Below are 71,832 nucleotides of genomic sequence, written 5' to 3'. Positions count from 1 at the left end.
AAATCGAGATATATTTATATTAAAGGATAAAAATAAATTACTCAAATTTTGTAAAAATTTAACCAAACCAAAAAAAAGCAGTGGACCCTCGATTAATGAACGCTTAATGAACAAAATTAAAAAAAAATCGCTTTATGAACGAAGCTTCGTATAGCAACCAGCGGAAAAGGGGAAGTATCGAATTGCGTGTAAAACTTCTCTTACTGAGGCAGAAAATAATGAAATAGCAAAAATAAATATAGCATAAAATCTTTGAAAAACACAAGCAAAGTGTTGAAGTGGTTGATCAAGGACACTCCCTACTATCAAAATCAGTCTCACTTTAAAAAAGTTTTGCAAAGATCACATCGTTGTTTGCCTCTAAATATTTGAAAAGATAGGAGAAACTCTGTAGCCTAGAGAACTTTTGAATCTTTATGAAAGAAACTTTAGCACGAACGCTTGACCAATTGCGTGACTGAAGACTCCCCGCAATTTCCACGGCGTCATTAACCAAAATAAATCATATACAGTAGATTTTGTTTTTATGCGGCTTTTTTTATGCGGTTTTTTTTTTTTTAATTAAAAAATGCATGTCGACCTATCGGGAATTGTACATATAAACAAGATTCTAAACCAGCTAAGCAAAAACTCATCACAGATTATATCAAAAATGCTAACCCTATAAGTATGGAACCGCCTGCATCACCATCCAGATCAGACGTGTACATTTCCTCAAGTGATGGAAGTGATTTTACGCCAAATCCTAAACGAATGCGCAACATGCGGGTATTGTCTGATTCCATGATGATGTAAATCTATTTTTCGATTCTAACGTTTCTTAAATAAAGATATAATTTTCAAAAATACAATTTTTTGTTTATGCGATTTTACTTAATTATTTCAGATTCATGCGGTCTATAGAACGTATCTATAGTTATAATATGGGACTAGTACCCTTTTTTTATGCGATTTTATTACATTATCTCAGACTTATGCGGTTCTTAGCACTTTTGAAACGTATCTATAGTTTTACTATAGCACTGGTAGCTTTTTTTAAAACAGAATCTACTGTAATTGGCTAACCAAACTTGGGCTAGAGGCGGATAACAATGATATCGATGAACTTGTGGCGAGCATAGTTGAGAGGTTAACACAGACGTGCTTATGGATTTGTAATATGCTTTACATCAAGCAGATGTGAGATTTTATCATGGAGGTAGACGTACATCTACTGCCTAAATAGTGCAATTAAAAAAAAGCTCACATTAAAAAACATCACCCAAATTAGATAGTTACTAAACGCGCAGCAGATGTGCTCAATGATAATGAGGTGCCTCATTTTTCTGCAGTTTTTTTTAAGCTATCATGAAAAATATTTATTTACATTTTTTCGTTTTTCCCCAGATTGTCCTATTTCGTATCATATTCAATTCCCTAAAAATGTTTCTTTACAATTTATTCAGTATCCAACGTAACTGGTATATATTTATGACTTTCAATAAAAGTTGATATTGAAATATTTTGAGTGTGCACTTTGTTAGGGCTCTAATGCAATATTTTATTTTAGACTGATTTATAAGGTTGATTTATATATGATTCCAAGAAGCCAACAGCCAGCACAAATTAAGTTTTACTGAAATATGCACGAGTATATATAGTTCGGACCGAATCGAGTTTGGCACATGCTTACTTGTTACGAGGGGTGCCTTTTATATGTCGGGATTAGAGAACAAAAACAAATTTTAATCATCGAAAATCACTTTATTGTTTTTTAAAATATTCTCCATAAAGATCTATACACTTTTGCATGCGTTTGAACCAATTGTCGAAGCACTTTTGCCACTCTGAATGAGGTACCTCCAAAACATGCATTCTGAATGCCGCAACCGCTTCTTCAGGTGTCGAAAAACGTTGACCTCTCAGTTTGTTTTTTACGTACGGGAATAAAAACAAGTCATTCGGTGCCAAGTCAGGACTACACGGCGGATGACCCATTAATTCGATGTTTTGGGTGCTCAAAAATGCAGCTGTTTGAGCCGATGTGTAAAAGCTCGCATTGTCCTGGTGAAGAGTGATCCGTCTTTGGCGATTGGTTTTCCTAATTTCTTGGAAGACAACTGGCAAACAAATGGTTGTGTACCACTCAGAATTTACTGTTCTGCGTTGTTCCAGTGGTACGGTTGCGACATGTCCAGTTTTTCCGAAAAAACAGGTGACCATTTGCTTGGAAGTGCTTCGTGCGCGAACAACTTTTGTTGGATTTGGCTAATCTTGAAACACCCATACAGTCGACTGCTGTTTACTTTCGGGCTCATACGCGTAAATCCATGATTCATCACCTGTCACGATGTCATAGACGTGTTTCGAAGTCCCGCGATCGTATTTTTTGAGCATTTCCTTCGACCAATCGACACGAGCGTTTTTTTGAGCAATTGACAAATAGCGGCTGCCGTAGCCAAATAAGTTCATGCCTGACTACCATTCGGAAGACCATAGGTCTGAAGCGTCCGGCACGACACCAATTAATAGAAAAAGGTTTTTTCTAATAGCGGTCGCTTCTCGGAATACAATGGCGAGTGTCTTTCAGTTGTAAAAACTTCTCGGGTCTTGTGGCAGGGACCTTTTGCTCAGCCAAACACTCAAAAAAAATGTAAGCGCCAATTATATATATATACAATATATACATAAGTACATATTATATATAAGAATATACTTGTTAGTAAGTAGAATTTCACCAGTCGCATCAGAATTCAAATTCGGAATAGAATGCGTGCATTTGTGTGCATAAATTTCTATTTACAGAATTAAAAATAAGAAATATGATTAATAGGAGGTGATAGAATAGCCGTCGAGAATCAAAACTGTTACCCTGTGAATTGACGATATGTACTTGCAAGGATTGTACTGCGAAAGTTTTTCAAATGATCCTGATCCAATTATTGTACATCATCTATAGAATCACTCCTTTCTGCATTGACTTTAACAAGTACAGAAGCAGGATTGGTACCATGATCAAATTGATAGGTACTTTGTTTATAAATCCTCCTATTAATCCTGATAGGTTCTTTGCATAGTCCTTATCCATTTTAAGCCCTTCAAAGTAATCCCTAAAATAAGAGGATCTGTCCTAAAAGCATCCGACCTTACTTCAAATTTCGTCGTTGGCATTATTATACATTCATCGAAGTGGCCCCCAATTGATTGAGTAATGTGCTTCCCGCGCCTATTTCACTTTTGGAAGCAGTTTTGTAATTCATTTTTTGACATGGCCTTTAGAGCTTTCATCGTATACGGTGGCAAAATGTGATAAAAGGAAAAAACGCTTAGTAAACAAAAGCACGTTGGACCTGAACAAAAGTATCCCGACGAAAACTGACTCATCAAGGAAGTTCAGGAAGCTTTGAGTATTGTCTACTGTCTTGCCTGCCGGACAAGGTTTGGAAATAGTCTAACCGAAATGATATTTTTAATTTATTGGATAGCCAGAAGGTGAATATGTTGGTTGTGGTAATATACTTATGCATATTTATAGGTCGAACTTTCAGCCGAAAGTTAACAAACAATGAATGCGGTACGCGGCAGGGCAATTATCGATTTTTTGGGTATTTGAATCGTTATTCACTCGTTGCTTCCAAGTTGTAAACAGAGATCCTATTACACTAACTATTTGTGAAACTAGCACTGAGATACATGACGCCTTCAGATTCTTCGGGGAGCGTTTCAGTAAGCATTATAAATATTTCGATATATCTAACTTACTTTTCGTCATTAAGAAAACATTATATAAAACTTTTTGTAAATATTTTTCTATATGGTATTTATAATTTCGCAGGTACAATCCTTCATCAACAAACGCCTTCGCATTAGGCAAATCAAACGCAGAAACACACTGAGAAAACCACCAGATATCATCAGGATAGCACTGGACTGGAACCCGCAAGAGAACAGAGGTTGCGGTCGACAAAAAAAAACTTGGAGAAGGTCGATGCTGGGCGAACTGGCAGTTGCGAGATCTCATGGGACGGTGCAAAAACAACAGCACAGAACCATGTACGATGGCAAAGTCTTGTCAAGGCCCTTTGCTCCCGAGAGCAGTGAACAAGGAAAAAAATGTATAATTTCATTTCTGGTTAGTTGAGCAGAAAGTGGATAGCACTGGATGTCGTTGGAAAATTGCTCAATTCCCCAATTTTTGAGCATTAAACTGTTGATTTTCTTGCGATTTAGTTCATCGGGTGATAATTTCGATTTTTTTTCTTATTACAAATAACACCTTTTCAACCTTTCTCTGCATTCTTGAAACAATTTGAACTACTTTAAAAAGCTTTGAAATTGAATTTTGCCATTCAATGTAATTGCATTTGCGAAATAGAATCAGACAATATATCTATGGTGCTGATGATGGAAAATGTTACGCAGATAACAACAACCGTGCTTTCAACATAAACCAAATACCCGCGAAATTTAATGGAAAAGTACCATTTTAATATGATTGGATCAATAAACAGTTTTTTATTTTTATTTCTTTTTTTGCAAGTGGATTTTTAAAATCCACGTTATCACTATCTTTTAATGAATTGTTAACAAAGTTTGGCATTTTAACGACACTTTTTCCTTCCAGACACATGAATTATGACCAAAACTATGTATTATAGAAAAATCGCCAAGAAAGGGGTTTTTCAAACTTTAGAAAATATTATAGAATTTTCATTTGATTTAATAAGTTAAATTTTCTCGGTCGTTAATTTTAATAATTTCAAGAAAATGTAGAATATTAATATACTTTTATAAATTGCATAGGCATTAACTGCTTTTCTTCAAATAAATTAAGAATTTTCTTGCACTCATTACAAAAAGCATCACTTCAACAAAAACTACCTTCCACTGCATTCTCAGCACCTTTTGCTGCATCTGAGGCAACATGTGTCGCTGCTTTCAACATATCACTGCCCGCCGTCGCAATCATAGGTGTACTGCTGGCGCAACCCATTTTATTATAATACAATAACTTTTAGAATTAGCTCTTAAAATATATTAAATCACAGTTTAGAATTATTTCTTTTAAGTCGATTCACGGAATATTTGAAAAATATTTATGACTAATAAAATTCAAATTCTTATAATGTTTAATATCGCCGCGTTTCGAACGACAATACAACGTTTCACGTTGATTCCTTCAGGTGGTCACGAAATCGACTAAATTGCGCATTCTGAGCATGCGAACAATTAGGTGGTCACTGCTGCTGACCAACCAACAACGAGCACAGGCCTCATTCGAAAAAAAGGAGTTGGATAAGGAATGAGTGTGGAAATTGGTGCGGCGAAAGGGATTAGGAGCACACTTTGTATAAGAGTTGACTGGTCGATTGTTCGGTTGGCTGGTAAGTTTTGTTAGTTAGCTGGTAGTTAGTTATTTTGCTTGGAATAGCTTGATTGGCAATTAGTTTGCTACGGTTTGAGCGCCACTAAGCCCCTCATAAGCTAAGCACACAAACAAAATATGTACTCGTATGCAATGTAATAAATTTGCAAGCGCCGAGTGGCACGCGCAAAGTGGGAAAATTTACCTCTTGATGAGGTCATAAGCGCGTTATATGGAAAACTATTTGTTTATTTTAATTAGCTACTTGTATGTATTGTAAGTTAATTTCGCTAGAAATAAGATTTGCCCGAAACCTTGTAAGGATTACATACCTCCTATGAGGTGTAGTCAAGGGATGTCAAAATTAGCGTTAATTGTTGATCACGAAATTTCGGGATATTTTTAATGTAATTCCGTGATCCTGATTTATAACTTTATAACAATAATTCTAGTGCTTTTAATTAAAAATAGATACATAGAGGCACAGATTTCTTGAAGTAGGAACTAGTTTATAATTCAATATAAGTACTTCTATTGAATTATATTTAACTAGGTTTAGCTATAAGAACGGTCACATGAAAATTACTATATATTTATGATAAATAATAAAAAACCATTTAAATTAATTACAATACAAATAACAATTTTAAAAGCATATGACAAAACATCATCCACTGTATGTAATTTATGTAATCAAAATACATTTTCTTATTGTTGTTGTTCGTTTGAAATCTAATTGTCGGGCTCTGGTCACTTCACAAAATAATTGCAATTGTCGAACAAGATTTGCCACTAGTGAGTTTCATAAAACTGGTATAACTCACTACTTTCAATGCGTCCAAATTTCTCTTCAGATATTAGGCAAGTTTCGTTAGACCGCGTCCATACAGAGGCAGTTCCGTTGCTTCAACTTGGCGAATTCTCTTAGCAGTTGCTTGGAATTGTTTAGTTTTTGGTCTAATGTCAACAACAACATCAAGAAGAACGAGAGCACAAAGGATGTTGACAGAGCACAAGCATCACAAGTAAAGTGTTGAATGGAAAAGAAATTAACAAAAAATTAATTCGCCTTATTTTATTCTGTCCTGACAGCCACTTGAACAGAGCGAAAGAAAAAAACAAATCAGCTGATTTACCAACACCACCTTTAATAGATCCGCCTTGAGTCGTATGTTCTAACGACTTCAGTCTCGCCTTGTTTTGTCTTGTCATCTGTTGTCCAGCCGAATGCATGTTTTTGTTTTAGTATCTCATTCGCTGGGAATTGCTGTAATTTTTAGTCGGTTCACAAAGTTTCTGTTGATTAAAGAGAAAATTTCGTAATTTCTTTTCAATAAGATTGTACTTTTTTTCTTTGTATCATAAAAATTGTATTCTAGACTCTTTTCGTTACACTTTAATTTGAAATAAATAATAAATTATTTCGGAACTCTCGTCAACTAATATCGATATTGCGTTATCCCGAGAGATGCCATCGCACTATAATAGATGTAAAGACAAAATATTGCTAAGAAAGAAATCTGGGACCCCGGGATTGGCATCGCTAATGTTGACGGTAGTATAGAATAGTAGAAAGTCTTTCGAGTTCGAGTTTCTTTTTAGTAATATTTTGCTTTAACAGCTGTCATAGTTCGATAAGCATGAAATATAAAATCTGCAATTTCCTAAAATGAGTTCGATTTAGTTCTTGAACAAAAACTTATTCAAAAAATCGTAGTCGAGAGCAATGCATAAAAATACTAGCTCAGTTTCGTTCTGGCAGTTGTACTCCAATCGTGTCATTGGGCCATTTTCCTTTACAAATGCGGCTTAAAAGGAAAACGCAGTTTCCGGGAAGAACAATTTCCTGACTTAGCACCTTTCAACTATTTGTTGAGCGCTCATCTAAACGATGAAATTTATGTACAATAAAAAAAAATACCAGTCTAACGGTTAGACTTGATAGAAGTGAAACCTTCCGTAAAACAAACTGAGAGAGAATAAGACGAAAGCAGCATTAGGAGCGGGATAATTATAGGTTCATTATAATATTGCTATAAAGTTCATATTTTATTTTCTTCATTTTATCATACATTCATCCTCAATGTTTTCAATTTCAACAAATGATACGAGTGGCTTATGATAGATAAAATATGATACAAATGCTTTGGTTTCGATGTTGTCAAAAAAAATACCCAAACGGACCGAAGAAACAGACTTACAAATTTCTTCCATTTTCGTCTACTTGTATTCATATAAAAATTTATGTCTCTTCCCACCAAAGCTAAATGTATTAGTATATTTTTTCTTGTATTTATTCAAGGCTGAAATCCAAAAAACTGTTTTCAATAAATAATCGGAATTGTCCTACAATGCAAATTTCAAAAAAAAAAATTTTATTTCTTGTGATTCGAACCAAGAATTTTGAATCGGAAGCTCACATTGCTAGCCGCTCGGCAATCGCGACATACTTTCGGTGTTGGCCTAAAAGTTATTTAGTTCGTCGCTACGTTTATATGTAATTCGTTTCACTTTTTCCCAAATCACTCCCAACGATTCTAAAGAAGTTTTCACTTCAAAAATTAATGTACGAAATATTTATACCGATTCACTTAAACTGACTTTCAGTATCTAAACCAAAAATAGAAAAGCCAAAAAACTGTTTTCAATAAATAATCAGAAATGTCCTACAATGCAAATTTCAAAAAAAAAAATTCCATTTTCGTCTACATGTATTCATATAAAAATTTATGGCTCTTCCCACCAAAGCTAAATGTATTAGTATATTTTTTCTTGTATTTATTCAAGGCTGAAATCCCGGCGGTACTGCAATACCGGGTCAACCCGTGGCAGAGGCGGAGCAAGCCCATAAAACACTCCGCGCATTTCCAAAAATTAGTTTAACATTTGTTGTCCTCCGATGGAGGATCTATCAGATGTTAAGCTGATAACCACACTACCTAGTCAATACATTTTAAATAATAAACCTAATAAAACTTTTGAGAATTACACGCTCACAAAAATTATTTATATCAACATATAATATAACGCTTCGTAACTAAATAACTTTTAGGCCAGCGACGACAGCATGGCGCGGTAGCCGAGCGACTAGCAATGTGAGCTTCCGATCCAAAATCCTTGGTTCAAATCACAAGAAAAAATAAAAGTTATTTTTATTTAGTTCGTCGCTACTTTTATATCAACATATAATATAACGCTTCGTAGCCAAGTTGGTCGCTTTTTTTGTTTCACTTTTCCTCAAATCACTCCCAACGATTCTAAAGAAGTATTCACTTCAAAAACAGAAACAATTGAAACTTCGAAAGCTAACATTCGCTACGAAATTGTCGAGATTGAACGCTATTAATGCTTGAATGCCTTGGAAATTTCTCCAAAGTACAGACATCTGTAAGTTTGCACTCAGTTGATATTTAGAAAATATTATTATCATTCATAAATGGTAGGCATTCTACAATAAATCGCAATATACAGATTTTAACTGTCACTTGAAAGACCTTATACTCAACCAGGGCCATAGGTCTATGTATTTTTTGCATGAAGTGTGATTTTTATCGGGTAGCATGACTATAAAAACCATGACGTGAGTAGTTGAGGATTTGATAACCATTTTTTCTTTATGCCTGCTTCTATATATATCCAAAGAGAGAGAGACAACCTCTAACCCCCCTTACAGCATAGTATTGTAAATCACTCATTTAGTTTTCGCAAAATTATTTTGTGCTTAATTATAATCTCTCGATGAATAAAACGACTCCACATTAATTGCTAAATTGGAAGGTTACAGAAGGTCAAATCCATGTCGCAATAGTAAAATGGTAATGTAAGTAATTTAACCTCATTTTCCAGTCGGTATATTCATGCATTCATGTTTGTCATGCATTCGAATGTATTAAATGGGAAATTTAAGACCTTTTGTAAATATCACTTTTGAGTTCTGTTTCCGATATATGTACATACATATATACTTATGAGAGTTATATCAAATAAAAATATATAAACTTCAGAATATGTTGTTTTTATTTTAAAAAGCTTATATGATAATAAACATTAAGTAAACTGAGACAAACGCCGCGATAGCAGCAGAGGCTTTCGGCTGTGTTCATATTTTACTTGCGTACGATGTAGCTCGCAAATTATATTGGAGCAGATTAAAGGAATCGCATGATAAATAGTCACCCTGTCTATAACCTCATTTGTATTGAAATACTTCGGTTTCTCTCAATTCTAAAAGAGCTGCTGGTTTCTCTCAATGGCGTGTGAGAAAAAAATACGAAAACCCTTTCAATTAAAAAATGGAAGGATTTAAAAATCAAAATTGCAATATTATAAACTTACGAGTATTTTAACGTGCAGAAAGTGAATTTTTAGTGCTCCGGATTTCTTTCAGTTGGCTGAATGTGAGTTGCAGGTATTTTTTTTCAGCGCCTCAAGATTGGTGAATCTATTAGTTCGGACCTTGCTCTCCAAATGACCCACAAGAGAATAATCCATCGGATTCGCGTCTGGTGAATTTGAAAGGCATTGTGGGGACGTTATGAAGTTCGGAACGTTGTTTTTTAGCCATATTTGGTTCACTCGGGCTTTGTGAGACGGTGCTGAGTCCTGTTGAAAGGTTCATAATCTGCCACCGAAATGTTTGTCTGCCCACGGCTTCAAAGCAATCACCAGAATACTTTCCCGATAATATTTCGCATTTACCTTGACACCAGGCTCGATGAAAACGATTGGAGAGCGCTCATCTGCAGTTACAGCGGCTCAAACCATTACCTGTGGCGGGTGCTGCCTCCTGGTGGCTAATCGATGACTCAAATGTACCCTATCATTTTGGGAGTTTACGAATTGCTCAATTTGAAAAATGTTCCCGTCAGAAAACACATTGTTCCGAAATTGACCGATTTCGGCCAAGCAACTTCGAAGCAACTTCGAAGCAACTTCTTCGCTCTCTCAAGTCTGACTTGTTGTTGCTTTGGTATGAGATCATGCGCCTTTTGGATCTTGCAAGGCTTGACTTTGAGATCATTTTCCAGAATGCGGCGAATGCTACGGTCAAATATTTTCAGTTCTTTCGCCATTTGGTTGCACGTTCGTCGAGAATTTCGCTCAAGTCACTTCTTCACTTTTAGAACCATTTCACGGGACGATGCTTGCACGTGTGTTTGCTGATGCTCCTTGTTTTGCCTCTTTTTATTTTTGTCACTTTCTTTACCTTCGTGTGCGATACACATCTATTATGGACAGCAAGTTTAGCAACAGTTATTTTTCTAGCTCCCTGTGGCGCCTAACAACGTGTTGAATGTTGCGCTGTTGGTTTATTAAAGGTGAGGAAAAATTTATTGCTGAGGAATATTGGCTCAAAACGAAAGCGTAGGTAAAAGTGGATTTTGAAATTTCCACCTTTTTTTTGCATTTGAGACTATCCTATTAAAATCCGAAAATTAAGTAGTCTGAAAATTTATAATTGAATACATATTTTCAAAATAAGGTAATTGTGTATTTAACCTCGAATAAATTATTATTTTCTAAAAAAATATTTAAAAAAAATTTTAATCAGAAGTAGATACCGCCAAAACGAACTGCTTAAAGGTTTCAACACCTTCTTCGGCGATGGAAATGGTTAACCTCGCATTTTATTTTTGATGTTCGGGACCAAAAATAAATCATAAGGGGTTAGGCGGATGACCCATTAATTCGTTCTTTTGAGTGCTCAAAAACTCTCTTGCGTGAGCCGATACGTGAGATCTCGCATTGTATTGGTGAAGTATGATTCGTCTTCGGCGGTTGATTTTCCTTAATTCTCTGGCAAACAAATGGCTGGCCTGGCTCATATGGATAGATCCAAGATTCGTCACCTTCGAAACGATGTCATTGACGTGCTTTGAACCACCGCGGCTGAATTTCTTCAGCATTTCTTTACATCAATTGATTCGAGTATGTTTTTGGGCAATTTTCAAATCATGCGGTACCCAACACCCACTAATGGACAAGAATGTCTAAATCTCGCGATATGTCACATGACGGTTTTGTGTTATCAATTTATGCACGGACACTCCTGCCACGAAATTTTTCATAATTTAATATCAACTTTTCGATAAAAATACCAAATTAGCGTAGTGTTGCAAAAGCGCAAAATATAAAAGACTTGACGAGGTTTTACTAGGCCTAATAGGAAGTTTTCGCGGAAAATGAACATTTAATTAATATATAATCTATTTCAAACTAACAATGTTTTAACTTATAGAATTACTGAAAATGAAAGTGTTAGAGTATAAAGTAAAAAAAATAATATCCGACTACTCAGAGAGATCACTTCTTATACGGTAGATTCCTAATTAAGTGACCATAGGAACTTTACATACTTTAGCATATCTATGTATCCACAAGACGTGGATGTAGGGCAAAACCGTTGGTCTTTCTTATTCATTCATTAGGTATAGGAATCTAAAGAGACTTTTGAGGTATTGGTCTTATAGCCTCCTGTGTCGGAGGGACGCGTAACGATTTCTGCAAAAGCTGTAGAGGTAAGGAAGAGGTCGAATTCACTCTGAACTCCCTGTATGAATGCCCAGATATCTAGAGAATTGTTTCGCAGAGTCTCGCTCACGGTGAGGTTCCCTAATCTAACCTAACTGGAGATTACACATGAAGAAGTCCACGGAAGTGGGAAAAGTTACTGATCGCCATTCACTTGGGTTTGGCCAGGGCGATTCTTCTATATATGGTTCAAGCAGCTCACAACTTCCGGGAGTAGACCAAGTATCCTCTGGATAGTTTCCGAACATCCGTGAGAAGGCGAAGCACCCCAGGAAAACTGGTTGGGCGCTGGATTTGGGACCGGTCTCTTAAAAAACGCCCACAATGAGGAAACGAATGATATGCATCTGGAATGTCCGGTCCCTTAATAAGCAAGGTGCCTCTGCCGGCTAGTTGATGTCCTTCTGAAAGTAATGGCTGACATCACTGCCATTCAACAGGTGCGATAGACGGAGCAAGGCAAGAAAAACTTAGGACCTTGCGACGCCTACTACAGCTGCCTTATAAAGGAGCGCAAATTTGGTGTTGGATTTGTTGTAGGAGAGAAACTTCCTCGCCAAGTACTGTCGTTCACTCCATTGAACGAGCGTCTCGCAATAATCCGCATAAAAGCACGATTTTTTAACATCTCGCTCATTTGCGCCCATTTGGAAGAGAAGGACGATGCAACCAAATATTCCTTCTATGAGAAAAATACTCTAGATTTTATGCTAAAATCGGGTGATAACTTGAAACGAATCTGTGCGCAGACAAAATATATCCACAATGATTTAAGACGCGGAGGTTCGTAAACGAAAAACTAGCAGCCTATGATCTAACCAGCCCCGTGAGGTAATTCCTTTTTGGAGAGTACCGTGGGGAGAGTGGTAGATAGTGGTGAGGTGTTTAGTACGTAGGTGTAGCTGGGAGGCTACAAGTCGTGCATACTGCTATGCCGAGTTAGCAGTACTCATAAGAGTTTTCTCTTCACGGGCACCATCCCGGAAAGAACCCCTGCTCACAAATGTGCGAAATTAACTACTCGCCTGCTCATTTCTATAAAAATGTCAATGTCATTAGGTGCTATAGCAAAATTTTGAAAGAGGTAAAAAGAAAAATATCACTGAGTGGGAAATAACTGCTTGAAAAGTCCCATTGCAAGTTGTTTGCTTAAGCACATACATACACATAAATAACCTTAGAAAGGCGCACATTTATGAAGTCACTAAAATAAAAAAACTTTTTGCTTATCTGTGGAAATTCCTGCAACTCCACACTCCACCCCGCTTCCCAACTTGCCACATAAAGGCTCAAGTGAAATAAATGGCACTCGCCGCGCTGGGGAAGCAGTTTTTGTTTTTTTCACGAGTTTATTTTTTTTTTTTTGTGGTTTTGACGTTGGCCAGCCTATGTTGCAGCGAAAGTATAGAGTAAAAAACAAACAGTCCTAAATGGCCACACTTCATAGCTTTTACGCCAATCTCTCGCTCCAACCAGCCCATATACTTTTTGGGGCGGTTTTACTCAGCTTATTCTAATGACCCGAAAAAACGGTGGAATAATAACTATGGTAAACTATTTCAGTTGCAAGTTGAATGGCCCTTTTCAAGGTAAACAATAACAACACAAACAAATATAAACAACTACATGTACTTTATTAGTGGCAATGACGTTGGAAATGGTAACTTTCAGTAGTTTTACGTTTGAGCAAGAACAATAACAACAACTGCAATTGTACTTATATATGAAACAATACTATTTATGATATCCCACAAGTGCGGTTCGCCAAGAGCAAAGTGGAAGTTCACCTCACACCTTTTCCCACTTGTTCTACTGCGTGCTCTTGTATGGATTTGCGGGTTAAATGGCCGGTGTCTATTTCTGTATCTTTGACCAAACAGCTATTATGGGCCACAATTTAATGGTTACGCTGTTGGTTCATTAAATGCTTTTGTAGCTAATAATCCAGCTGCTCCTATACGTTGAGTTTCTTGGTTGTTGCGGAAATGAAGTTTAATTTAAGCGCTTGTTCTTTGATTGTGCGTCATTTCGTTAGCACTAAATTGTCGGAAGTAAAAAACAAAATATAAAGGGAAGTTATTTGGCGGTTTCTCTTGTTTTAAATTAGTTAAATAATGCTAAAACTTTACCTGATAATAAGGATAGAGAACACCATCCACTAAGGTGTAACCAATCATGACAAAGCGAAATTCTTACACAAAAAAATTCGCTAGCCGCATTTCTTCTTGAAATCTCTATATGTATTTATATATACATCTTATAAAATAAAATCCCTAAATTATACTTATGTGCGCTAATGCTCCAATTTGCACAGGATTTTTTGTATTAGGTTTACAGAAGACTTTTATTTAAACAAAAACAGTAATTATATCAATAAGTTAATCAATTATATAATTGCCGTTGCTGCTTACAATCTCTTCCCAACTCTCGACCAATTTGTTGATGCCGGTGTTCAGCCAGTTTTAAGGGAGCTCTTTGTTATCGAAGGTAACGCCTGTTTGACAGGGAGAATACAACGGATGCTGATAGATTTCCCATTCGAGCTCTTGGAGTGCAACTTTGAGGACTTATGCAACATGGGCTCTGGCGTTGCGTTTGACCATGTCGATTAGGTCTCGTGAGGCACCCAGGTTCCGATTTTTCGGTAAATCCCATTGAATAAAGGCGATTTGGAATCGTTTTATAGTCGCAGTTCATTTTTTCCGCCAATTTATGACTGGTTTGGCGACCGTTTTCTTTCAAAAGTGATTTGAGACGTTCTTCGTGTCATCGACGTCAAAGTCGCCATTTTTGAACTTTGCAAAGAATTTCTGTGCTATAAACTTATCTATGACACCTTCTCCATGCTCGTTGTAAATATGCCGAGCTTCGTCAGCTTTTTGAACTCGATGAAAAGCAAAGAAGAGCAAGTGTCGAAAATGTTGATTTTGCCCTCCTAGAATTCCATTCCTAAGCCTCAAAACTAATAAAAAATTAAATAACTCAAAAATACAATTAACATAGTTTTGTAGAGCAGAAAGAGTTGTAACGAAAGAATACTTACCCTTTGCCAAACAGCATACAAATCGTTGCAAAATAAAAGAAAATATAAAAAAGCTATGAACTTATTCCCCAACCCAATATATTGAAGCTTATCCCTCCTGAAAGTTGCTTTTCGACATAAAGTGTATAAACTTACAAAATAGGTGTGTCTATAAGCCAAAATGTTTTAAAAAATAATAAGATAAAAAGATTTAAAGATGAAAAATAATAATATATTTTTTTAACTGGCAAAAAATCAAAACCGGCTCAACCGATTGGAGTACTTTTTTTCTATAAAACTTTGCATTGTTCAACTTTATCAATTACTGGTTATTATTTAAAAAAAAATTAAAACAGAAGAACGATTTTTTAATGCTGTTTGTGTGTATGACCGCACTGAGTCAAACTTCGGTAAGCGGAAATAAGCAGGCACGGCAAAGATGAACAAATAAGAAAATGCCAAATTCGGTCTGGACCGAACTTTATATACCCGCGCATATTTTAGTAAAATTTCATTTGGGTTGACTCTTATACTATGAAATCAAACAATCTTATACATAGGCCTATATAAAAAGGCGTCGTGGTTCTTGTTTGATCTCGATAATATTTATGTAGGATCTAAATGAGGTGGGGAGCAATACGTGTACTTAGTTTGGACTTCAGAGTTTTATTAAGTTATTCGCAGGATAAACGCATTTAACCAAAACTGGATAAAACCCATTTTTCAAAATCTACTCGCGTCGTATTTATTTTCTTGTCTTAATAATTTGTATCAAATTTGAATAAGATATCAGGTTTTTTTTTTTTTTGTTTTTGAAAATTATTGCTACATAGGAGGCGGGCGTATTTATTGTCCGATTTTCCCTATTTTCAATGCCAACCTAACTTGAATAGAGGGTAATACTCTCATTAAAATATATTCATTTTTGGTCGAGTTATCCTGCCCACGGACGAACGAACAAACATTGCAAATTTGACACCTCTCATCATTCTGATCTTTGTGTATGCCTATATCGATATATGCTCTCTATTATAGAGCTTTGGATATAGAACTACTGATTTACTATGGCATTTCTCACTACTTTTTCAAATATATCACTTTGCCTGACGGCATAGCAACGCATGTGAGGTATTTGATAGTAATATAAGTGCATTACCGCATATGGGACAATCTTCTGCTAATTTTTCCTTACCGAGCCTTTTCTCCGCCGTAGCCACTGGGAAGCCCAGACACAATTTATCCAATTTTGTCCCTGCACTTCCTACGTTGGATAGGTATGCTGCCATCTTGCTCGGGGCATATGTATAAAGGCTCACTTAGGTATGTAGACTGTTTAGCCCGTTGTGTTGCCAATACTCGCTAAATCTAGGTCCGCTAAGAACGTGAAAACATATATACTTATAAAGGTATCGGTAAAGCGTCTTCGCAGAGGTGATATACAGTAGTGACAGAAATCTTTAGACAGGAAACCTGTACGTCTTTCTAGAGATAGTGCTGTATATCCATCAGACAGTGTCGCAAAATTATGCCGGCAGCTAAAAAGCAGATGAATATTCAAAATTTTGACCACCAGTAATAAGAGCGTGTGGCTTTAGACCTGGGAAATTGGTATCCCCGAAAAACTAATACGGCTATGCAAGATGACGTTGCTCAATACCAGCAGCGCCATCAGAATTGGGAAGGACCTCCCCGAGCCGTTTGATACCAAACGAGATTTCAGACGGGGTGACTCGCTGTCGTGTGACTTCTTTAACCAGATGTTGGAAAAGATCTTGACCTCGTCGGCCTTCACAACCGCGCTGTTAGTTCTGCCTTTTTCAGGCTGTATAAAGAACCAAAGCTAATAAGTCTGGTAGTTGACGAGTACAAAACAAAGAACCTCCTGTTATCAAACAAGCAGTCGGCGCAATCGCGTATCCCACGTCATTGTTGACAGTTATGATTTCGAAGTTGAGTGACCTCGTTTATCTACTCCGGCGTTAGCACCAATAACAATGTCGGCCTTGAAATCCAAGGGTGAATCTCTGTACTATTTTGGACTAAGTAGGCAATTGAGTAGTAAAGTTCACTCTCCTCGAACAAAACTAACACTCTATAAAGCTCTGGACGATGACAATATCCGATTAGGCGTCCCTTGGAGTGTTTGAAAGAAAGATTCTGCGGAAGATTTTTGGACCTTTGCACGTTGGATACGTATGCCGATTGGATAGAAACGCTCCGACTCTGAAGTATTCGATGCCACTAATTGGAGCAGAAGAAGAGGAAGGCCCCCTCTGCCTTGGAAAGATCAGATGGAGAAGGACTTTGATTCACTTGGTGTGTCCAACTGGCGCTGGTTAACACGAGAAAGAAACGACTGACGCGCTTTTTTAAACTCAGCCAAAATCACGTCGGTGGTTATCGCCCAATCGAGAAGAAGTAATAAGACCGGTACCATTTCTAGACTTTGACCTACGTGATGCTATAAGTATTTACCAGTTTTTCGAGTCGAAGCTTAAATTATTGAGGTTGCAAACCGGCACCAACTTTTGCATAGAAATTAAATTTTTTTTAGGACAGAAATCGACAATATAGAATTCTAATGCAACTTATTCCGAAAGTAAAATTTCTACATGCAGCGCATACATAAAAGCATCATAAATAAATACATTTATATATACCAACGTACACAGGGACTCATCTGAATAGGAGCACTATTTTAGCAATCAATTAATGCTCTCTGCTTTCAAGAGAATTTAAGCGTAGGATTGTGTTGTAAATTTGTTTAGAGATTTATCATTTAGCAACCATAATATGAAAAGATAAGCAAAAGAAAAATTCCATTTGGTTTAGTACGTGCTTTTTTCCAAATACCTTGGAAAAAATTTGGGTCATTTTTGGGTCACTTGGATAGGGGCATATGGAAATTAAAGCAAAAATAATTAAATAACAAGTTGAAAACGGTTCTTTTATTAATTTATTTTTATTGTTTATGTTTATTGTTTTATTTAAGCAACAGCTTAATTCATTTTCGTCATGAGCTGAAATTGCCACGGAAATTTTATTCGGAAGAAAATTATACAGACTCGAACTATCCCCATACGTTTTTAATTATATTCAAATCCAGTGAGTCTGGTAGATGTGGCAATAGTTTAGCTTTTGATTCGCTGATCCAAGTTATAACCATCCTAGCATTATCATGCTAAAAAGTCTATTGAAGACCATATAGCTTACTAAATTTAAAAAAAAATTTCTGCAGTATAGTTTTATAGGAATTGGCTGTCATTTTATACCTTTGAAATTCCAGCTACAAATATGTAGCTACAAAATGTGGTATGGTAACCCAAACCATAACACCAACTTCACGTCTGTGATGATAGGCCAACAGATATTCTTGGTTTTCGAATTATAGAATAATAATTTCAACTGTCAGGTCCGTCGAGGTTTGACTTTTTTCCTTTGCAAAAATCCTGCGGTAATGGTTTGGGTTGCATATAGACCACGTCACTGTTGACGGTTATGATTTCGAAGTTGTAAAAGACTTCGTTTATTTAGGAACCAGCAATAACACCGATAAAAATGTCAGCTGGGAAATCCAACATAGAATCTCTCTTGCCAACAAGTGCTACTTTCGACTCTCTCGACGAACAAAACTAACACTCTACAAGATTCTCATCATGCCCGTCCTAACGTATGGCGCAGAAGCGTGGACGACGACAACATCCGATGAAGCGACGCTTGGAGTATTTGAGGGAAAGATTCTGCGTAAGATTTTTGGACCTTTGCACGTTCGCAACGGCGAATGTCACAGACGATGGAACGATGAGCTGTATAAGCTTTACGACGACATAGACATAGCGTGGCGAATAAAGATCTAGCGGCCGGAGATCTAGCGGCCGGTTAGCACGAGAAAGAAACGACTGCCGCGCTTTGTTAAACTCGGCCAAAATCGCGTAAGCGGTTATCGCGCCAATTAAGAGGAAGAATTGAGAGTTTACGGAAGGCTTTTTCTTTTATTTTTCCCATTTTCAATTTTCTGCTTTATTTATTTCTCATCTGACGATAGCTAAACTCGTACTAGTAGCACTTTTTGCCTTGAGTTTCGCATACTCTTAATTCAGTTTAGTCCCTCTGTAGCTATTGTGGCCAATTTTTTGCCTCCTTTCATATTTTTTCGATGCCCTTCATTGTTTTTCAAGTAGTCCCGAATAAGGCTACCACTTATATGAATTTGTTTAGCAATAATCATTATAGGGATCAATATTAGCCTTCCCTTCAACCGTTAACGCTTTACTACGAACTAACTACGATTCCTGCGGAACTGATTCCGATGATTGGCTCTGACCCTTGTGGGGGAACCGCTGATCGGCAATTTCGTTTCCTGGAACCCTTGTAAGTACAAGCCTGCTTTGTCTTCTTACATTCTTGAACAATCTTTGAGGTTTGCTTCGCGAAATTACTCTCACAATTAAATTTTAGGAAAGCCACATATGTATGTACACACTACTTATGTATATGTATGTACGAGTAGGTACATAATATTCTATTGCATTCAACAAAGGATCTTAAAATAGGTTACAAGTATTCTCGACAAGTTGTATGCCTCTAAGTATGTACTCGTATGCCTGCCAGTCTGCCAGCTCATTTTGAACATAACAATTAACTCTATAATAGCTAAACGTAAAAGTCAGTAGTGCAGCCAGTAAGAAAAGCATGCATTATAATCAACCAAACAATCGCATGTGGCAGCTAACGAGTCTATCCGAATAACGTTTTCTGTGCAAATTTTTGCTTAGAAAGCCCGTTATCTGGTGAGTGCTCGAAGCAAATATAAGTAACGCAAGTGAGAGTTAAGTTAGTGCTATTCACTAATAACTTGAGATATATCTACTTACTTTTCTTGCATTATTATTGACTATGAAAATTTGTATTTGTTCTGTCAATTTTTTTCCATGAGTTGTGACACTGATTGTGTCGGTTGCTTGTTAAACAAAACAGAATAGTTAAAGTATTATAATAAAACTTATAATTTAACATGCAATTAAATGGAAAGCAAGAAAATATATATTAAGTGAACCCTTAGAAGGCAACCCATACATTTCCATTCCTTTCTTAAAAAGCAATTTGTTTTACCTATACTCAATGTTAGTAAAATAGAATATTTATGATCTTTTACACTAATAGATTACCTTGATTTGAAGAGCATACACTTTTCTTCAATTATTGCCTGGACTCTTCCTTCTCTTGGTGATGCGGCCGTTTTATAACTTCCGGACTTAAATTTTCTGAAGATTGTTCTTACTCGTATCAGGCAGGTTCTTTAATTCACGTCCGAGTAAATTTCAAGCAATCAATCAAATCATCAATGAATCCGATATCCGAACATAGAACACGTTCCACTTTCACTAATTCATTTGCACTTTTTTTCTAAAATAAATTCCGAGTGAATTTGAATGTTAAGATACGAGTACACAAGAAAACTGTAAGTTAGTATTCAAATCAATTTGAATGTGTTAATTCGATGCATACACGGTAAATATAAATTTAGAAGTATATGAGATTTATTGATATTAACATGAATAACTATAAATGAATAAGGGACTTATCATAAAACTTTCTTTAATGGGAAAGCATTAGAATCCTACTCAGAAGTTGATCTTTCGAAAATTTATGGATGACAATATCCATCCATGGATTCTTCTAGTCTCCGATTCGAGCAGCTTTTAGTCTCCTCTGCACGGCAGATTGTTTTTTGTGAGGAGATTTTTCATTGCAGAAATACGATCGGTTCTTCGTACATTCTAGTTCTGATAATTTCGATATTAAGGATAAAATTCACTCTGGTTACCAATCACTGAAAAAATCAGTGAAATTATGAAGATATTTGTTTAGGTTGGACAAGATTGTTGCCCCGAAGGGGTTTCATTTGCATAGATAGGTAAGAAACTAACCACATGGAAGTGATGGAAAACAGGATAGAATTTATGTAAGAAATATTTGAGCGATGACGATAAAGTATAGGATTTTCCAATAACAGGTGTTATTTTGAATAACAGGTGCTATTTCGAGAGATGATTAACGATTTTTTATGGCCGGAATTTGATGGTATTGATGTGGACAACGTTTATTTTCAACAAGACGGCGCTAGGTGCCACACAAGCAACGAAACCATTGATCTTTTACGGAAAAAGTTTCCGGACCGTGTTATCTCTCGAAGAGGTGATATCTTGTGATTTAACACCTTGTGACTTTTTCCTTTAGGGCCACATGAAAGAGACGGTCTACGCCAACAGCCCAGGGTCGATTCAAGACCTCAAAGATGGAATTCGTGAGGCTATCAAGGACATAGGGCAGCCACTTTGCTATTCGGTTATGGAAAATTTCATGAAAAGGATTTTGTCCTGTAAGCGTGGTCGTTCGTGGTGGTTATTTTTCACTATTAACGGCATACCTTCCTCTTTATAATGAAATAAACATCCGATCATTTATATTAAAAAAATTACATTTGTCTTTGAATATCAAAATAACACCTCTTATTGGAAAACTCTTTATTTCCTATGAGGAAACGCTGTGTGATTGTTGTTCAAAAGTGATAGATCCTCTGGCGTTTTCAAAAAGTGAGAGCTTAGATGTTAAAATCTTAGCATTAGGAGAGCAGAAGAGCAAAGAAGTAGTTTTTGGTACAACTCCTCATCATCTCCTTTAAAGCAATCGCAGAAGAGACTATGGGGTACGAGTATATTGAACTTCATGATTTGAATTCATATCGAAAACCTTCGAGTTAAGATACATTACGATCTGGGTAAAACGAACTAATTCCTTCTCCTTCTTAGAAACTGTTTCCTGAGCAGTTTGTTGTGTTCCCTCACAGGATAACGATATCCTCGAACTGTTTATAATAATATTATATTCTATGAATTGGGCGTGTTGTTCAGACGTATAATTTGCAATAAAAGCTACAACAAAGAAACAAACACTTCGACATTCAAACTACCAAATCGCAAGAGAAAAGAACAAATTAGCTGTTCTACCGCTATCACCTTGCATGAATTCACTTTGACAATAATGTTCGCCACGCAATTGCCCAGATAGAGCTTCTACTATTCCTAAACACCATCGCAAAATTTCACCAAAATTATTTACAACTGCAACCGTTTTACCAAAGCATTTAGAGGGTCGCATTTGGTATAAAACAATATAACAGGGGCAATTTTAGGCAAAGTATAATGGCTTATTAAATGAAACTTGGTGGAGATATTAGGGAATGGTTCAGGAACAGCCTTTACAACTCCCAGTCATTCCGGAAATAATAGTTTCGTTATCATTTGACTTGTAAATGCCCTCGGGTGCTTCATTATAGTTTGGCACATTATGATATATATTCTTCCAAACTTCTTTTAAATTCTCAAAATATACACTCACACACGTGTTTTTTATAATTTTTATACTTGTATTCTAAGAATTTAAATGAAAATTAAATCTAATGCATTTAGTATTATCATCACTATTCCAATTTTAAACGAGAATAACAATTCATTGCAATTGACAATAGTACAGTGTTGCCGGATGCCCGCAAATGAAAATAAAAATATGAACAAAAACCACGTATTTCAGTTCAGTGTTGATGATGGAGATGTCAGTTATTATGCATTCTTACTACACACACGCATACATATGACGTTTTAATTTTTGGTTAAATGGTTTTAGCGCGGAAAGGAGTTCTACGCAAAAATATGCGAATGGCGTAGCTGGAGTTGGACTGATAAGGGTTTTTTAAGCGCGGCCAAAGGCCACCCACGCGAAAAGAAGTTCTACGTAAAAATATTGTGGATGAGGTATCCGGAGATGGACTTATGAGGGTTATTCGCAGAAAAAAGTTATATGCAAAAATTCTACAAATTTACAAATTTATGGTCGACGCTCCTGTAAAATCCAATTTGATATGTTTATATTTTCGAAAATATTTCTCAATTCTAAACTAAAGCAAAAAATACTGCAGATTTAGAAACAACCTTTCAGTGAACGTCTCTGCATGCGAACTTCGTTCTTATATGAGTGGTCTGGCAACACCCACTTTTCGCTGAATTACACAACTTTAACAATAAATTACTTAAAAACTATAAGCCTCCGGAGGTGCAGTTTTCAGTTTTAAGATGGCGATACACCCCTCTATTCCCCCATTACAACCTTCTTTTCAAAGCGTGTTACATGATTCTAAATATTTCCCAAATATGTGTTCAATTTGAAAAATCCGCCATATAAACAGCAATCGCATTGCTTTCATGACAAGTAACGTAATCGATAACAAATTCGAGCTTTCATATGTTACTGTTGATGAAATACAACGCTCTATCTTTCTTGCATTTCTTTTTCAACGCTTTCGTAAAATGTAAACAATATTCTCATCAGCTGTTAATTTACCGAAAGAGGATAGAGGAGTTGATAATTGTTATTGCAAAATTTTATGCAGGACAAGCGAGATGTGGTGATTCATTCGATTTCCTGGTCGCAAAAAAGTTGTATATAAAGAAAAACAATATTTATATAAATAATTAGTAGACTTACTAGCATAAATATGCGAATGTAGAAGTATTGCAACTGTAAAAAGGTCCAAGAAAAAAATTTGCAAGAATTGGCTGGGTTCTGAAAAACTATATTAAAATATAAAAAGTAAATATAAACAAAGGTAAGCAGCTAATAATGTTTTTAAAAGTCGCTAATACATTCTTCCTACATAAGTTGGTTTGCCTAACGTTTATATTAAGTAGTTACCATAATTGTCGCTATGTCTATAACAAAGTGTAATCGATTTTGAACAAAAAGCTGAAAGCACTTGGATGCACCAACGTTATTTCAAAAAATGTTTATTATTAATAATAGTTCTGCTGTGGAATATAGCGCTGCCCACTGAGACCATCAGTAATAAATAAAAACATAAAATGCAACTTTTTAAATAAACAAACTCATAAAAAAAATTAATTTACTGAAATGTGATTTTGTGTATGCTTTTGTACATTTTTCAGCAAGCGCAGCATGCCCAGCTCTTTGCTTTTTGCCACCAATAGTGAAGGCCGTGTGTATACGTTGTCCACTAATTCAGCCGCTTGGCGAGAATTCCCCTACTTGGGTTTGGAGTTCAAGAAAATCGCTGCCGTGCCGCACTTTGTATGGGCTATTGGTGGAGATCGCCAGGTCTACGTATATGTATATGGCTTGGATGTGCCCATACGTGTAAAAGAGGAGTCTTATGAAAATGAACGTTGGCTACCGATTGAGGGATTTTCGAAAAAGCTTTTACCTACAGATCGCTATAAGTACTCCTCAGTTGATGGCAGCGAGGAACGTAATATCGATAAGATCAGGTTGCCATCAATGGCTTGGCAGTGGGATGGTGAGTGGCATTTAGATTTGGACATGGACGGTCATCAGTTAAGCGAAGATGGTTGGATGTATGCGCTAGATTTTCCCGCTACATACTCACCGAAGAATTCATGGAACTCTTACGTGCGACGAAGGAAATGGGTGAGTTAGTAAAAATATTTTTTATATTTCATAAATTAAAAAAATTTTGCTTTCTTAGATACGTTTTCGCCGCTATAGTGCATTGAACAGCTGGTGTGCCGTAGCGCCACTGCATAAAGACCCCACACAGGAGCCTTTCATTGATGTTTATGTTGGAGGCACAAATGTGCCGAATGCGCCATCGGGTACAATGATCGTTTGGGCTATCACTGCACATGGACGGGTAAATTTTATCTAACTTATGTACCTATAGCTTCTTCTACAAATAGCTGTAGCAATCTTAATATAGTATCTAAAAAACTAATTTCTTTGCAACACGTTTAGGCCATGTTTCGCACCGGAGTGAGCACTTTTGCACCAGAAGGTCTTCGGTGGAACGCGATCAACACTCCGCCCGGCTGTGAATTGGCGCAAATAAGTGTCGGCCCGACCGGTCTCGTCTGGGCCGTACTCTATAATGGACGCGCGATAGTGCGTACTGGAGTTACACGCGAAAATCTCTCCGGCGAAGCTTGGTTAGACGTTAAACCACCAATTAGCAATAATGATACGGCGAGTACATTAAAAATCACCCAAGTATCTGTGGGTACAGACTCCGTTTGGTGTGTAACCAATGATAGCCATGTCTGGTTTCGGCGCGGTATCAAAGGTGAAGCTGCTGGTATAAGTGAAGATGCCGCCATTGGCAGTGGTTGGGTGGAGATGATTGTGAACATATCGGCGATATCTGTGTCTCCTAATGATCAAGTCTTCGCTGTTGGTTCATCGGATCGTGCACTCTACTTTCGCTCAGGCGTATCGACATCTGATCCCACTGGTAAACAATGGCGCCAAATCCAGTGTTCCATGCAAATAAGTCGCACCTCTAGCTCCATGTCGATTGTGTCACGACGCAGTGGTAGCGGTTCAACCCCTGGTTCAAAGCACCAAAGTTTCTCAAATCTTTATAACAAAGATAAAGAAAAGGGCGTTGTAGAGACGTGTGCACCTATTGAAAATATGGCCGCCAGTCCAGCTTCAACAAATAGCAGCACAACGGGTGCAGCCGCAGCGCAGGCACGACTAAAAAGTGACATTTGGAAATATTCAACAGACTCGCCACCCAACATTGGTAGCTTGAATTTAAATGAACGCCACAAGAAACGTAGTTCAGCGGTACGTGAATATGCAGCGCATGCATCTAGTGCACCCGCGACAGAGGTTGTGACTGAAATCTCCGGCAAACACTTCGAAACACAGCTAAAGAATCCACGTGCATGGTCACCAGTACGTAGCGTTGGTTCAATAGTTGGCACAGAGGCGCATCCGGAGAGTGATTCCGCAGTATTTGAGTCAGACTCAACACACCATGGCTCAGATGCATACCTGGGCGAAGACGAAGATCACGCCGGCTCGCAATTTTGGACCGAATGCGAAGTAATGTGGAGTGGTGTCGCAGCTGGCGCTGTGAGCGTGGATCCAGCAAATACGCCAAATTGGTTTAATGAGCAAGTATCTAGCAATGGCAAAGTTAATGTAGATGCCACATGGCGAAAGGATCTAATTGCAAAACTACAAATGCGATCGGAAAAACTCAAACAATTAAAGCACCCTGAAAAATACGAAAAGGCAGTCGAGCTAACATCCTGGATTAAATCAGCAGAGGCACGTTATCAGCGGCCCGGTGGAGAATTCGAAGATTGTTTAATCGAATTAGAATGGGTAAGTGGTGCAACTGCCACTGCCGGTACGGGAGATGCGTGCAACACAGATTCAGATTCCGGCACTTTTACTGTGCTCAATCCAGATGGTGTTACTACAAAAATTCAATTCTCACTGTCAGCCATTACTTGCGTGCAGTCTTGCAGTGAACCGAGTGCACCGCGTATATCACTGCACGCGCCACGCTTGCCAACTAATTGCTCACCAATAAAATTGCAATTCTCAAGCGATGCAGAAATGGAGGATTGGCTATCTCATCTCACTTCAGTTTGCTGCCAGATAAATGAGGTTCTAGGCAAACCTGCGAACAATTCCATTTGGGTTACCAGTGATCTCGGAGAAGTATTTGTTTTTGACCCGCTTAATATGAAGTCAAGTCAGCTGGACAAAGAACGCAATTGTTATGTGGAGAAATTCGATGTAAATACAATGGAAACGCCTTACTACAACACGCTATATAATGGGTCGGTAAACAAAAATAAAAACGGTAATAAAAAATTCTTTATTATTTTGGTGTAATCTTACAGATTGCCTATCGGTACAGAATTAGAGATATCTGGTTGTGTTTACGATGATGCAGATCAAATACGTTTCGATTTGCAGTGTCATCCTAACATAAAAACACGGCCAAGAGTGGAAAAATTCCGAGTGATTGCAATGCACATTAATCCAAGGTAATTTATTCAAATATTTATGGATTCTTTAGTTTGTTTCGAAAGTGAATATTTCTATACCCGGCATAGAGAGAATGAACTCAGTATTCAACTCACAAAGGCATAGACGGAAACGAGGTATCTGATGGATTAGCTGGAGAGGATACGACCTCAAAGCTAATTAGACCTGAACCTTACTCGCAGTAAGGTATACTTTTAAATGTTTTAAGCAACTTATAAACCTTCCTAAGACAAACTATGTCGACTGCCGTAGCCAAATGGATTGGTGCGTGACTATCAATCGGTGTTCGTAGGTTCGAGTCTCCGTGAAACACCAAATTGAAGAAAACTTTTTTTCTAAAGCGGTCGCCCCCGCAATGGCAAACCTCCAAGTGTATTTCTGCCATGAAAAAGCTTCTCATAAAAAATATCTACCGTTCGTAGTCGGCTTAAAACTGTAGGTCCCTCCATTTATAGAAAAATATCAAGGTGCACCAAAAGACACCCAAACTCAAACTGCTCAAAAGCACTTACACTAGTCACTGCAGACTGGGAAGTCAGCTTAAAACTGTAGGTCCCTCCATTTATAGAAAAACTCAAACTGCTCAAAAGCACTTACACTAGTCACTGCAGACTGGGAAGTCATCGGACAAGATTATTCTTCTCGTCTTCAAGGTCGGAGTTTGGAGTTGTTCCCACAAAACTCAGAAGAAAATCGGCTATGGAAAATATCGAAATCCGATTTCCCCACATTACATCCAGAAGCGAAACAGTGATTATGGAAATTAGGTACTTCAAATCGGATTTCTGTGTTAGATGGTGTCTATCCCGCTGAATTACAAGCCGCCTGTGACCTTCTTAGCCCGCTTCTTACAATTATGTATAAGGCTTGCTTCAACCTTTGCCTCATACCAAGAGAAAAAACATTATTTTGGGAGAAGAACCATTAACCATCTTCAACTTAGATCTAACTACCTTTTCTATTTTCAATTCAGGAATCTTCCCAGTAAGCCTGTTCTAGCAATGTCACATGGCAGTGAGTTCAGCTTCCTGTAGTTGTTATTGTTGTAGGAGTATGCTTAGCCCTGTCAGTGTAGTGTAGATTACCGGCCGTCTTCGTCTAGCTCATCTTTAGGGTACGCCCAGGACATTTGCTGTTTCGACAGGTTGCGTCCAGAGGGAGAGGGGTGTTAGGAGGGTTTGATGGGGCATGTGAAAGGTGGTTAGTGTCGTGCGGGGTGCCTTCACATGCTGGACATATGTTTAGTATGCCGGGGTCGATTCTGGATAGGTAGGAGTTTAACCTGCTACAGTATCCAGAACATAATTGTGCCAAGGTCACGCGGGTCTCTCAAGATAGCTGTAGCTCTTCATCTGCTGTGGGGGGTGGTTGGAATTTCTAGTTTTTAGTTCAGCTTCCTCGACGTTGCTGCTTGTACAAAAATGTGAAATTATAGCTGTAAATATTATATGATCATTATATGAATATGACAATGGCCTTTTACATGGGCCTAGTATACAAAGTTCGGTTCAGCTCGAACTTGGACTAGATTCTTTAATCGATTCCATTCAATTCCAATCTTTACAGATTCAATGAGCGCACCATAGTTCTAAACAGTATGAATGACTCAGAGTGGCTAGAGGAAATATGCAATGATAAGATGGTATTCGCTCCCGGCGCCACATTTACGCTCCGCATCAAGTAAACGAATTAACGATTGGTCTAGCCTTTCGCTTGCTTTTAATTGCTTTCTTTGTAATTTCGCAGAGCCTTGGAGCACCATTACCAATTGTTTGTGAACGGCACACATTTCGCCGATTACAAATACCGTACAGACCCTGCCGCCGTTACCTGTCTTTACGTTAGTGGGCGCGTAAAACTATTTAACATTGTCTATCGCTGTCCTACACTGATTATCTCCATGCAAGAAATGTACTGGCGTCAAATTGGTGGGCACATAAAGCGCGTGTTTTCCTCTCATGCCGGTGTTGTTTGGGGTATTTCGTGTGACAACACCGCCTGGGTATACAATGGCGGTTGGGGTGGCCAATTTTTGAAAGGATTGGAGGGTGGTTCCGGCAAGATTAATAACATGATTGACACTCACACCTACTATGTGTACGAGAATCAACGTTGGAATCCCATAAGTGGTTTCACTATGAAGAGCCTGCCCACCGATAGGCACATGTGGAGCGATGCAAGTGGTCGTCAAAAGCGTAGTAAGGAGCACACCAAACTATTGTCCACTCACTGTGAATGGATATCAGATTGGATGGTGGACTTTAATATACCCGGCGGTGCAGATAAAGAAGGCTGGCAGTATGCTATCGATTTTCCAGCCACATACCATGCACACAAAAAAATCACTGATTGTGTGCGCAGGCGTCGTTGGTTGAAGAAGTGTCGACTGACAAGCAGCGGTCCCTGGCAGGAGCTAAGTCATTCAAAGATATTAGATGCATCATTACAAGTACTTGACGGTGATACGGACAGCGCTAATAGTTTAAGTGATTGGGAGGATTTGCCGGTATGCGCTTGGGCAGTGGCAGCGAATGGCGATGTTTTAATACGGCACGGCGTAACGCAGCTAAATCCTCGCGGCGAAAATTGGGAACATATACCGAGCGAACAGCCTTTGATTGCAATTAGTATAGGACCGTTAGGCCAAGTGTGGACCGTCGGACGAAATGGCATGATTTACTTTCGCTATGGCATTACAAGGCACAATCCATTAGGTTTGTTAGATGTTTACAACTAATTATGAACAGATTCAAATCAAATATACGTATGTACCTATGTGAATGAAATATGTGATTTCTATTATCACAGGTGAAGCTTGGCAGATGGTGGAAGCTCCTCCTGGCACAACATTCCGCACGGTGTCAGTGGGACGTGCTGGCATTTGGGCACTCGACAACCACAACCGCTTGGCTGTGCGCAAAGAGATCACTAAAACATTCCCAGAGGGTTCCCATTGGCAATTCCTGCCAAATATGCCGAATATTCCACCACACACTGAAACGCATATCGGTTTCAAATCTGTGACCGTAGGCACAGAAGTCTGGGCGATAGCGCTAAATGGCGTTGTATGCAAACGTTGCGGCATTACAAAAGAGAATCCGGCAGGTGCCGGCTGGAATTTGGGTATACCGGTATGCAATTTAATTGCAATATATATTATATTTTTGTATTAAAATACATTTCTTATTTCTTACAGGGCCAATGGCAGCATATATCTGTGGAAAGCTTTTCCTAATAATTTTGGTCGTATTTAGACTACTTTAAAGTGAAAACTTTAAAAAATTCCAAGATGCAGTGTTCGACAAATTTCCCCTTTTATGGAAATATTGTATGTACTTTTAAGTCGAATTTTTAGTATATTGTATGATTTAAGGCGCATAAATACACTGTGCTTGTTAAAATGTACGCGCACCTAGGTTCTATTGCCTATAAGTCATTAAATAATATTTAACCATTCCATAGCAGCTACATTTTTAAGTTGAGTATTGTAGTATTTTTTTGATTTTCCTTTTATTTAGCTTCTAAGGCTAAACTCAATATAATTATAAAATAAAAAACCTTTAAATTTCGCATTGTGCTAATTAAAATTCAGAACCGTATCATTTTTATATACATAAACCGGAAGATACAGACATCGTACAAATTGCATACATTTTAATAAATCTAATTCAAGGGCTTTTCATGAAGCAAATAGTTTGTAATAGTTGTTACAAATTATCACGTTTTAGTGTGCATGTACGCAAAAAACTAGCAAAGTTGGGGAAAGTGGGAGAGCAAAATGACATTTCATCTTGAGGGAAAGTTGCAAGTTTTTACTGGATTAATTTTTACTTGTAAGAATTTGGAAGTCAGAAAAACAGCTGATCGCAAAGTAATACAGAATAATGAAAATTTGCGAATTGGGTCGAAGTTGGAAATTTAAATAAAAACGGTGATTAAAATGGAATGTAAGTAAATATATGTTAGATGAAATTTAAAAAATTTATTTAAAGTCATATATTAAATAGGAATCGGCTAATGATGCAGAGGCATGTACTTCTGAACCACAGCCCTCCGTCTCCTTTGCTGCAGCTTTCGAAATTTGCCATTTTGTAAGGGCTTGCTGTGGTTTGCATAATATTGCAAAAATCACCTTATACATACATATATAACTAAGAGTTTTCTGAATTCACATAGAAAAACTATGTATATGTATTAAAAGCGGCAATTAAAAAAAAAAACTAGCACTATAATTACATAATAACAAAAATAAATAATGAAATTCAACTTTCTCTTCACTAAAATTATAAGGAAGTGAAGTAATTCATTCTCAGTCCCGCATTTTCATACCACTTAAATACATATGTAAAGGGTTTCGAATAACAGGTGTTACAGGTGAATGGATTGCGCTATCGAGAGATGATTAACAATTTTTTATGGCCGGAAGTAGATGGTATTGATCTAGACAACGTTTATTTTCAACAATGCGGCGCTACGTGCCACACAAGCAACGAACCCATTGATTTTTTACGAGAAATGTTTCCGGACCGTGTTATCTCTCGAAGAGGCGATCACAATTGGCCACCAGTATCTTGTGATTTAACACCTTGTGACTTTTAAAAGTGAATGTCTGTACGTTGTCCGCACATCTCTACGAAACAACAACACCAAATGACGTAAACATTTTTATACATTCATATTTTCGCCCAATGAAGGTTATAGGCATGTTTTTATGATGGAACTCCCTTCCCACAGCCCCCAGGCCGCGCCACCACTCTTATTTGTCACTAATAATCGAATATTTGCTTAAATTTAATCTAAAAAATCTTAGTTTTTCCTATTTCCCACTATTTATAGTACACTCTAGACTTCATAATCCGCATAAGCAGTTCAACTATGACCCAAATGTAAAGTAAACGGTTTGAGATAGAAAATTAATAAAAATAATTTTGCTTGATTGTTTTCTGACTGGTTGTTTTGATTTTATTCAAAGAGGCATTGCAACGGATGCCGGGTATTGTAATATAATGGTTATTACTAAAAAATTATTTTCTATGAAATTATTGTTTGTATTTCTTTTATATACATATCCTAAATCCCTCAAAACTACTCCTACGCAAGCGGGGCCGCGGGTTAAAGCTAGTAATGAAATAAACATCAGATCATTTGTATTAAAAAATAGCATTTACTTTGAATATCAAAATAACAACTTTTATTAAAAACCCCCTTTATATTTACGTTTTGAAGAAATTGACTTTCTATCTGGGCTTTCCATTTTGCTCTTTCTTCTTTTTCATGTTTTCTTCCAGCATTTTAAACAATTGACCATCGGGCCTCTTTTTCTCATCCACATACTGCTCCAGGGCGTGTTTTTTTTTTTTTTTTTTTTTGTGGAATTGTGGATTTAGAAGAAATGTTTTCTTTTAAATATCCGCATATAAAATAAAGATATTTTCGAGTTAAATAAATATATAGGAGTATAAAATAAAATTAAAAGTTACCTGGTGTTAAGGTTATACCATCTTCTAAATCGTTGATCTCATTCACAGTTCCGCTGCATAAGACAAACTCTGGGTAACTGGATCTTCTTTCTTTGAATATTTCGACGAGTTCGCTGTTTATTAGTCGAAAAATATTGAAAAATGTTTTGTCATGTAACCAAAGCCTTTTTAAAACTCACAGTTGATGATGTCTCTTACTTTAGAGATGAGGAACTTTGTTGGCGCATCTAACCAGACAATTTTGGTTTCCCGGCTTTCACAGCTACCACCTATTGGGACAAAGTCCTGGTCGCTGCTGCCACTAGCCACATGTAAAACCTTTTGCGAAGCTTTATCACTTTCGGTGTTGTGATCATAGGGAACTACCGTATTGTATAAGGTTTCACCAGTCATTCGCTGTATGCCTTGCTCTAGGAAATTAAAGTATGCAAATGTATTGTATGTTTACATTTCTATATGTAAAATTTATTCCCAGTTTCTTACCTGATTCACACTTACGGAATGCTCCTGGGGGAGAAGTTATTTTGCATTTTATTTGCTTTTTTTAATTTAATACGAGGTAGCTCAACTGAAACAAATTGTACTTTTTTTGATTTTCCCGCCAACAATTTAATCAGCTGTTCGTAAAACTTGCAAATTGTTACTAGTTTTGCGTTCACGTACTTTTTGTTATATTTTTCTCTCTGAGAGCGAATTCGCGAAAATTAAGTTACTGGCAAGTTACTGGATAATTTTTACATGAACATACCTTTAGGCTGACTTTAAATATAAAAAGGGCAGCCTTTATCCGATTCCAATAATATTTAAGTCGGATATAATTGAGGTGGGAGCCATATATGTATGTACCAATTTGGGCGAGTTTTATTAAATACATGCATTTACCGAAAAGTGGCAGTGACACCGCCCTTTTTTTAAATACCAAATTTGAATAATTTTGCTTCATTTATAGCGGAGATATAATTTTTTTGTTTGTGAAAATTAACGTTATGTAGGTGGTAGGCGTGGCTATCGGCCAATTTCGCCCATCGTCAACATAAACTTAAAAATAAAAAAAAATAAATAATTGGCGCGTTCACTTCTGTTAGGTGTTTGGCCGAGCTCCTCCTCCTATTTGTGGTGTGCGTCTTGATGTTGTTCCACAAATGGAGGGACCTACAGTTTCAAGCCGACTCCGAATGGCAGATATTTTTATGAGGAGCTTTTTCATGGCAGAAATACACTCAGAGGTTTGCCATTGCCTGCCGAGGGGCGACCGCTATTAGAAAAATGTTTTTATTAATTTTGCTTTCACCGACCTCTCTGTGAATTCCGAAAGGTAATTACGCACCAACCCATTCGGCTACGGCGGCCACAAAAACTTACCTTGATATGTTTCGCAAACATATCTATTTTTCTCGAGTTGTAGGTTGTAACATCAGAAGCGAAATTCAATTTTTTAGCAAATTATCGATTAGCTAAAGACTTAAAACGTCATTCAATATTTGGCAGTTTGTTTCTCGTTCCATTGAGTTTTATATAATATATAGACGATTTCATTTCGACACTTATTTCCCCACTTTACTTCCCAATTTCTGCTATAGCGCTTCAATTTGCTGAATGGCTGGCATTTCATCTTCGATAGTTGTAATTTCGTCTTACTTTTTTAAGATGGCTTAACTAGGTTGTTGTAGATCTATAATAATAGAACTATAGAATAGTTATAAATTTTTTTTCTATAGTTATCTGTGATGTCTCCATTGCTTCACTTTCGTCTCGTGATAAAGAAGTTCCTTCAGAAGTAATGGTAAGTAAATACTTCCGTTATTACTCCAAGCTTATTTGGCGTTGAACTATTGTCACCTTCCTTAAACAATTGGCAAATTAAATTCTTGCTAAGCATGCACCCTGCGCACGTACATACATATATACATAACTATTACGTGAATAAACGAATACAAGAAAAAACTAGATAGGTTGAAGTGCCGGATGATTTTAGAAATATTTCCCCCAAATTTCGGGCATTGGAAAAAACTGCAACTCTGAGTATCTGACCTCTAGCCGCCGACTTTCCACACACAAACTAAGCGCACAAGAAGTATCAACTAAAACTAACAGCATCTCTGCCAGGAGCTAAGATTCTCAAAGATGTGAGATTTACCATTATAAGTATTTGACAATCATATAGACAGTTTTCATAGCCTCCCGCTAGCAATTCCTGCCGAATATTACGGGCGCGGTTACAGTTTGAGTTTGTTTTTTGTTAACTGTTTGCCCAACCGTCTTTATTTGTTTTCGCTTTGGTTTTTGCTTAATTAGAGCCCAAACATTTTCAACCGTTTTTCCTCCACAAAAAAACGACCAAATCATTTTCCGGGAAAGCTGTTTATTTAATTTTTAATGTTATCAACGACCCATAGGTGGGCAATGGTGAATATCCATGAACCAGTCGTCCACTAGTCATATCATACATCGCGAAACACATGCAATCAACCGTTCCACGTTTTGCGCAAGAAACCTTCTATAAGCTAAGTGGAGCGAAAAACTGTAAAATATTGGGTTGGGGAATAAATTCGTTGCGTTATTACCGAAGAGTTTTATTTAAACAAAAAACAGTAATTATATCAATAAGTTAATCAATTATATTTTGCCGTTGCTGTTTAAAACCTCTTACCACCCCTCAACCAACTTGTTGATGCCGTTCCGCCAAAAATCGGCTGGTCTGGGCAAATGCTGAAAACAGTGAAGCCCGTAAACGCAATTCCGACTCAGCTGTTTCGATCAAACTAATGAGAATCCCATGTAAACGAAAAGTTCCTTCCTTCCGTATCGTAGTACCGTAGACTTTATTTCACGATTATTAAAAAAATTCCGTAATTCCGACCCAGCTGATTGCTCTTTCACCACACAGTGTTGCCAAGCAGTACATTTCGAAATTATTTACAAAATAAACTTAGAAAAATGATAATTTTTGTTAAAATAGCTTAAAAATACTGTTGAATAATGTTAATTATAGATAAATGGATTATTTGCATTTGTTGGTTTTTGGCTTTGGCTTATTAAACAATGAAAAATTGTAACTGATAACGCGGATGTGTGAAAAAGTGTGTAAGCAAAAATATCAATGGCAACATTGTGTAGATACAACCAAACACATACACACACAAACCGATGCATTGTGTAAATATGTAATTAAAAGAACGCAGTTGTTCTCGGGGGTGAGTTTTTGTGCACGGTAAGGGCATGCGGTAAGGGATTCCGTGCGGTCTTCACTGTTTTCAGCAAAAGAAGTTGTGGAGCCAGTTTTTGTTCTCTGCTATCGAAGAAGACGATAACTGTTTAGTCGTTTCCACGACAGTCGGTTCTATGTTATCGAAACCACCCGGATTTATATCCGACCAAGGACTGTCACTCCAGCAGCATTCCCCGTATGTAAGTATGGCGAATGTTTATGCTGCTACAACAACAACAACAACATAACTGTTTAGTGTTAGTTAATATAAGTTTTTTTATAGCACAATCGTTAGTGCAAACAGCAAATATTGTGGACAAAAATAACAATGGTCGAATCAATTAAAGCTAGTGAAATGCCGCACTGACTGACCAGCCCTTTTCTTGATTTCACACTTATGCCAAAAATAAAGAAGTTACTTGCTGGTCCCTGCATTTTTCCTTTTGTGGCCCCCCCCTGCGTTTCAAATAAATTCAAAAGTATTTTAATTATTTATCGGCATCTGGCATCACTATTACAAATGTCAAAAGTGACTAACCAATCAAAGAATTTGCCATAAGTTTACTCGTGTGAATTTTTTCTGTAGCTTTTGTAATTTTAAAAATAAACAAACAATTAGTAACCACAAACCATGGCGGACAATGATTTGGATGCTTTACGCGCCGACCGTTTGGCACAATTACAGCAGCAATATGTGAGTATTTTTGATCCCTAGTATTACCATTCGTCGAAACAGGTGCCGGTATAGGCTAGCGGGTTAGTGGGGTAAGTGTAACGGAAATCAAAAATAGAACAAAAGTATACAGGTTCTAACCATTCCTGGAGTCTTACAAGGGTTTTGTGTAAATAAACAGTTATCATACAGAAAAGTCTCGGCAAATTTTAATATTTTATATTGTATTTTTACGTTTAGGGTGGTAGCGGCGGCAATAATGCGGAAAAACAACAAGCACAACAAGAGCAGATGCGTCAGCAGGAAGAAATGAAGCACTCGATACTCTCGCAAGTGCTAGATCAGCAGGCACGCGCACGACGTATGTATTTCAAGCAAAACATTCACCTAATACCTTGAGTCAATACGCACTTTCCTTCTATTCATATATAATTTTATCTCTATAGTGAATACTTTAAAAATCAGCAAACCTGAAAAAGCGCAAATGTTCGAAAATATGGTAATACGCATGGCACAAATGGGCCAAGTACGTGGTAAGCTGGATGATGCTCAATTTGTTAGCATACTCGAGAGCGTAAACGCTCAAATGCCACAGACTAAATCGACAGTTAAATACGATCGAAGACGTGCTGCCATTGACTCAGATGATGATGATTATGGTTGCTGATTTTTCGACCACCACAAATGACAATGGTGTAAAATCTACTCCAAGAAACATTATAGTGAAAACGTGTTTATTTAAAAATGAATTTCATGCTACATTCGCTTAGTTGCAAAAACTGATTTATATTAAGACTTGACAAATTAAGTTATTGCATTTCTAAGTTGAAGTCGCTTTGAATATTTTTAAATATGTATTTATTAATCATTTTTCGCTTACATTAACGTTTAACATCCTAATGCAAAATAAATTGGATTAATTTTGCTAGAGCTATTTGAAAAAAATAAAAGTGCAAAATTTAACATCTTGATAAGATTAAAATTTTTTTAAATTAATTTGCCTACACGAAGTTTATAATAATAAAACAATGTAAAGGCACATCCTTGGTAAGCCTTTAGGTCCAACCTTCTCCAATTATAGTGCGCAATATGCTGTTGTATTATAAATTAAGGACTACGTTACGCCAGCGAACGATAGCTTGCTTTTCATGACACAAACATAATTTTAGGTTCAGCAATGCCTACCGAACGGACGTTATAGAAAACAAATACTTTTGTTGTCAAATGTAAAAAAGTTAAATGTTGTCTAAAATCTTAAACATTAACCTGTTAAGTGACTATGTCGTATATATGCGTCAATTTCAAAAGTTTTTTTTTTAGTTAATGTCGTATATGTGCGTCATGTCGAAAAAGGAAAAGTTAAGCAAAACACGAAAATTTCCCTGTTATTTTGACATTATAAAGTAAGCATGAACACTGAATTTCCTGATAATCGTTCAGCCAACGTGTACCCAATATTTGGCTGAAAAGCGGTTTTGCATCGCCAGTCCATCGTATGTCGTAAATACGCGTCTTCGCTGGAAATTAATTCAGCACAGTAAATCGAGCTGTCTAAGAAAAACAAATCGCTTAATAGGTTAAATCGATTATGATCGTCATATTTTTTCAATACTGTGAATATTGAACCCTTTATTTGGCCTATTACGTGAACATAGACAGAGGCATATGTATATACGACGTGGGAATGTAAATTATACCGTATTGTCCGGCTACTATCAAGCATTCGATTTTACAATGCAATATTACAACACATTTTTATATTTAGCTTAGATTTTATAGCTGGAAAGTACGTACATATGTATATAAAATAAATTATATGGCACCTATAATTTATATGTGCTATAAACTCATATAATTAGACTAGAGAGATATAAGTTACTAAACAAAAATGATCTTATCAAGTAAAAGCTTTATAAACATCACTTATTCCGTTTTCTCGTGATCATCTTCTTCATCTGATGCCTCAAAGCAATCTCCGCAAAATATCGAATATAAAATGAGTGACAAGAAGCCAAATGGCAGGCCGAAGATGACAGTTGTCAGTACAGGATTGCCCTGCCACATATCACGTAAGCCCTTCTTAACCTCAAAAAATGCGCGTCGCAGGCGCACAAAGTACGTATCGCCTCCAAGCGGAGTTGCGTTTTCATCATGAATTGATTCGAGGAAGACGTGTAGTGCCTGTGGAGTCATTTTAAGCGGCTCATCGTCTGGTATGTAGTGATGTTGTGTAGTAGAGTTGATCACGATCAGATGGGGTGTAGGCAATGTATCCAGTATAATAGAATGGGCTATACCGGGTTCGCCAATCTAAAAGTATGTTGAGAGATATTATGAATACATATCAATATACATATGTATGACTAACCATCATATAAAAATGATGGTCAAATTTTCATGAGAGTCTTACCCATCCAAATTGAAATTTATCATGATACCTATCCCGATGTTTACGTATAACACCCTCAACCATATCACGGAATTCCAGTTCATGTGTAGCAACTTGATTTAATTTGTCTTCCTCGACAACTGCTACAACTAGATACTTTTTCGTAAGCATTAACTGATTTATATTGAAGCGCGTGATCTTCGGAAAAGTTGTAAACCTCTCAACATTTACCCAATGATGCACAGTCTCGTTAATATCAACTTCGTGTGGCCCTTGTGAAAACGGATATAAATGATGTTGTTCGTCTTTGTAAACAAGCACAGCAGGTAAATACTCAAAATCGAAATGTTGCGAAGCTATATCTGCCGAAGTTGCGTAGAAAAATCCATATTCTTGATAGTTCTCTGCTGCGGCATAATATGATTCCCAAATAACACCCTCCTGTTGACCCACAAAAATGAAGAAAATAGTATGCGAACCCTTAAGCATATCAACACTCTCGGGACGTGTCACCAGCTGCACTGGGGGCCCGCTCATACGCAGCGCATAATCAACCAACTCTTCCTTCGTCCGATCACCATTGTATACATACATCGCACTGCCTTTAATGAACATAATAGTTGGATAGGCGCGTATTTTCATCTCACGTGCCACATTCGAGAATCGTGTACAATCAACTTTTCCTACTCGTATACTAAGGCCATGCAATTCTTGTGCCACCTGCCCGAAAATTGGTTCAGTTCGTTTGCAGTAACCACACCATGGTGCGTAAAACATGACCAACCATTGACCCTGGTTGTATACCTCTAAGAAACGGTCGCTTAATTCTAGTACACGCGCAGCTTCTGCATGGGCTGCATATGTAAATGGTGTGGCGAATACGGCTAGCAACACTAGAAATATAGTATGATTTGAGGGGAATATATCAAATAATTATGGACTGTTTGACTTACTAAATAGCAGCTTCCATAATGAAGAACTATTTATGTGCTTGCTTGGTTTAAGTAGCATTGCAAAAGTTATTTGTAGATTTACTTGTATCTTTGGTTATAGAAATAATTTTATGGAATATATTTTTTACACTTTCCAGTAGATTTGTCGACACATTTTTGACCGCTCCAAAGGATTACGTTAATTAGTACTTGAATATAATTCGCGGTTTTTTAATTTAATTAGTATTTTGCTTGAATGTGCAATATATTGCACATAACTTTTGCCAAAAACTATAGGATATACAACTTAAAAATTTCTGCATATGTCAAATAGAGACATACCGTATAGTGTAGTTTTGTTGAAAAGAGTACTCGGTTTTTTATACCCTTAGCTCGTTTCTACAACCATTCTCCGTTGAAATTGTCGATTGCGTCACCCTCTCAATTGCTGCATTTTTGTAAATAAATAGTCGAATTGACGCAACCCAAGTAAACAACTCACGTGTTCCATTCCATTTGAGTTGTTGTTGTTGTAGCAGAGAACGTAAATTCATAGAGAAGGCGTATGAATTTACGTTCTCTGGTTGTAGCAGCATAGTTCGAATACTAGACTGAAAGTGTTTCTGTAAACATATAAAAAAATGTTCCACGTTCATTGTGAATTCGTTTACATAACTCAGAGAACGTAAATTGATTGATTGATTGATTTACGTTCTTTGCAACTGATGGTATTCACCTGCTTGAAACGCTCGTTTAGTTGATAAAACAAGCGAGATGTCGCAAGGGAAGAGCTCCCAAAGTAGAAGGTATGATTTCTCTCGCTTACAACAGAGCGCAGGCCACGAACCTTCTTGCTAGACGACATGTTACAAATGGGAAGGTATGCTTTCAAATGCTCAGTCAACAAAACTTTATCTCGCTTGCGAGAAAATAAACCAGAACGGAAGTGGGATTTTCAAGTGGGTGCAGACGATCATTAAAGCGATTAGTTGAATCGAAGGTTGGACGTACAAACTTATTTAGGTGAGGCGAACTTTAGTTGCGTAGGAATTAGTTGTTTTGAAAGAGTTTTCTTGAAAGGCTGTTTACACCAGCCGATTGTTGCTTTCCACTAATAGCTGCAAAATATGCGATAGACCTCACCGAATTGTACATGGAAATTATTTGCGGATATACCGGCAGATAAAGAAACACCAACGGAAATTAAATAAAATCTTCTAAAAAATCTAACCTGCTATAGGTCATTTAGCGTTTTTTTCTAAAATGTGTGTGTCCATTTGTGAAAAGTCATAAAAAATGCGAACCACAAATAGGATGAGGAGCTCTGCCAAATACCCACAAATATATGTGTATATATACATAAATTCGAATTGACAGCATATTTATTGTTTATTTTGATGATATTTGATTTATTATTTATTTCATCTTCTTATTTATCGATTCTGAGATTCTACGAACCAAAAGCATAAACGAAATATAGTGGTTTTGGCTCTACTACTACTAGAGAACATCAATGTCTTCTGCTACTACTACCTGTGCGTGCTCCTTTGTTGAGACCTAAATAATACAACCCTGCACACATGTTCGATGCCAGTTCATGTCAGATGTTTAGTTTATTTCATTCCGAAAGTGTCAAAATTTGCACGCACGTGTTTACATATTTTATTTGGAATTGAACCGCAGTTTTAATTTAATACACGTTACCAGTACGAAATTAAGTCGTTTAAAGTTATAATGAATGGAGAAAACAATCAAGTTGGGCGCACTAAGACCCACAATGTGCGTTTTTACAACCTCTCGCCGCGGTCTATACAAAGCATGGCCTATAACTACCTATTTCATAAACTAGCAGTCTCACGGTGAATAAAGCCACATTCTAGTATCGTGAGCAATTCATTTATATTTTATATTTATTTAGGAATGATGGATCTATCGAAATATGGGACATGCAATATTTGCCCTATTTGGAAAAAGTTATACCGAAGTCTCCTGGAAATTCAGTAGAGGGTATGGCTTGGAGTGGTGAGCGTTTGTTCTCTGCGGGTCTTACCGGCGAGTTAATTGAATGGGATTTGCAGTTGCTCAAACCCCGACGTAAACAGTTTGTTACAGGCAATGCTATTTGGTGCATAGACATAAACACAGTCGGCACTGAATTGGCTGTTGGTACCGAAGAGGGTTACATTAATATTTTTCAAATAGATAATGATCAGATGCAATACAAAAATCTGTTTGATAAGCAAGAGGGGCGTGTGCTTTGCTGCAAATTTGACCGCACAGGTGAATTTTTGGTAACTGGTTCGTTGGGCGCCATACGCATATGGGATGTGAAGAGCGGCCATGCGTTGCACAAAATGTCTGTTGCGCGAGCTGAAAGGAAAAAGGAAGTGATAGTGTGGTCACTGCACGTACTAAGTGATTTTACTATAATCTCTGGCGATTCACGTGGCCAAGTTACAGTGTGGGATGGGAAAATGGCAGCCCAATTAGAATCTCATCAGGTGCTTAAAGCTGATGTCCTTACGGTTGCTATAAATGAAGAAGAAAATATGCTAATGTGTTCAGGAATTGAGCCAATAATTAGGATCTATGCTAAAACTAAAATAAAACGCGAGGAAATCGAGTACAATTGTTGGGTCAAATATCTGCAGCGAAATGTGCATGACAACGATGTGAAGGCGCTGATATGTGCAGGTGATCGCATATTCTCTGGAGGTATGGACGGATACCTAGGAGTTTCCTTAATGAGCAAACGTGTCTCTACAATTGCTAAATTTGGCCCTTTCTTAAAGGTGGGAAATATAGATATTCTTCCTCTTTCAAAATTATAGAATTTGTTTACTTATTACTTTTATTCTATACTAGAATCCGTGTACTGTTGTGTCACCCATTAGCCGCCTGTTACTACTTCGCTATACCAATTATCTTGAAATTTGGCGTCTCGGATCTACTGATGGCAGACCACAGTTAGAAGAACCTGTAGATGATGCGACTAATAGTAATTTAAAACCCAAAAATAAATCAACTGAGCGCAAGCTACTTGCTTTGAATACTGCACCCGAGAAGCTATTAGAATTCAAAACCAAAAGTGAAGAGCCCATAGTTTGCGCCACAATCTCACCTGATGGTCAATGGTTGTGCTATTCGACTCAGAAGCACATCAGACTTTTCCGGTTCGTACCAGCAGTGCAGGGTAAAAATAGCACGCAACTTGCTCGCATCAAAGGCCTTCCTGAACAGTTCGTTGTTGCCTCTAATCTAACATTCAGCAGCGATTCTAAACGTTTATTCCTCGTGCAACCTAACACTCGTCAAATACATGTATTTTCCGTGGTCAACAATGGCAGCACTGATTTGGATTTCATTGAAAGCATTGAAACCAGCAAACACATAAAGGACGTCATTAACCTATTGGCTGTGTCTGAGTGCGGTACATACTTAGTGGTGGCAGGCACTGATCGAACTATCGCTGTGTGGAGCATATTCCAGGGCAAGCATTTCAAACACCATCTCAATATGCCACGCTACTCGGCTATTACTACTGCGTTGGCTATTCACGCAAAAGAGCCACGCCTCGTAGCTGCATTTTCCGATGGCAAAATCATTGAATATGATCTGGAAGAGATGTGCTTTACTTGTTCGGAGCAGGAATATTTTGTGGAGAATGCAGAAACGCATTGCGTGTCAAATGTGTTATTAGATAGCCGCAATCCCAATCATTTTATTCTGCACAATGACGCTTATTTATATGTGCTGGAGAAAACTGCGGGGGAGCACGGGCAGGATGAAAATGCTTTGGATACGCCGAATAAAAACGTTGGGAAAAAGGTGAAGCGTGTTATTAGTGACAGCAAAGTTTGTGGCCTACGTTTGAAATTTAAAAAATCTTTCGAGGTAACTGTTGAATAAACAAGCTCAGGAAATTTTCAATCGTAATAAATGTAAATATTATTTATCTTTTATGTTTTATATCATTACAGCATTTGATATCGCTTTGTTGGCTTAGCTCGGACGAATTAGTAGCAGTCGGTGTTAATCCAGTGACGTTAATAGAACAACTGCCGGACGTTTTTAAGCAAAAGAAATTCGGCGCCTGTTAGTTTAAAAATGTATATAAAGTAAAATATTTAATTTCTTAATTTAAGAAATATAATTTGTTTTATTGTCAAATGTATAGTTAAGTCCACTAGTTAAATTAAGGCAAAACAAATACATATGTATCTGTGGTGTCAGCTACATAAAAATTAGTACCTCAAAAAAGCTTTACCTTCAAGTTTTTTAAATTTTTGAAAATTGTATCAAGCTTGAAAAGCAAAAATTCGGAGCTGGTAGCTGCTATAATTGAAATAATCAAACATGGACACTAGAATCGTGTGTATATATTTTACAAAATCAAATGTTTATGAGATGTGTTAATTTTGATTCCTATGCCCGGTTTCACCAATCAATTTGAAAAATTTTCAGGCTATTAAAATTTAAAGTTGTACAGCTCTAAATTAATTTGTGTAAATGCCTTGTAACGTTGATGAAATGTTTGTTCTCAACTCGTAAGGCGTTTCGGAAAATGTTTCACAAAATCATTAGCTGATTTACTTTCGGGGCGAAGGGTTTCTCGTCGTGTTGTGCTAGAAACCCACACCAAACGTATCGGCGCTTGTTTCAGCTGATAAATCTAATAGCCACAGCGCCTGCAACGCTGTGTATGGCTCTAGCTCAACAGCGCCGATTCGACTATTATATATATAATTGGCGCCTACAACCTTTTTTGGGTGTTTGGCCGAGCTCCTCCTCCTATTTGTGGTCTGCGTCTTGATGTTCCACAAATGGAGGGACCTACAGTTTCAAGCCGATTCCGAACGGCAGATATTTTTTTTTATGAGGAGCTTTTTCATGGCAGAAATACACTCGGAGGTTTGCCATTGCCTGCCGAGGGGCGACCGCTATTAGAAAAAACTTTTTTTTAATTTTTTTTTTATCTTTCACAGAGACACGAACCGACGTTCTCTCTCTCTGAATTCGGAATGGTAGTCACGCACCAACCCATCCGGCCACGGCGGCCGACTATTACTGGTTTAAATTATGGTAATGTTTTTGTTGTAGCAGCATAAACACTCCCCATACATATATGTCCTTGGCCCGATATAAATCCGGGTCGTTCCGGTAACGTAGAACCGACTTTTGTGGGACGTAAATTATGGTAATCTTTATTATTTGTTCTGCCACGCTTATATTTTAACCAATGAAACCTCGACTATTTGAAAATTAAACATTCGACTTTGAATTTTTCGTCAAGCGAGGTGGCGAATTGAAGACGCGTAATATCTGAAAAAGCCTATACAAATCGAATCGTCAATGTGTGCCCTCTGCTGTATCGAAAAATATCTGTGTAAGTTTCAATGCATCGAATTTGAGATATACATCGATGTATTTTTGTCTTTGACATTCTTAACTCGAAACCAGTTATACACCTGGGCTCAAAATAATACTAGGGCTTCCAATTATAAAGAGAAAGTAAAGTTTGACCCCTGAGTGTTTTTACTTTCATGTGTTTACTGATCGAAAGGAACAACATTATAAAAGTGTTTTTTGTAAATAACTTTTGAATAGAAAAAATCGTTTCGCCTCTTCAGAGCTTTAATACTTGGCCAATACCCTTCGATTGGTACCCCCTTGACTTTCTTTGATCAATTTCCCATATGCTCATTAAACGATAACTACCCAGTTTTATATGATTTTTGAAATTTTTTTGGTTGGTTGGTTAACAGTTCATTGGAATTATTATATTGGAATATGAAAATAGAAATTTGAACACAAAAAAAGTATTTCTGTTCAGTTATGATAATGGGGATGGCGCATTCTTACTACACACACGCCTACATGTGACGTTTTTGGTTTAATGATTGTAACGTGGAAAGGAGTACTACGCAAAATATAATGGATGATGTAGCCGGGGTTGAACTGATGAGGGTTAAGCCTGAACCAAAGCCGTCCATGCGGGAAAAAGTTATTTGCAAAAATTCTACAAATTTACAAAAACCTATATATAGTAATTCAACTTTATAAAATTCAATTTTATAAGTTTATACTTCCGATCCAACATCTTCAACATAAATCTCAGAATTATTAAATTTTTTGAGTTTGGTTCTTTTTGTACTCAAGCCTATAACTAAACCAATTTTAAGAAGAATTGATGACAATGTTCAAAATTCTGGAATCACTTGACAAGGAATCACCCCATAGCTAAATCATCAGAGGCAATAATGATTTGGAGAACCTCGTAAAAGCCGTATGATTTAACAAGAGACATCTTCGATTCGCCACTTCTCTGCTCGCTATCTCTGTACTCTGCTCACGTGACTAAAAATTTGCATATAAATGCAACAACTACATGGAGACTTTTGTTGCTTCAATTTTCCAAATTCTCTTTTGATTTTTCCGTTGTGTTCACACACCTTGCAATTGTTAGCTTTTCGTCTACAGTCAACAACAACATGGAGAAGAACGAGAAAACACAGGATACTGACAGAGCACAAGCGTCACAGGTAACGAGTTGAAGCGACAAAAGTTGCCCTGTATGAATACGGTCTTAGTAATACTCATTATATGTATTTATATATGTATGCCAGTTGCCTCATCTCTTTGTCACTTGCTAACATATCACCTCTTCTTTTCGAATATGTGAACAATTGGAATAAATTAACATATATTGGCAACTTGTGTTTGTAAGACAATTATACCAGGCTAATCGCTAGCGGCGAATCATGTTGTTGATGAGGTGGTCGAGTATTTGTACTTAATTTTTACTGTATCACGGTTTTAGTGTGAGACTCTTTTTATTTTATTTTTTTGGTTAAGTCAGATTCTAAGTATACCAGCAAATTTTTTATCTCTATGTCTGAGATTTCATTAATTTACTGTAGGGAAATGTTTACCGAAAGAACGAAGTCTTGAGCTGGCTAAACCTGGATATTCGCATACATTCTGTCAAAAAAGTACCGGGAATTGTTCAATAAAACGCAAATCACCTTTTAAACACGTTTGAGGAGATCTTCTACAGCTCTTTAAGCGAATTCTCCTTAATGGCCCGTATTGATTAAAAGCGAGTGATAATATAAGTTTTGTGAAAAGGAAAAGGTCACAGGGGGCTAAGTCCAATGAATACGGTGATAGTTCGATGATATTTGTCGACTTTTTGGTAAAAAAAGTGTTCACAATATGAGCCTTGTGAGACGGTGCGTTATCATGCGGCAAGATCCATGAGTTTTCTTTCCACAAATTGGATCGTTTCGTACGCACATTCTCTCTCAAGCGTCGCGTAATTTCCAAATAATATTCTTTATTTACCGTAGAACCATTTGGAACGAGTTTCGAGATTCCGAGTGCACAACACCATAATAATTAAGGACAACGAGTAGCAGGACTTTCACTATTGACCGACTTTGACGTAGTTTTTTGTGTTTCGGTTCATATGGATAGCCCCCTTCAGTTGCCTGTTGACTGGTTTGCATGTCAAACTCATATACCTACGTCACATCACTTGTTATGATGCGCTGGATAAGCGTTGGGTCCGAATTCACTTGCTCAAGCATGTCTTCAGCAACCTTCTTCCGACGAATTTTTTTTTTTAATTCAGCTCTCTTGAAACGAGCCGAGCAGCCACGCGTCTCATGCCCAATCGATGGTATAATATGTTGCCAATCGATTCGTGAGACAACCTAAGGTCACGAGTTACGTCCCTTCAAACTTAAATTATGATTTTCCAGCACCATTTCCTTGACTTTGTCGACGTTTTCATCCGTTGATGACTTCTCGGCCCTCTGCAAAAGCCGTGAACCACTCGTAGACCCGTGTTTTTGATAGAGCACACCCGCCATAGGCGGCACACGAAATCCCGTTCAAAACACAACATTTAAGACAAATTCTTCGTTCGATATTTTTTTCCATAGTACAAATTGCAGAGCGCACCTGCGGTTGACTGACATCATTAAATGCCAAAAACAAGCTAATTGACAGATCACGCTCAAACTCTGCGACACTATAGAGGACAGTTCTACCAACATTCCAGCAAAAAAAATTTAGACATATGTGTAACGCGCACTTTTTAAATGAATAATTCCCGATATTTTTTTGACAGAATTTAAATAGGGGAAAACACTTTCTTTCACCCCCTCCGCCTGTCAGCTTGGGATTGAAAGCAAGGTTGGGTCTGGCTTTCAGTCACCTGTAAGGATTGCAGTAATACGTGAAATGCTTGAGCGTCCTAACAAGTAATTCGTCCTTTGGATGCTGTACGACGGCCATGTTTTCTTGATGTAGTACATGTAACTAATTGCTTCCACCTTCTTTCGGCTAAAGCATAGTAGTGATGCAATGGATTTTTTATTGTATTCAATGAGGTAGCAACAGCCACCGCCTCTGCTATGTCTAATGTCGAAACTTTTCTTGTTAGCTACCTCATTACCCTCTATATTCCTGTGTCCGGTAACCCATATCAGAGTAATTTGATATCAATTATGCTTCTAGCAGACTGTTGAATCAGTAAAAGTATTGGGGATGTCAGTTTAAAAAAAACATCGATATTTTCGATACACCGATGTCCTTTTCTGAAATCCTTATTTTGAGTGTTTCCAAAAGAACACAGCAATTGTAACAATTTGAAGTATTTTACTACGTCTGCATGTAGCCACAGGCTACTATTTGTATTGTTATTGTGATTTTGGTTATGAAATTTGTTGCTTTTTTGGTTTAACACGTCTAGCCGAAGTCTAGACGGCAGCGTACATATGTACATACATACCACAGAGAAATGCGACAACGGCCACCGTCAACAATAACCGCCCGCTACCAAAGTTACAACAGCAGCAATGCATAGACAAAACAAAAAATATTGCATGCAGTGAAGCAGCGATATTACGGATGGGGATTGCACGTTCGAAAAGATGCCCGTCAGCGCTGTACATAGTGACTACGTGTAGCTAACGCAAAATAATTTTTTGCATAAAGGTCTATTTTTTTATTAAATTTGTATTTCATATGTATATGCGCTGAGTTGCATATACCCACAAACAATGTGAATTATTACCACAAAAGCAGTCTATCCAAGGCAACCGGCAACAAAATCGATTTTCTTTCAAAAGCAGGCGACGGTACTTGAAAGACAAGTAGTTATTCCAGGTAAATATATTTAATAGAAAAAAAACATATCTAATATTCCCACTCTGAAACTTGGTGTTAAACAAAAAATTAACTTAAGCCGTATTCTTTTGTACCTAAGTTGCCAAGGAATATTCTTTTAAATGTCCACTAACACAACTGGTATACGAGTATATTAATTCAGTTGAATCCAGCTCGTATTAAGCTATACGGCTTGGAGTGAGGTGTTCAATTATCGAACAATTGATCATGGTAAGAATTTAGAAAACGTTCTTTTAAGCTTTAAATATTTCACCAAAACGAAGCAAATAGAGCAAAACAAAAATCATATAAAGCAAGTGGAATGCAACTTATTTTGATAATTACAAAACGAAACTTTTTTTCAATGACTTAGTATTAAAATTTCCTGCAAACAATCTCATTCAACATAAAATGTATCTCTGAAAAGCTTTTTTAATTTACTTATGTAACAGTTACTCGTATCAGTGACGTGTTCTAACAAATGTTGATAGGGACCTGTAGGCCGTTTCTGTAAGATTTTTTATTGGAATGTTGTCGCATCGCTTCGACAAAGGTAGCTTGATTGGTCGAGGAAAAGTGTTTCCGTATGCATTAATCGCTAAAATTTGGAACAGTGAGAGAAATGGTATGCCAATCAGAATATATAAAATCGAATCAGCAATTTTGGCCTCAAGGCTAAGTGAGAATAATAATTAATGAGATTCGAGTGAATAGAGAGCTCCGATTGAATCAAGACCAAAACAAAAAAAAATCCAACCGTATTGTACACTACGCCAGAAAGACAGACAGTTAATAAGAATATCATTAATTTTTTTGTGCCTTATGAGACGTTTATGTCAAGAAATTTGCCCAAAAGAAAGGATTTGTGCAGCTCGAGGATTTTACAGTATGATAACGCACCGTCGCACACTACCAACATTATCCGTGAATTTTTTATCATGAACGAAACGAGTACCATCCAACAGCCATCAAATTCACCTGTTAGGGCAACCTGCGCTTTATTTGCTGTTCAAAAAATCATTACGTGGAACACGTTTTAACAGCCGAGAGATAGTAAGGGAAATATTGAGGAGGGTTTTAATGGCTACACCGAAAATAGAGTTCCAGAAATGCTTCAAGAGCTGGATCAAACGCTAGCATAAGTGCGTTGCAGTTGATGGGGAATACTTTGATGGCGATAAAATCTATTTTGAGGAATAAAATTGTATTTTGAATTTTCTGAATGTATTACTTTTTGATCAAGGTTTTTGAGATTTGTTTATAAAAAAAATGTCAATAATCGGCACGATAACAGCTCGTCGTTTCGTTCTAGTGCTAACCGGCGCCAGTTGGACATACCATCGCCTACGATATTCGCCGTTGCCAACGTGCAAAGGTCCAACAATCTTGCGCAGTATCTTTTTCTCAAACATTCCAAGCGTCTTTTCATCAGATGTTGTCATCGTCCACACTTCTGCGGACGGGCATGATGAAAGCCTTGTAGAGTGTTAGTTTTGTTCGTCGAGAGAGGACTTTACTACTCATTTGCTTACTTAGTCCAAAGTAGCACTTGTTGGCAAGAGAGATTCTACGTTGGATTTCCCAGCTGACATTGTTATCGGTGTTAATGCTGGTTCCTAAATAGACGAAGTCTTTTACAACCTCTAAATCATAACTGTCAACAGTAACATGGGTACCGCTACGCGAGAGATGACAGGAGGTACTTCGTTTTGTGCTGTTTTTGTGGGCAATATCATTGGCATACGCCTACAATTGTACTCGCTTAAAAAATTCTGTCTGAGCGATTAAGTTCTGCGACTCGCACGAGCTTTTTCAACATCGAGTTAAAGAAGTTACATGACAGCGAGTCAACCTGTCCAAAACCTAGTAGTCTTAAATGGCTCGGAGAGATCCTTCCTAATTCTGATGGCGCTGCTGGTATATGGTAGAGCAACGCCATCTTGCAAAGCCATATTAGTTTTGCAGGGATACCAAATTCAGACATCTCCTGTGAACCAATCGGTTGGTTGATGTGGTAGGCTTCAGCCCTTCACAAATTGGCCGCCAAAATTGGCACAGATTGCAGGGTCACCCTTCTTGTGAATTGGGCAGAGCACATTTGAACTCCTATCGGCAGGCATATTTTGCATAGAAGCTGATGCATGCACCTTAGCAGCTCGTCGCCGCCATGTTTGAATAGCTCAGCCGGCAGTCGGTCGGCGCCTGCGGCTTTGCTGTACTTTAGCCGCATTATCGCTATACTACGATCTACTAACTCCTCAATAGACTGCTGTGATGGCTACCCTACACCAACGTTTTGTCTAAATGTGTAACCACCCTATAGGTATAGCCTAGATTGAACTCTTACAGATTATATATTAATAATAGAGCGAAGTCTTCCAAAGCCTTCCGAGCGCATTCATTCTTTTTTGTATTCCGTAGATAGTTTCATGTTTTATTCTGCATCAAAATGCCATTTGAAGAAGATCGTCGACTTAGCTAGCTTTAAATATGAGCTACACACATATAGGTATGTATGCATACATACGTTTTGGGGGAAAATTTCGTAATAGTGCCTGTCTGTTGCCCCCCGCTTGTTCAGGTATTTTTTTTACTACACTTCATAGCAATGTATCGTTGTGGCCGCCGCCATCACATATGCAACAGACAGCTTGACGCTAATGGTGGTGCGCAGCATGTCACCGAGACACTGTTTTTTCGAGACAAATGTGTTGGTTTATTTATTTATTTTTTATATTTAAATAAATGCAAGCATTTGCAGCACTGGCAGCGCATCTGCACGCACAAGCACAACTTCACTTCAAACAATGGAAAATGCACTAAGCAATACCTGGTAGTGAAAAACCAAACTACTCAGCAGAAATTCTGGTTTATAAATTTGAGGGAAGAAGTCATATTTGCTCGAAAGTGATTAGAACTTTACCGGTTGTAAAAGAACCAATTGAAGGTGTAATCAAAATATTTCCTTAAGGTTTTTTATTCCTTTTTATGTTGTTGTAATAATACATTTTTTATAATAGTAATTTCTAATTTCGTTGAATTTGTTTTCATTTTGTTTTAGAACAAAAACAATATTTAAATAAGTAATTTTTAAAAATATCGAAAAACAAATATTGTGATAAGAGAAAATTTTGAGTAATATTTTAGTTTCTTATAAAACATTTTTGAAACGTTCATTTATCAAATTAAATTTTTTTTTTCAAAACTTTCAAAACAACGAGTTTGCGCAATAAATTTGACAAGTATTAGTTTATTAACTGCTATATGGTATGGCTGCCAGGTGACATTTCGTAGAATATCGCCATATCAAAAACACCAGCTGCTAGCATTGAAAAAAGAAAGGCGATGAAGAGATTGAGCAGCAAAAGCGAACTGGTAGCAAATTTCATATTTCGCAACTAAAAACTTTGACTGCAGGGTAATCACAATTACATACACATGAATACATCGTACATAAATCGGTGTGTGTGTATGGCTGCCTGACTGTCTGTCTCTGTTTGGCTGAATTGTGACAAATTTATTTGGTTTATTTATTGCCTGAACTGTGAAAGATTTACACGATTATTTGGCAAACGTACAAACGCTTGATTGTGTGGCATGCAACATTACTGCGCCTGCCATCACAGCTAGTGCAACCAGTAGTGTTTTCACTTCTCGAAAAAAGTGCCATCTCATTCTACGGCAACATTACGACAATGTTGAATACGTCATATGTGTAAAGAAAAAGGAAAATTCAACCCTTCCACAAATTATATATTGAAAGTAATAAAATTTAATATAGGTTATCAAAAAAGTCTTGCGGTATTTTTATTGAATTTTCAATTGTTCATAAAATTGGTTATAATAATGCGATTTAAGTCAAATATGCGCCGTTTTGTTCGATGACGAGTTCCCAACGAGATGCCAACTTCATAATGCCCCTCTTATGGAAGTTCGCTTCCCTATTGTCAAAAAACTCGGAGAGCCAATTTTCACAGGACTCTCTTGAGGAAATACCGCAAGACTTTTTTGACAACCTATATTTATATAAAATAAAAATTGACTTCCATTTTTTGCAACAATTTAATTTTTCGTACAACTCTTGACGAACCCGGGAATACCGATGATTTAAAATCAGCTGGATATCGCTAACCCTCACTTTTTGTGTAGCATAGAAAATGTTGCACTTTTGCCAGCAGGCTCTGACTCAGGCCAGAAAAAATGCAACATTGCTACGAGAAAAGAAAGTGCTATAAGTTGTGGCCCCTGTGCATTGTTCGGATGGTGCAACATTTCACATGTTGCACATTGCATTGCTTGGCATTCGGCGCATGTATATACACACATGCACAGTCGCTGAGCGCAGAGAAATAATTGCTTTTTCTATGGTTATTTATAGTTTGGTCGCACGTTTTTCTCTTCAATTTCGACGCTTGTAGCTATTTTTTAAATCATTAAGTAGAATTCGTTTTATTTCCTCATTCTTTTTTTTTTAATTTGCTTCAAAATATACAAAGTAGTGGCGGCAAAAGTTCAACTCGGTGCAAGGAAAACGAGAAGGCCGTTCCGTGATATTTTTAAGTAGACAATGCATGGTGAGGGCGAAACGATACTGAGTTTAAGTTACGAGTACCATCAAGTGAATATAAGAATGTGTTTTTAGATCATTTCAAATACATTCAAATACAAATATTTATACATTCATTGGGCACCACTAAACTTATATAACACTCTGATCTTCGATTGTTATAATGTCTATTATGTAAATGTAATCCACGGTACCAGCAAACTTTCGAATGTGCACCTACACAATCACATACCAAGCGGAAGCTGCACCCGCGAATGTTTTTGCATAAGGATAAATAGAGCCAGAGTGAATATTATGTCGGATAGGCTGGCTTTTCTAAAGGTTTTACACTCCCATCAAACGATATCGATGCTTGCGGACGTTTCCAAAACTCTTCTGAACAAATTCTTCTTCTTCTTGATTTGCGCTGGTACCGCATCGAATACTTTCAAAGCCGGAGCGTTTGTATCCGCTGGATCTTTATTCGCTGCGCTATGTCTATGTCATCGTGAAGCTCATAGTTCCATCGCTTGCGATACTAGCCGTTGCTAACGTGCAAAAGTCCAAAAATCCTCCGCAGAATCTTTCCCTCAAACACTCCAAGGGACGCTTCGTGGGTTATTGTCATGGCCCAAGTTTCTGCGCCATAGGATAGTACCGGCATGATGAGAACCTTGTAGAGGGCTACTTTTTTTGTTCGTCGAGAGAGGACTTTACTACTCAATTGCCTACTTAGTCCAAAGTTGGCAAGAGAGATTCTACGTTGAATTTCTAGGCTGACATTATCATTGTGGAGGTTTCCGGAGCAAGAAAGGCTTGAAAGTTTTGAAACACGTTGAGTTCAACGACATCTCCATGGTTTAGAATCGAACAAAGCGAAACATCACAGGGTTGTACCGCAGAAGTCTGTATTAAGAAGTTGGTAGGAATCTCTAAGGGAAGAACCCGGAAGTTGCCGGAGAACCATTGATCGATGTCTAGAATTTAACCGGTAGAATATGTTGCACTTTTTGGACTATAGGTCAAGGTGAAAGTAGAACAGTGTATAAAAGTGTAGCGGTCATGTTGTAAGAACTCTGAGATTGAGGTTATTGCTTTCCCCTGTCAGTAAGTTTTATTAAATTATCTGTTTTTCCCAACATACATTTCTAGCTCGTAAGGATATACGATTTTAGCTACAGCGTGACCGGTGGCAGAATTAAGCTTTAAATTAAAAGTTTCTTCCTGACCGCTGCGCATATGAGCGGGGAGTAGACCCCGTTAGCTGCGGGTTATTTAGTCACGATATCGCCGTGGACGCGTGAACAACGTGCATTCGAAGATTTCGTTCACGTTGCAATACTCGACATTTACGGGATGAAAAGCCTTGGTTCGTCCATGGGTGTGAAGGTTACGAAAATCAAGTTCGGTGGCAAACAGACCATGGCTCGGGCCTAGCCGGACATCGGGAACAAATGAAAATATTGAACTCGCCGCTACAAGTTCGCAATATTAATCTGCGTCAGTCCGTGCGCAAAAAAGCGGCCCCCTGGGGCTTCCAAAAATGATTGTACGAGAAATAGAAAATATTGAAAAAGGATCTTAAGTTTCACCCCTTCACAATTCAAATTGTGCATGCGCTTATGCCTAACGATTACAAACGTTTGAAAAGATGCAGTCCATTTTCATTCAAATGGAAGTGTAAATAAGCAAAATTGCCGTTATTGATCACCTAAAGGACAGACCTTAAAACTTCAAAATCGACTTTACAGCACCAAAGTGACGATTTGGAGTGCATTTTGACGCAGTGGAATAATGTCTTTTGAAAACCGTCGAGGGCAAGCAATTTCTGTGGACGGTGTCTCGTATCGACGCATGCTGAGCGATTATTTTCTGACTAGGCCAGTAGAACATCCAACTCTATATGTTACTGGACGTATTACGAAGTAATCTAAATTTATACGCTGTGTTAGTGTTAGGACCTCTTAATTACAGTCTACTGTATCAGTACTCTCAGCCTCCATTCATATTCGGGTTGACTACCGTGCAGAAGAGCAATCATTCTGTACTTTAATATGTTGAAACGAACTTCAATGTCGGCGGTATTATTTAGTGTGTATACAATGAATCGCAATAGTTGGTATTTTTTGAGCGTTGGGAGTTTCTTGAATCCATGCGAATCCTTGTATTTACATTCCGGGTGTACCAATGACATGACATGGCTTTCAGAATGAAAATACTCTACAAAGTTCAATTTTTTATTTGTCACAGAACCACTTTCCTCATTCATTTCATGAAATCATTTCTCAAAGTTGTTGGGACTACTATTTTTGTTATTTGTATTTATGTGTAATTATTTAAGCCACCCGACTTTACACTTCTTAACCTCAAAAAAATGGTCAGTGATTTGGACTTTTTCTCAATAAGAAAATCATACTCACATATAAATACTTACAATGCCATTCTACTCTTTGCAAACCCAGCAAATCATCGGAGCCCAGTGAAACCTTTCAATTCTGCTGTCAATGCAATAGTGCATTTCCGTTTCCAACTGTACTGCACGAAGCAACGTCGGATATACCCAGTAAAGAAGTATTTACCAAACTTTTTGAAACTCCGATTTTGCGCAGAATATTTGAAAAGAAATCTAGACAATTTGTTTCTAATTTGTTCAGCAGAAAAATTGTCTCAATTTTACGAAAAAAGTTGGGAATCTATAGATTCGCTATTACGAAGAACAGTTACATAATGTTTTTTTATTACTTTTATTATTAAGTTGCAAAAATCGAGAGTCTGACAATGACGGGACACTAGGAGATCGTCAACGTGTCGTTGATCAACGACCAAGTCGTTCCAATGAACTTGTTGAAACAGTAAGGGATAGCGTTGCCCAGGAGCCAAAAGTGTCGTATCGTCGTCGCGCTCAGCATTTTGGCGGCAGTGAAACCACAACGCGGCACATTTTAAAGGATGGATTTAAATTTGTTTCCGTATAAAGTGCAGTTGACACAAAGAATATTGCCGACAGACCATTCAAGTCGCTTGGAATACGACCAAACAGTCGCTCGAATGGTTGACACTGAACCCAATTTTTGGAAGCGAATTTTAATGACTGGCAAAACTCATTTTAACCTCTCTGGCACCGTGAATAAAGAAAGTTGTCGCATTTGGGGAACTGAGAATCCACACGAGATCTATGAAACGCCATTGAATGACCGGAAAGTAACTGTTTGGGTCGGCATTTGCGCAAAAACCATCATTGGGCCATATTTTTACCGAGAAAACGGAACGGTCGATGGGAACCGATATCGATGGATGTTGGCTTATTATGACTGCCCGCAAATGCGTGAGAAAGGTTTAGACGGTTACTGGTTTCAACAAGACAGTGCGCCATGCCACACTGCGAATGCAACAATTGAATTTCTGCAACGAAAATTACCGGGACGTCTAGTGTCAAAAAGAGGCGACAAAATAGTTTTCAAAAATTGTAAATAACCAAACCAAATAAAAATACCTCACTTATACAAATCAGTTGCTTTTTTTTCAAAGTTATTCAATGTTTTCATATCGACCTAAAAGATGGCAAGCCCTGTATATGTATATATAATTGGCGCACACAGTCTTTTTGGGTGTTTGGCCGAGCTCCTCCTCCTATTTGTGGCGTGCGTTTTGATGTTGTTCCACAAATGGAGGGACATACAGTTTCGAGCCGACTCCAAACGGCAGATATTTTATGGCAGAAATACACTCACAGGTTTGCCATTGCCTGCCGAGGGGCGACCGCTATTAGAAAAATCATTTTCTCAATTTTTGCGTTTCACCGAGATTCGAACCTACGTTCTCTCTGAATTCCGAACGGTAGTCAACCCATTCGGCTACGCCGGCCGCCAATCATTGCGAAATAGAGACTCCAAAATTAGTTACATTGTTATATATAGCACTACTTTCTAAGGTCCTACTAAAGGATATTATTCTTTGGTATTGAAATACTTGATAAAGATATGCAAATACAAATTTTCGACGATATATGTCGGTCACGATTTCATTATAAACTAAAATACTCATCTCATTTTTTATTGATGTTTTGATTAAAAGGGTAAGAATTTTTCTCCGTATTCATTACTGATGCCATATTTTCGTGGAAAAAGTGAGTGAGTAGTTAATAGCAATCTATCAACACTTTTATTTTTTCGCGAGGTCAAGAAATGTCTTGTTGCCAAAGAAATTGTTTCCGCCGTCAATAAAAGAGTTCCACGCTTGTTTTTCAAAATTTTCGAAATAAAATTTCCTTCCACTCGACCAAAGTTAAAATTTAATTTGATTGCGTTAGCCGAAAATAGCAATCGACGGTACCAGTCACTGGCTCAGATGCCTTATCTTAGCCTCGCATAAACAGGACACGACACGAAGTTATGTTGATTCCCACTGCTTGGATCTCCAGCGTTTAAGTCTTCACAACAGTTGGACCTTTAAAATCCTTTCAAGTTTTCTGACCATATTCGATCCGCTCGTGACGAGAGAAGCAGATGGGTGCAAAATCTTTATGAGTGTTTTCGTTCAGAATTAGTTCGAGGTTCATCTACAGAGGAGTAACCACAGATTTCCAAGTAATCTTCTACCATCTCGTTGTATGCGAAAAACCACTTTAAGGTTGCTTTGCTTGACCAGCTTATCCGACATACAGACGTTTACAATATCGCTGTGGCTTGGTACCCCTGTGAGTCTGAGAGTGAAGTACGCAATTGGAAGATTTTTAAAAATAAATATTATTTACTGAACGATTGCGACATATTTTGTTTGGTGGGTAGGAACTAAAATTTACAGAGGATAGCGCCGCCATTGCACAAAAGTAAAAGTTTTTGGCATTCAATCAAAAATATTTTGTCGGCGATTGCAGTGATTGCTGTTTTTGTTGCGTCTGCTGCGATCACATAACCAGCAAAAGTGTAGCAGGGGACCCAACGTGCAAAGCTTTCAGCTGGGAACGACAACGCCAAAGGCGACAGCAAATGAAAAATGAATTTAAACTTTGGCGCGCGTCAAATGCAGCAGTTCTACCAACAACAAAAACAATGCTTAAGTAGTATTAAAATATAGTATTCGCATAAGAAAAAGAAAAAAACCAAAGGAGACGCAACTGTGCAGAGGAACTTTTAACTTTGACTGCCAACTTATGGAAAACTATAAGCCGCGCCGAAAATACTTGTACAATCAACGCAAAGCCGTCGTTGGTGGCGACAATGGTGCCGCGTTGATATCTATGTACTAATGACTATGCTGCTGTCAGCGAGAGAAAATAACTTTGAACAAAAAATGTGCTTCAACTTTTCTTCACGTTGTAGAAATTTCGACAATTTGTGGTGCACACTTTTAGGCGTCCCAACTGGGTAGTACGTTCAATTGCTGTATCTGCCGCGACTTGCAGCAAAACAAAAGTTCTGTGGCTGCTTTGACTGCGGCGAACTTTTGCGAATTTCTAGTGGGCGACACAAATGTTCATTTAATTGGTTTGCAAATTAGCAAATTATGTGCGTAGACGAGGGAGAATGAGAAAAGCGCGGATAGAGAAAGAACGAGTTTTTTATACATTTTTAAGAAGGCAGGCACCTTGCCTCTGTGCGGGCACTTAGTCCAATCACTAATCAGACATAATCAGTGGATGGGTGTGTGGTCGCTTAAATACATTCCAGTTGATTCGGGCTGCTTTTTGAACGATGACCAAGTTCTGCTTTGGGTTGGGACAAGGTCTTATACGATCTGTGCCGACGTTAAGCCTGGCTGGAGACCTGTATTAAAAATAGCCCTGGATACCTGGAGGCCTCCGGTTCTCCCTTGCCCGGCTCTCGTGGGACCAAAAATGGATTCTAAATTAAAGAAAACTTTTCTTAACAAGGAGGTCGACCCTCCCAAAAAATCGACAGAGGTGACTCCGACTAGTGCCACAGCTGCGAGCAAGGTAGAGGTCAGACCGCCATTATTAGAAGCTAGAGGGGAATTAAGCGAGAGAATTGGTCCCAGCATGAGTACTGCAGAAGGCAGCGGGGGGCGAGGAGGCTTAGGTAAACCAGTCTCCAATCGGTTGATAGCAGGATTTACGGTGTCAACTCCGCTTAGGCTGAACAATCCCCATCTCACCTCAACCTCTTATAGGTTTAATCAGCAGGCCGCCATAGAAGGGCCTAGTACCTTTAGGCACACATGTCCGTCCCTCTAAACAAAATTACTACGACAAAAAGGCGGTCAATAGAATTTTATTTAGACTGGGAGAGGTAGCAACAAATTAGCTAACCGAAGGCTAGGCTAAATCGCTAGAATGGGCAAAGGGAGTAGTATCCGACTTGGGCAAGCCGGCGGGTACTACTCCTAAAAGACAACGATCAGCAGAACAAACAATAGAAAGTATCACCAAAAACTGGAAAGAAAAAGCTTATGGTCATGCCAGTCTACTATTGCGACAAACTCAGTTAACCTCGGTGAGGACTGACTACATCGTCCCGACTGTAACATTCAATAGGAATTTTGCCACTCTCTTTCCATCTAAGGAGGAATGGAAAAAGGGACTCTCACTAAACAACTTCGACACTACAGTCTATACAGATGGTCCTTAAATGGATTGTGGTGTTGGAGCTGATATATATTCCCATAGACTTAAAATTGAAAAATCTGTGCGTCTGACCAATGTCTGTAGTGTCTTTTGGGCGGAAGTACTGGCAATTGAGGAAGCTTGCAGACTACTAGTCGCAGATTTCTCTTTTAAGGGCAATATCGCTATTTTTTCGGATAGCCAAGCTGCAAAAAAGTGGAACAAGGTTGAACAAAGTAGGAATAGCCTTTCCACCTTGAGCGAAAACCATAATGTTACCTTAATCTGGGTCCCGGGACATCGGAATATTGAAGGTAACGAAAAAGGGGATCGGTCATGTATAACACTCTTGTAGAATCGGTATTTACACCATTAGGTGCTGTCAAGAGTACAATTTCTCTAAAATACCTTCGAATGGCGGATTGTAGATGAAGAGACCAGACGAAATGCAAAATCAGCAGAACTTTAGGGCCCAGCTACAACTTCAAACAATCGTCAATATAGTTAAACATGAAACGACGGGACGCCTGGAGACTAACAGCAGTCATAACTGGCTTTTGGTCTGTCGGAGGACAATCGGTCAAAATGGGCATCCCTCACTACACATACTGTCACAGTTGTAAACAACAAGGAAATAATTTTCCATTTCCTCTGTGAATGTCCTACCCTATCGAAGGACAGAATGTTAACCCTGGGCAAACCACTGTTCGAGAGTCTCGAACAACTGTCGGGCTCGGATGTCAACAACCTAATAAGGCTCTTAAACCGCACAGACTGGATATAGTCATGCCGTAAATAACTGGTAAACAAGTTGGTAACGAGGATGTGGCAACAAAATGGTGCGGAAGCGCCAGTTGGATTCTGGAAGAATCACCCCTCAAGCCAACCAGCCAACCATCGCCAAAAAACAAAAGGTAGGTGGCCATAAACATCATACATTTAGTGAGGTTGTAAAGAGCGGCGGTGGCCATCATTGATAAGGGAGAAGAGTAAGGGCCATTCCTAAGAAAAATGGCGGTGGTTCGAGGAGGCTAGCGCGGAAATTTACCTCCAGGTCCTAGAGGAACACCCCGGACCCCTTCCCTTTTGTCATGCCGCAGGCTGGTCGTTGTCACTATGGTGGTGATGAAACGGACAGATTGAAATGAAGCTCATCCAAATTACTCTCCACCACTCTGAACTTATGTTCGCGCACCTTTCCGTCCGCTTGGCAGCTGGTGGACATATCCCTCACCCAAGAGCCTTGGATATGCGGTAATAAAATCTGCGATCTTGGAGCGAATGGCTTCAAACTTTTTGCCGTACAACACACAGGTAAGACTCGTAGCTGTATCCTAGTAAAAAATAGAATGCAATGTTACTATGAACAGAGAGGAAGTTCTGGATATCACCCTGGCTTCCGACATGTTTTCTAACCACGTTAAGTGAAGGCGAGTTTCAAACGAAAATTTGTTCTCAGACCATCGGTACACTGAATTTGAAATTAACACTAGATCTTCCCAGATTAATAAGTTTGGAAATATATGGAAAACCGACTGGGGAGACTAATAAATTACGAGCTTTACTACCAAAGATAGCCCCCGCTACATGTGGGGGGGGGGGGAGGGGTGGATAAATTGGTTAATTAGGTAACTAAAGCATTGAATAGCTCCTTAACGCCTAGTTGTCCGGTTGTCCGACTCAGAGGGAAGTCTAAACTACCTTAGTGAACCAAGCAACTAACCTCGCTACGAGGCCAAGGCTACGAGAAGGCCAGAGGCTGAATTGAAAAGTTATAAAAAAGCAGTCAGAACTGCGCAGTGTGAATCTTGGCGAAATTATGGCAAAGGAATTGAAGAAACTTCAGAAGGGGCCATTCAACCTAGGCTATCTACAAGGTCAAGGGAACACATGGACTACGTTAAGTAAGGAATCATTACGTTTTATTCTAGACACGCACTTCCTAGAAAACAAGCCGGTGGAAAAAAAGACTCCGCTAATAATGAAAGACAATCCGCCCTAGGAAGTTTATTAGTTACAAACGTAAAGATTAAATAGGCTATTAACCCTTTTGTCTGGTCTGCAGAGGCACGCAGCAAGGTGGAGTCCTCTCCACTCTTCTTTAGGTTTTGGCAGAAAACTCTCTATTGCTGACCTGGAAAGAATGAGTTGCCACGTCACTGCTAATGTGGATGACCTAGCAATTGCCGTTAAAGGTAAATATCCTAACATCCTTATGGGTATTCTGCGCTCTAATATGGCCACACTTAGAACCTGGACTGATAGCAGGGAACTCGGTATAAACCCCGCAAAGACCGAAAGAATTTTCTTTACAAAGAAACATAGGCTCCCAATAATCTCCCGCTAATTTTGAAGGGTGTGGAGATTCCTTTGAGAGAGAATGTGAAATACTTAGGACTCATATTAGACAGGAAACTCACGTCAGCCATGAATATTGAATAAGTTGTAGAGATGAGGAAGAGAAAGAAATAATTGAACACTTCCTTTGCAATTGTTTAGCCTTAGCTAAAATTAGAGCAGGTTATCTAGGTAAATACTTTTTCAATTCTCTTACAGAGCTGTCTGGCGTGGAGATACGACCAATCTTGCGTTTCATAAGAGCCACAAGATGGTTCCACGAAGGAAAGTAAAGAGGTTCCTGTGCAGCACAGTGGTATCACAACGGACCTATAAGGTTTAAGTGAGTTGGTCGTACAAACCGACTACCACCATAACCTAACCTAACCTAAGGGTAAGAAAAGTAATTTCTTACAGACTATTGGGGTATTACTTATATACTAAAAGTACGAATTCGAAATAAAGGGCTAATTTATTGCATGAATTAATAAAACGTTGAAAAAATTGTTTTATGTTTTTATTTTTTAAACAGTTAAAAAGCGGAAAAATTATAATCCGTCGAAAATACTTATCTTTCTTGGACTCCATGAAAATATTTGTTTTTTGTCATAAAGTTCTCACGTTTTACTCCTCGCTACTTGCACCGCGCAGTTTATAGGGTGTCATATCAAGAAAGAGGCGAATGGTAGTTCCTTCTCTCGCTAATTTATCAACCTTACAATTTCCTGGTATGTCACTATGCCCTGACACTCACATCAAATGGAGGCTAAAATATTCCACCATCTCATTACGAGACGCTCGTTATTTGCGAGCAATGATGGAATTGGTCACAACACCACCAAGGTTGGGCCGCTTGGCTATCGCTGTAAATATAGATTTCTTTGAAGGTAGTCAGATTTTTGCTTAACCAGACAGCTACCTCATTAATGGCTAGAAATTCAGCCTGAAATATGTTACAGTGATTAAGAGGACGATCCGTAATGCTCAGTTTTGGTTTCTTACAGTAGACACCAAAACCAACCAAAGCTTTGAGCCGTCAGTAAAGAACCGTCGGTAGTTTTTCCGTCGAGAGCTGTCCATCAGACTATAATCCCACAGAGGAGGATGGATCTGATAACGGCTGTATGCAGCTATAGTCCGCATTCTCCTGAGAAAGACCCCATCTGCGTTCTATTGCCTTTTTTCATTAGAATAGAGCTACAGTGGCTTTCTTTCCTCTTTCCTCTACATTCATGTTCCAATTTAATTTCTTGTCGAGAAATACGTTTAAATATTTGGTGCCATCTCTTATTTCTGGCTTTACACCATTCAATGTTGGCTTCAAAAATTGTGGAATTTTGTATTTCTTCAAAAACAGCACTAATTCTGTTTTCAGAGAATTCACACTCAAACCTCCATGGAGCGCTCATCTAGACAGCTTATTAAGAGCGGTCCGCATTATATCGCTAAGAGTTGAAAGATGTTTGCCGCGTTGCCATTTAGTATAAGTTAAGATAAATTTAATGATCGTAATGCCAATTTACGAACTTCTTAGTGAACACGTTCAATTCTATCTTTTTGAATTCCAATGATGTGATCTAGGCAGTCACTGTAGCCGAATGGTTAGTGCGTGACTACCATTCGGAAGTGCACAGGTTCGAAACTCCGGGCATAAAGCACCAAATGATAGAAGAATTTTTTTCTAATTAATATCGGTCGTTCTTCCGCAATACAATAGCAAACCTCTGAGTGTGTTTCAGCCATAAAAATCTCCTCATAAAAAACCATCTGCCGGTCGGTGGCGGCATAAAACTGTAAGCCCCTCTATTTTTCGGAAACATTAAGATGCAAATAGGAGCTCGGCCAAACAATCAACAAAGGGTATAACATATAACTCCTTACGCTGCAAGTAAATTCACTCTAAAATGTAATAGCAATAAAGTGCCTTAGTTGATGTCAGGGCGTATACGTAATCTTTAACAATCGTAAAAAGTTAAAAGTTACAGGGGGAGATTTTACTTTTTGCCAAAAACACATAATCTAAGCCAATAAAAGAAGTAGGCGCACATAAATACATATACGCAAATGTACGCTGAAGCGATATCTATTGAGATACTCCCCTATAGTGTTTCAAAACATACCTTCACATGCAAGTGTATTTGTGGTAAGTGCAACACTGCATAAAGGGCATTGTAAGGACAAAGTTGCATGGCACATGTGCGTATCATTTATTGAATTTACGACTCCATTGTAGGGTCACAGTAATAAAGAGACGAAATACATGACACCTAAGCCAAATTGTCAGATGTGAGGACAGCGAATGATTGAAGTAACATAAGTACTGGGGCAAATGTTTTTCATGATAGGACTTTTTAAAACCTTCAAACACAAAGAAGACTTTTATGGTGAATATTTCCATTAATATACAAATGTATAGAATTATGGTTAATTGGATATTTGGCAACATGATGAAATAGCATGATCACAGATGAGAACGGAATGGTCTTCTGTTAAGAGAGGTTCAAAATTCAAGAATTTCTAATATTAAAAAGAAAAAATATTGTTATGCTCCGGATTCTACAAGAGCTTCAGAATTAAAAATAATAATACGAAACAGAAATATTCTTGCAACGAATTTTTTTATTATAATCTGGTAGATAATTTCACGGCATTTATTATTTGACTATGATATCCGGCATAAGTCCGCCGCGGCTATGAGTTAGGTTGATCATTCTTATTTTAACTACTGGCCGTACTTTAATATGGCCATATGGAATCAATGGTGGCTTGAATATTGTAATAAATTGATTGTTAAAGGCGCCGGACGGCAATTTGCGCCATATTGTTGGGACCAAAGGTCGTCTATGTTTAAGTGATCAATTTTTGGAAAAAAAATTCAGAAATGTTAAAAGAGTTTGCTATTCTCAGTTGTCAAACCATAGTTATCGATATCGATAGTTTTCAATCAGCTAAAAAACACCGGATGTAAATAATATACGTAGGGGGTATACGTTCTTTACTGGTTACTTCACCTCAAATTTGTGGTGTGCGTCTTGACGTTGTTCTACATACAAATGGAGAGACTTAATTTTATGTCGTCTCTGAACGGTAAATATAATTTTTTTATGAAAAGTTTTCATTGTGGGAACACACTCAAAATGGCATAAAGTAACCTTTTCCCAAACCCCTTGTTACATCGCATAATACCACTTTTGAATTAGTCGACGAGATTAAGGATTTAGGAGTGTTTTCTGATCCAAAGCCCAATTTTGCTTTGTGTATCAATTATATTATTTTAAAGTCTTGCTATGCTGTCATTTGTTAGTCGCCATTCTTCACTATTTTCTGATCCATATACACTTAAGATTCTATACTCTTCATTTGTTTTAATTGGAATATGCTGCTGTTATCTGGAGACGGTATCGCGCTGTTCAGATCAAAAGTTTGAACAGAGTGCAGAAAACATTACTACATTTTATTGACTGTTCATACTAGAAACTTTTGTCGCTTGATACTTTTCGCAGAGGTTTAAATAAATGATTGTCAATGCTAAGGCTTTCATTTATTTCTCGAATTTTTCAGATATAGACTTATGGGATTCAAAATGAATACTCTTCATTGATGGAAGAACTATTTTAGAAGTAATAATTTAATTTTTTATTTATAATTTTATACATAATGTTATTGGGGCTTATTCTTAGGCACATTACACTGAAAACAAAAAAAATATATCAACTTGATAAAAAAGTTCACGGAACAATCGCCAGGCCTACTAAATCGCTGAAAAACTAAAATTTCTGAAGTCAACTGTTACCAGATTTTAAACACATCCGAGGCCGTGAATTTTATACTGCAAATAAAATAGGCAATGTTGCAGTTAAATTTAAGGATAAAAAGCTTGATAAGTTTCCAAAAAATATACCATAAATGATCCCTTTGTAGGTACTGGTATAATCAATTCAGAAATTTATATTAGAGAGTGTCTGCTGAAACGGCGGTTACCTTTTAGACGACAACATAAGGATCCTGTGCTATTTTGACTTGATATCCCAACTTTTCATTATGGAAAAATGGCTTTAGTGTAGTGCCTTAGCAACAAGTTGTCCTTTGTTCGAAAAGAGGTACATCCATCTAATTGCCCAAATGGTTGCTGGTTTCCAAGGAAATCAGAAAAGTTACTGTGCAAGGGCTCATGAATAACTCATAAGCCGAAATTACGATCGTTTGACCATAATAAGGAAAACTAAAATTTTTTACTGAATTTCGCTAGAACTAAATTTAAAGGTTAATGGATGTATGAAAATATCTTTGAACTTCATAAATACTTAAACATTTATGTTTAACAGCGTTACAAATGAGACCAATTTTGTTTGTGCACATACTTTACTTTCTTTTATAAATTATATGGAGTATTGTATTTGTAATTGACACATCTTTGCTAGTATTTAATTTTATGCTTTCTTCCAAATTCTTGGATGGTTGAATTTCCCACAAAAAGTCGGCAATTAATTGTTTGCTTGTTGGTGCAAGTAATAATATAATTATAATTTAAGTCGAGTTCAATTAAAAAGGAATGCAAACAAAGTAACTTCTTTGTTAAGAGTGCAATTTTTTGTTGTTGTAAAAATAGTAACTTTCTACACATAATGACAGTACAATGTGCCGTCTATCGCCAGTGCATTGACAGCATTTGCAGCGGTGGGTTGCGTAAACGGTTGCAACTAGTTCGGTGTAGACTATGCACACAAACACAGACAACAGTGCCAACAACCTTTTGCTGTCAGCAAATTTCCGTTCATTGAATTTTGTCCTTTGCAACAATGGTAGAGGACAAATGCACAATAATCGATTGCAATGCCAGACAAAAGTTGAGTAGTTTGGGTATAGTGCAGTGCAGAAGTGCTGTGGAAGTGATTGAGACTAGGAACTTGCATAGTTCCCCCGTTGCGTAGTGCAGTTTGTCTTCCTTAGTTTCTGTTTTTTTTTTTCTTTGCTAAAATGTGCTCAAATATGTAAGTAGATATATTGTACACCTAAGCCACATGACACTCTCTACTCTGCACACCATCTTCTACTCTAAGGTGTGCAATGCCGACATCTTGTCAGCTGTAAAATTTATGTTGCTTCTACACGACTTCACTGCTGATGCACTAAAAAGCATACAGCAATGTGTTTATATGTATGTATGCATTTTTCGTTATTTTACTGTTGTTGCTGTTGCAATCGCTTTGAAGACTTCCCCACCGCTATTTCGACATGCACACATACTTGTGCTCACTCATTCTAGTTTTTTTTTCGTACAAATAGTATAATACATTTAGTTCTTTGTCTGCTTGTGCAAGCTCATTGCATATTTCTAGGAGCGCTCACAGTCAGTTGCCATTGGATGCAGTGAGCTAAATGCTAACGTCGGTAAGTTTGCAATTTCAAAATTTATTCTAATTCTTTGATGGGTCCACCCCTAGTATTAGTATCCTCTGTGAACGCGCCCTTTGCCTTCTCCCTTTTGGTTTTTTGTGAATTTAGCCGTTTTTACTCTATTTTAATTTTGAAGGTGAACTTTTCTATGTTTGTTACTATTTTCATCCCAATAAGCATTTAGGTTTGAGCTCAACATGAGGTTAAGTCGAGAACTAACATATCTCTCAAATCTCAGACGTTGTTTTTCAACAGTATCCCAAGTGGAGAATCATAGCCTTTTCAACAAAATGGGCATTTTTTTATAAGAGGTAGTTAGTTAGTCTTAACTTGAATTCTGACGGGATTCCTCCATTGGTATCATAACAGTGAAATATTGAATTTAAAATAGTGAAATAATTTCTAACTTTTTAATTGAAACGACTTAAGTAAAGTTAAATATTTTTTGTAAGTTTTACTATTTTTTTAATAGTTAAATAATTTTAAATTCATTGGTTTTAATTTTTCGCTTTTTAATCATGGTAGATTTATAAAACTATAAAATTCAATTACTATTATTGACTTTTCACTTAATTTTTTTTTTTTTATATAGGGTTTTCCAAACAGAGGTGTTATTATGATATTCAAAGAAAAATGATATTTTTTAATATAAATGATCGGATGTTTATTTCATTACATAAGGCAAAAGATCACGAACACGCTTACAGGACAATATCCTTTTCATGAAATTTTCCATAAGCGAATTGCAAAGTGGCTGCCCTATGTCCTCGATAGCCTCACGAATTCCATCTTTCAGGTCTTAAATCGACCCTGGGCTGTTGGTGTAGACCTTCTCTTTCATGTGGCTTCAAAGAAAAAAGTCACAAGGTGTTAAATCACAAGATATCGGTGGCCAATTGTGATCACCACTTCGAGAGATAACTAAGTCAGGAAGCTTTTCCCGTAAAAGATTAATGGTTTTGTTGCTTGCGTGGCGCGTAGCGCCGTCTTGTTAAAAATAAACCTTGTCCTGATCAATACCATCCAATTCCGGCCATAGAATATCGTTAATCATCCCTCCTGTTTAACACCTAACATCTGTTATTGGAAAACTCTATAGTTTTTCTCTTGATATTGCTTACTAATTCCTCTCACTTTGTATGTATCTGTACAGAAGTGCTGCCAAGTAGGAAAAATTCGCTTTCTCAAGTTTATATCACCGTGCATTTTAAGATTAAAGATGAATTGGAGAATGATATTGGATATAAACATGAGAACTATAAATTTCTCCAAGATTAGCGAAATATGTTTTTGGTGTTTGTTGGGATTATACACCTATACATGTGTATGTGTATACACACATATGTATGTATGTGATGACTAAAAATGATTGTGGGAGCGTTTGAATGCTTAGTGCCAGCCATTGGCGGTGGTTTAAGTAGATTATTTTAGATATTTCATTGGCAACAAAGCGTTTCAGTAGACGTAATTGACTGGCTAGCAGTTATCCTCTCACAGCAGCGGTGCAATATATATTTGCTTGGTAACAGATTGAACAGAGATTTCAGAACTATTGACCCGAATGATGTGTGGAAAAGTAGTGATAATTAAGTAGTGTAAATATATATATATTACCTAGACAAAAATGTTGGGGAAACGATGAAACTGTGGTCACACATAGCAGAGCAATTTTTCCCAATACAAAAGTGTGCTATAGTTCCAATATTTTAGAGTCAAAGCCATTGGAAGAGCTTGGAAATTTAAGTGTAAATTATGTAGAGATTAATAATTTCTTGAACTACGCAGACTAAAATGCGAGGGACGACTGACACCACTACTAAACAAGATATAAGATACGGATAGCCCTGGTAGCTAGTGCTGCAAACGTATTAATTTATAACTTTAATTATAACTTTAATTATATTAATAAATAAATCATAATAATAATAAGATACTTAGCGATTGTTCATTTTGGTTCATTAATAATTCTCCCTCAAACAAGGCACAACAAAATGTCAGCGGAAACTGAAAATTGTCGCAAATTGCAGTAAAAATGAAATATGATTAAATTCCTCGTAAAAAAGGAAATACACCGAACAATTTTTTTAAGAAATGCCATCATGGCATAAAGACTTGGCTCCTTCATATATTGGGGTGGGGAAAAAGTAATGTCGTATTTTGTAAATTGAGCTCGACATTTAAACATATCTTACGTTGTACTTATTGCATCGGGTCACACTAATCGGCGATTTGAAGGCGACAATCTGTACTACAATATAAGTGTCTCTTTGACTGTGTTGTGATCGTACGTTTCAATCTTAAGTTATAGCGCGTCAAAGATGGAGTCCACCAAGCAAGAAATTCGTCATATTTTACGTGTTTACTACATTAGAGCTAAAAATGCAACGAAAGCGGGCAAAAATTTTTGAAGTTTATGGGCCTGATACTGTAACGATTCGCACAGCACAGCGTTGGTTCGATCGATTTCGTTCTGGTATAGTAGATGTCGAAAATGCACCCCGTACTGGTAGGCCAATCGTTGTAGAGACTGATAAAATCGTTGAAATTAACCACAGAGACCGGCATTTGAGCATTCGTTCGATTAGCCAGGAACTAGGTGTAGACCACAAAACTATTTGGAACCATTTGCAGAAGATTGGATTTCCAAACAAGCTGGATGTTTGGGTGCCACACGTGTTAACGCAAAAAAATCTCTTGGAGCGACTCAACGCTTGCGATTCTCTGCTAAAACGGAACGAACTTGACCCATTTTTGAAGCAGATGGTGAGTGGCGATGAAAAGTGGATCACGTACGATAACATACGGCGAAAAAGATCGTGATCAAGACGGGGCGAGTCGGCCCACACCATCGCCAAGCCCGGATTGACCGCCAGGAAGGTTTTGCTGTGTGTTTGGTGGGATTGGAAGGGAATTATCCACTATGAGCTGCTCAACTATGGTCAGACCCTTAATTCGGTCCTCTACTGTGAGCAACTTGACCGTTTGAAGCAGGCGACTGACCAGAATTGGTCAATAGGAATGGTGTTGTGTTCCACCAGGACAATGCTCGTCCTCACACATCTTTGATGACCCGCCAGAAGCTACGGGTCATTTATCATCTCTTCCGGTCCATGCAAAACGCCCTTGGTGATACCAAGTTGGCCTCAAAAGAGGCTTGCGAAAACTGGTTGTCTGAGTTTTTTGCAAATAAGGAGGGGGGGTTTATGAAGGGGGGGATGAAGTATCCTTCTAAATGGCAACAAGTTTGCGAACAAAACGGGGCATATTTGACTTGAATCGGATAATTCTAAGTACGTTAAATAAAGCGTCAAATTTCGATCACAAATACGACATTTCTTTTTCCCCAACCCAATATATACTTATATAAGTATCCAATTGTCGCTTTTATCCTTTGTTGGGTATTTGGTCGAGCTTCTTCTCTAATTTGTGGATAATGGTTAGCCTCTTTTGAATGGTTGTTTTTTTTTTTATGCGAATGAAGAACAAAGAACATGCTTATGTTTTAAATCCAACCGGGGTGAAGTACAGCAGCTGCGATTATCGGATCATGTGATTATTTGCCAAATGACCACAATTCCAGGCGCCTTCGATACGCCACTTCTCTGCTCACTATCTTTTGGGAAAACGTGGCATCGTCCTATGGATCTACATGGTTATGATAAGACCTATTATCACCTATGTATCAGTGGTCTGGATGAGTAGACTCTCTCTCGTGGGAGTCAGGAGTCGCTGTGGCCATCTTTTGCACCAGAGCTTTTCTGAATACTTCAAGCCCGGCATTAGATGCTCTGGTTAGTCTACCACCACTTGATGTTTTCATCCAAGGAGGGGCCTTGAAGGCCATTTGCAGGCTGAAAAACAATGGGAATTGGTACGGCTCTTGTCCGGCATTGGACAACAGAGTAGGAGTAGAGCTTAGAGTCCAACACACGGCTGAATACATTAATTTATTTAATAACCACCCAACCACCTAACTATTAACACAAATAAAAAATAAAGTTGGATCTGCTTGAGTAGACTCGAAAACACTTGAACTCGAAAACAAAAAATATACGCCCACATAGTTGCACATTCCTCAGATGATACCAACACAGAATTTGAAACTTAACTAACAAATAATTTCATGGCACATGTACATACATACTTATGTGAGAAACCAAAACAAACGAAACAGCAATAACAACGAGAACAACATATTATAAGCCAACAATGAAGACATAAATTTGTATCTACAATATTTTGAATAATAAATTGTCTACACCTTCATATATCGAAGGGTGCTATTGTTCACACATCCTCGTACAGACTCAGCTTAGCTCAGCTCAGTCGAATGTATTGGCCGCTGCATAAATGGATATTT

The 71,832-nt window shown here is 37.8% G+C and overlaps 5 protein-coding genes, 1 long non-coding RNA gene and 1 pseudogene across 6 annotated transcripts in view; 3 read left to right on the top strand and 4 right to left on the bottom strand.

The window, feature by feature from the left end:
- The window catches only part of LOC129242924 (GATA zinc finger domain-containing protein 14-like), a 20,373-nt gene extending 15,272 nt beyond the window's left edge, over positions 1 to 5,101 (bottom strand). The window contains exon 1 of the mRNA XM_054879857.1: positions 4,861 to 5,101. Within this exon, the coding sequence (XP_054735832.1) occupies positions 4,861 to 4,972 (112 nt within the window). The 5' untranslated portion in view covers positions 4,973 to 5,101. The remainder of the gene's footprint in view (positions 1 to 4,860) is intronic.
- Positions 5,102 to 8,122: 3,021 nt separating this feature from the next.
- LOC129243254 (U2 spliceosomal RNA) lies at positions 8,123 to 8,306 on the bottom strand (annotated as a pseudogene).
- A 14,980-nt stretch (positions 8,307 to 23,286) lies between these two features.
- On the top strand, positions 23,287 to 30,342 carry LOC129241273 (tectonin beta-propeller repeat-containing protein). Its single transcript, XM_054877518.1, has 9 exons — positions 23,287 to 23,562; positions 23,900 to 24,398; positions 24,457 to 24,621; positions 24,723 to 26,563; positions 26,627 to 26,773; positions 28,341 to 28,454; positions 28,521 to 29,488; positions 29,583 to 29,905; positions 29,971 to 30,342. Exons 2-9 carry the CDS (start codon positions 23,910 to 23,912, stop codon positions 30,007 to 30,009), a joined length of 4,086 nt encoding a protein of 1,361 aa, XP_054733493.1. The 5' UTR covers positions 23,287 to 23,562; positions 23,900 to 23,909; the 3' UTR covers positions 30,010 to 30,342.
- Positions 30,343 to 32,121: 1,779 nt separating this feature from the next.
- Positions 32,122 to 32,839, bottom strand: LOC129242881 (uncharacterized). Its single transcript, XR_008582222.1, has 4 exons — positions 32,738 to 32,839; positions 32,434 to 32,664; positions 32,255 to 32,367; positions 32,122 to 32,173 (listed from the first exon to the last, which is right to left on the bottom strand). It is a non-coding gene; the product is annotated as an uncharacterized LOC129242881 (long non-coding RNA).
- A 3,142-nt stretch (positions 32,840 to 35,981) lies between these two features.
- Positions 35,982 to 37,610, top strand: LOC129241217 (programmed cell death protein 5). Its single transcript, XM_054877441.1, has 3 exons — positions 35,982 to 36,156; positions 36,376 to 36,496; positions 36,582 to 37,610. The coding sequence occupies exons 1-3, from the start codon at positions 36,094 to 36,096 to the stop codon at positions 36,800 to 36,802; spliced, it is 405 nt and encodes a 134-aa protein (XP_054733416.1). The 5' UTR covers positions 35,982 to 36,093; the 3' UTR covers positions 36,803 to 37,610.
- A 94-nt stretch (positions 37,611 to 37,704) lies between these two features.
- LOC129241216 (protein disulfide-isomerase TMX3) lies at positions 37,705 to 39,788 on the bottom strand. The gene is made up of 3 exons (XM_054877440.1): positions 39,478 to 39,788; positions 38,546 to 39,417; positions 37,705 to 38,445 (listed from the first exon to the last, which is right to left on the bottom strand). Exons 1-3 carry the CDS (start codon positions 39,533 to 39,535, stop codon positions 38,059 to 38,061), a joined length of 1,317 nt encoding a protein of 438 aa, XP_054733415.1. The 5' UTR covers positions 39,536 to 39,788; the 3' UTR covers positions 37,705 to 38,058.
- Positions 39,789 to 41,077: 1,289 nt separating this feature from the next.
- On the top strand, positions 41,078 to 43,825 carry LOC129242328 (U3 small nucleolar RNA-associated protein 4 homolog). The gene is made up of 4 exons (XM_054878909.1): positions 41,078 to 41,315; positions 41,375 to 42,248; positions 42,322 to 43,350; positions 43,437 to 43,825. Exons 1-4 carry the CDS (start codon positions 41,191 to 41,193, stop codon positions 43,554 to 43,556), a joined length of 2,148 nt encoding a protein of 715 aa, XP_054734884.1. The 5' UTR covers positions 41,078 to 41,190; the 3' UTR covers positions 43,557 to 43,825.
- The last annotated feature ends 28,007 nt before the right edge of the window (positions 43,826 to 71,832 follow it).

This window comes from Anastrepha obliqua, chromosome 3 (genome assembly GCF_027943255.1).
Source record: "Anastrepha obliqua isolate idAnaObli1 chromosome 3, idAnaObli1_1.0, whole genome shotgun sequence".
Lineage (NCBI taxonomy): Eukaryota > Metazoa > Arthropoda > Insecta > Diptera > Tephritidae > Anastrepha > Anastrepha obliqua.
Note: the sequence above shows the minus strand (reverse complement) of the source record. Positions and strands in the feature narration are given on the sequence as shown.

What these genes read in the sequence shown, in the direction of transcription:
- LOC129241273 (XM_054877518.1), top strand. Translation starts at nt 23,910, where the DNA reads ATGCCCAGCTCTTTGCTTTTTGCCACCAATAGTGAAGGCCGTGTGTAT. An exon ending in ACGTGCGACGAAGGAAATGG is followed by an intron (nt 24,399 to 24,456) that starts GTGAGTTAGTAA and finishes TTGCTTTCTTAG; the next exon opens with ATACGTTTTCGCCGCTATAG. An exon ending in GCTGGAATTTGGGTATACCG is followed by an intron (nt 29,906 to 29,970) that starts GTATGCAATTTA and finishes TATTTCTTACAG; the next exon opens with GGCCAATGGCAGCATATATC.
- LOC129241217 (XM_054877441.1), top strand. Translation starts at nt 36,094, where the DNA reads ATGGCGGACAATGATTTGGATGCTTTACGCGCCGACCGTTTGGCACAA. An exon ending in CACAATTACAGCAGCAATAT is followed by an intron (nt 36,157 to 36,375) that starts GTGAGTATTTTT and finishes TTTTACGTTTAG; the next exon opens with GGTGGTAGCGGCGGCAATAA. An exon ending in TCAGCAGGCACGCGCACGAC is followed by an intron (nt 36,497 to 36,581) that starts GTATGTATTTCA and finishes TTATCTCTATAG; the next exon opens with TGAATACTTTAAAAATCAGC.
- LOC129241216 (XM_054877440.1), bottom strand. Translation starts at nt 39,535, where the DNA reads ATGCTACTTAAACCAAGCAAGCACATAAATAGTTCTTCATTATGGAAG. An exon ending in ATTATGGAAGCTGCTATTTA is followed by an intron (nt 39,418 to 39,477) that starts GTAAGTCAAACA and finishes CTATATTTCTAG; the next exon opens with TGTTGCTAGCCGTATTCGCC. An exon ending in ATAAATTTCAATTTGGATGG is followed by an intron (nt 38,446 to 38,545) that starts GTAAGACTCTCA and finishes ACATACTTTTAG; the next exon opens with ATTGGCGAACCCGGTATAGC.
- LOC129242328 (XM_054878909.1), top strand. Translation starts at nt 41,191, where the DNA reads ATGAATGGAGAAAACAATCAAGTTGGGCGCACTAAGACCCACAATGTG. An exon ending in CATAAACTAGCAGTCTCACG is followed by an intron (nt 41,316 to 41,374) that starts GTGAATAAAGCC and finishes ATATTTATTTAG; the next exon opens with GAATGATGGATCTATCGAAA. An exon ending in AATTTAAAAAATCTTTCGAG is followed by an intron (nt 43,351 to 43,436) that starts GTAACTGTTGAA and finishes ATATCATTACAG; the next exon opens with CATTTGATATCGCTTTGTTG.